The 71,281-nt window shown below is 36.4% G+C and overlaps 2 protein-coding genes across 2 annotated transcripts; one reads left to right on the top strand and one right to left on the bottom strand.

Annotated features, from left to right (window-relative positions):
- Positions 1 to 34,914: 34,914 nt before the first annotated feature.
- LOC128220806 (uncharacterized) lies at positions 34,915 to 53,669 on the bottom strand. The gene is made up of 11 exons (XM_052929364.1): positions 53,395 to 53,669; positions 49,429 to 49,945; positions 48,295 to 48,519; positions 47,959 to 48,053; positions 44,903 to 45,025; positions 43,688 to 44,660; positions 43,234 to 43,373; positions 40,977 to 41,062; positions 40,401 to 40,507; positions 38,998 to 39,157; positions 34,915 to 35,513 (listed from the first exon to the last, which is right to left on the bottom strand). The coding sequence occupies exons 1-6, from the start codon at positions 53,413 to 53,415 to the stop codon at positions 44,598 to 44,600; spliced, it is 1,044 nt and encodes a 347-aa protein (XP_052785324.1). The 5' UTR covers positions 53,416 to 53,669; the 3' UTR covers positions 34,915 to 35,513; positions 38,998 to 39,157; positions 40,401 to 40,507; positions 40,977 to 41,062; positions 43,234 to 43,373; positions 43,688 to 44,597.
- A 3,455-nt stretch (positions 53,670 to 57,124) lies between these two features.
- LOC128220798 (myosin-9-like) lies at positions 57,125 to 63,808 on the top strand. The gene is made up of 9 exons (XM_052929352.1): positions 57,125 to 57,241; positions 58,784 to 58,918; positions 59,021 to 59,152; positions 59,319 to 59,404; positions 60,093 to 60,319; positions 60,680 to 60,843; positions 60,936 to 61,089; positions 61,510 to 61,724; positions 61,948 to 63,808. The coding sequence occupies exons 1-9, from the start codon at positions 57,176 to 57,178 to the stop codon at positions 62,158 to 62,160; spliced, it is 1,392 nt and encodes a 463-aa protein (XP_052785312.1). The 5' UTR covers positions 57,125 to 57,175; the 3' UTR covers positions 62,161 to 63,808.
- Positions 63,809 to 71,281: the final 7,473 nt, after the last annotated feature.

Raw genomic sequence — 71,281 nt, 5'->3', positions numbered from 1 at the left:
AGTCATTTGAAAGGTGGTGTTGCAAAGGCGTATATACGGTCACTTGAAAGGTGGTATAGCAAAGGCGTATATACGGTCACATAAAGGTGGTGCAGGAGAGGCGTATATACAGTCATTTGAAAGGTGGTGTTGCAAAGGCGCATGTACGGTCACTTGAAAGGTGGTGTAGCAAAGGCGTATATACGGTCACATAAAAGGTGGTGCAGGAGAGGCGTATATACAGTCATTTGAAAGGTGGTGTTGCAAAGGCGTATATACGGTCACTTGAAAGGTGGTGTAGCAAAGGCGCATGTACGGTCACATAAAAGGTGGTGTAGCAAAGGCGCATGTACGGTCACATAAAAGGTGGTGTAGCAAAGGCGTATATACGGTCACATAAAAGGTGGTGCAGGAGAGGCGTATATACGGTCACATAAAAGGTGGTGTAGCAAAGGCGTATGTACGGTCACATAAAAGGTGGTGTAGCAAAGGCGGATATACGGTCACATAAAAGGTGGTGTAGCAAAGGCGTATATACGGTCACATAAAAGGTGGTGTAGCAAAGGCGTATATACGGTCACATAAAAGGTGGTGTAGCAAAGGCGTATATACGGTCACATAAAAGGTGGTGTAGCAAAGGCGTATATACGGTCACATAAAAGGTGGTGTAGCAAAGGCGTATATACGGTCACATAAAAGGTGGTGTTGCAAAGGCGTATATACGGTCACATAAAAGGTGGTGTTGCAAAGGCGCATGTACGGTCACATAAAAGGTGGTGTAGCAAAGGCGGATATACGGTCACATAAAAGGTGGTGCAGGAGAGGCGTATATACAGTCATTTGAAAGGTGGTGTTGCAAAGGCGTATATACGGTCACTTGAAAGGTGGTGTAGCAAAGGCGTATGTACGGTCACATAAAAGGTGGTGTAGCAAAGGCGTATGTACGGTCACATAAAAGGTGGTGTAGCAAAGGCGTATATACGGTCACATAAAAGGTGGTGTAGCAAAGGCGCATGTACGGTCACATAAAAGGTGGTGTAGGAGAGGCGTATATACGGTCACATAAAAGGTGGTGTAGCAAAGGCGCATGTACGGTCACATAAAAGGTGGTGTAGCAAAGGCGCATGTACGGTCACATAAAAGGTGGTGTAGCAAAGGCGTATGTACGGTCACATAAAAGGTGGTGTAGGAGAGGCGTATATACGGTCACATAAAAGGTGGTGCAGGAGAGGCGTATATACGGTCACATAAAAGGTGGTGTAGCAAAGGCGTATATACGGTCACATAAAAGGTGGTGTAGCAAAGGCGTATATACGGTCACATAAAAGGTGGTGTAGCAAAGGCGCATGTACGGTCACATAAAAGGTGGTGTAGCAAAGGCGCATGTACGGTCACATAAAAGGTGGTGTAGCAAAGGCGTATATACGGTCACATAAAAGGTGGTGTAGCAAAGGCGCATGTACGGTCACATAAAAGGTGGTGCAGGAGAGGCGTATATACGGTCACATAAAAGGTGGTGTAGCAAAGGCGTATATACGGTCACATAAAAGGTGGTGTAGGAGAGGCGTATATACGGTCACATAAAAGGTGGTGTAGCAAAGGCGCATGTACGGTCACATAAAAGGTGGTGTAGCAAAGGCGTATATACGGTCACATAAAAGGTGGTGCAGGAGAGGCGTATATACGGTCACATAAAAGGTGGTGTAGCAAAGGCGTATATACGGTCACATAAAAGGTGGTGTAGCAAAGGCGCATGTACGGTCACATAAAAGGTGGTGTAGCAAAGGCGTATATACGGTCACATAAAAGGTGGTGTAGCAAAGGCGTATATACGGTCACTTGAAAGGTGGTGTAGCAAAGGCGTATATACGGTCACATAAAAGGTGGTGTAGCAAAGGCGTATATACGGTCACATAAAAGGTGGTGTAGCAAAGGCGTATATACGGTCACATAAAAGGTGGTGTAGCAAAGGCGTATATACGGTCACATAAAAGGTGGTGTAGCAAAGGCGTATATACGGTCACATAAAAGGTGGTGTAGCAAAGGCGTATATACGGTCACATAAAAGGTGGTGTAGCAAAGGCGGATATACGGTCACATAAAAGGTGGTGCAGGAGAGGCGTATATACAGTCATTTGAAAGGTGGTGTTGCAAAGGCGTATATACGGTCACTTGAAAGGTGGTATAGCAAAGGCGTATATACGGTCACATAAAAGGTGGTGCAGGAGAGGCGTATATACAGTCATTTGAAAGGTGGTGTTGCAAAGGCGCATGTACGGTCACTTGAAAGGTGGTGTAGCAAAGGCGTATATACGGTCACATAAAAGGTGGTGCAGGAGAGGCGTATATACAGTCATTTGAAAGGTGGTGTTGCAAAGGCGTATATACGGTCACTTGAAAGGTGGTGTAGCAAAGGCGTATATACGGTCACATAAAAGGTGGTGCAGGAGAGGCGTATATACAGTCATTTGAAAGGTGGTGTTGCAAAGGCGTATATACGGTCACTTGAAAGGTGGTGTAGCAAAGGCGTATATACGGTCACATAAAAGGTGGTGTAGCAAAGGCGTATATACGGTCACATAAAAGGTGGTGCAGGAGAGGCGTATATACAGTCATTTGAAAGGTGGTGTTGCAAAGGCGTATATACGGTCACTTGAAAGGTGGTGTAGCAAAGGCGTATATACGGTCACATAAAAGGTGGTGCAGGAGAGGCGTATATACAGTCATTTGAAAGGTGGTGTTGCAAAGGCGTATATACGGTCACTTGAAAGGTGGTATAGCAAAGGCGTATATACGGTCACTTAAAAGGTGGTGTAGCAAAGGCGTATATACGGTCACATGGAATGTGGTGTATATAAGGTCACAAGAAAGGTGGTGTTGCAAAGGTGTAGATATGGTCACATGGAAGGTAGTGTAGCAGTCGTATATACGGTCAACGGAAAGGGGATGTAGCAAAGGCGCAAGTACTGGCACATAAAATGGTGTGAAGTTTTTTATGCAATTACCAAAAAGGGTGCAAAAAAGGGAGTATACATGATAAAGCCAGTGTGTTCATCAGGGAACTTGAAAATTGTTTAGCCAAGAAATTCAAGATTTTACCTGAAAATGGTGCAACAAGGTATATCCAGTCACTTTTTTTCAAAATTACTTTTACTGGTCACCGATTTCTCTCAAGTTTTAATTAGGCTACCATCATCAAATCACCTTTGTGGACGCTTTTGATTTTTTGTTTTATGTTGGTCGTTTGAAAAGATTTGTCACAATGAAGATCTTGTTTGATCTAAGATCATATACCTTAAAATATAGCTTAGCCTAAGTCAACAAGTCAATGTCAATATTGTACCATAACACAACTGTCAATCATTATCATCATCATCATCATCACCAAAACCATCATCATCAAATAACCTTTATGGACACTGACTTTTGGTTTCATGTTGGTCAGTTGGATGTTTGTTCAATGGAAAATCATAATCAAGATCTTGTTTGATCTATGATCAATGAACTTAAATAATAAATCTTAGCCTAATGTCAACAAGTCAATGTAAATATTAAAACATTACATCCACTAATCATCCTCATCTTCAACATCAAATCACCTTTTGGACCCTTTCACTTTTGGTTCTAAGATTTTGACCAGCACATTTCGATTCAAGAATTCGAAAGTAGGCTCAGAGAGCCTACCCATCACCTCTCCGCTTTTTAGCGGGAGACAAATTACTCCATTTTATTCAACATAATAATCAGTACAAAATACATTTTACACATAAATGAAACTATTCATGGTATGATCAAAGCCAGTTCAAGAATTATCCCAGCAATTGAGACCTCCGAAGTCAAATCTGAAAAAAAATTGTTTATTTTTATGTTACAATTCATAACATATAAGAACAGTTAACAAAAAATGTTGACAAACAGTAATTTTATTTGCAATAGCAATGTCAATAAAAACCCACATCACAATGCGATGAAATTAGTATTTCAATATTTGATGACCTTGACCTTGACCCTACGGGAACCAATATGTAATTCAATGATGGTCCTCAATAAACTGCTCCTATATACCAAGTTACCTCAACCCTTACATGTTATTCAGTTTCAACCATTTTTATGTTTTTACATCAGTGACCTTGACCTTTGCCCTATGGGCCACAAACGCAATTCCATGAAAGATTTCCATAAACTCTTCCTATATACCATGTGATGTCACAATTTGTCAACCCTTACTCAAGTTACTCAGTGCCAACCATTTTATCCATTTTTAACAAGAGTGACCCCGACTGGGACCCTAGGGGGCCCTAACACAATTCCATGAAAGGTCTTCCTACACTTTTTTCTATTTTTAATAACATTGACCTTAACCCTAGGGGTCCCAAACACAATCCTATTAGGGTATCTATAAACTCTGTCTATATACCAAGTTTAGTCACATTATGTCGAATTTAACTAAAATGATTTGATACCCTAGGTTAGTTTGACACCGCCCGAGGTCATCCACCCGCCCGCCTGCTATAACAACTTTTATGCCCATACACATTCTGACCAAATTTCGAGATGAATGAAAATGATTGGTCGGACAATATCAATTTTAGATCATTTCTAAAGTCACAGGGCCATTTCTATCGAGTGACCTAAGCAATATTGCTGGTTATGGAATTTGATCGAGATATACTGCCCATTCACATTCTGACCAAATGTGGTGCATACAGTTATTGATCGGACAAAATCAATTGTAGGTAATTTCTACAGTAAAGGGTGATAACTTCCGAGTGACTACAGTGATATGGCTGGTTAACAAACTAAACTGAGATATTATGCCAGTTATGATTGGACAAAGGCTTCTTAAGAAATTAAGCGGACAAGACCAATTTTTGTTAATTTTAATAATTAAAGAAGGATAACTCTCAAGTGACTAGAGGCATATGGCTAATAATCAAATTTATCCAAGATATTATGCCAGTACATATTCCCACCACATAGAGCTATACATACTGGAAAACTTACTGGATGTAATATGTACTCTTTTTTTAAATAGACATAAAAGTACAGCATGTACCAAACCTATCATGAATACTGTTTGCCATTGTTAATTTAATATCTAAACTTTTGCATTGCACTTTTAAGACAAACATAGCCATGTTGTATTTGACTGAGAAGAAAACATGGAATCTTTATGGTTTTGAGAAATTTCACCAAGTTACCAACATTTTAATAACACCATATTAATAGAATTTGTCCTAGATTTCAAATGAACAAGTTTCAGGAAGATTGGGGGGAACCTTTTCCATTATTTGATTTCATGTCATGTCATGTTTTTGACACATTACCCATAAATGACCCTGACCTAGATTTTACAGATATTATGACCTAGTTTAGACAATTTGACAGAGATATCATGAAGACACACATTCAAATCAAGCATGATGAAAATTGGATAAAATTGTTGCCAATCAATTTTTGCAATATTTGACCTAGTGACCTACTTTACCACTGGATTTGACTAATAATCTACCTTAACTATTTTTTTAGTGAGATGCAAATAAAATTTAATCCAAATGGCTGGACATGATTTGCTCAATTGTTTGGAAGGAATTTGGTTCACACTTCATTTGTTTTGCACTTTATTGTCAAATTTTACCATTATGCCCAAGTGAATCAAGAGTTTCACTGAATGTAAAAGAGCCAAAACCCTGTCAATAATGAGGAAGATTTTGGTAATAACTGGAAAATAGAAAAAAATTGACCATGAATGTTAAAGGTATGTTAAACAGAAGGATGCTATCACCTTGACCATGAAGGTAAGTACATTGGTCAAACATCCTCATGCTATAGTGGTCACTTCAGCCAAATAATTTTTGAATCTGATCATGAACCAGAAAGATGAGGACACACAAAAACAGGCAAACTGATGAAGCATACTAAATTCAGAAGGTTGCTGTGTCCTTAATAGGGTCACAGGGTTTTCAGCACAATACATCCTGATGCTATAATGTTAATTTCTACCAAATTATTTTAAAAACAGACCATGAATGAGAAAGATATGGTTCGGACAAAAACGGGGGGGGGGGGGGAATGACGACCAATAAATGGACAAATGTGACAACACGCATGATTCCTATACTTCACTTTTGAAGTGGGCATATATATAAATGTGACCTCTACTGGAGTGTTAGAAGATTCTCTAAGCATCTGACCTTGCAAGCTAGTGATTAACTTTGTTAACAATAAAAAGAATACATCATAGTTATTGATTCCAGAGCTCTATATAGTGGGATCCCAGAAGCTTCAATGGATTACACAATTACAAATACATCTACATCCATTAAGAGCAAACAGAAACTATAAGCATAGGCCAGACCATAACCTCAAGGATGAAGAAGGATGTAGGGATGTGGGTCTTGCAGTCTGTCGGTTTTATAACCAATTAACAGTTAAGTGTAAAGCACATGAATACGACATTGCAAGCAGATAGCTTTGATAATCTGTTATTCATTTTGCAATTGAAAAAGGGGAATAACTCAAAAATAACAAGATATGTTTGTCAAACATTATGCCCCCATGAGCGCCATGTTATAAAGAATATCTGGACAATTGAATGAAATATGTATGGACCGAAATGACAGCTGATTTTTCATTGTAATTGGATGCCTTTGAGGCAGTTTTAAGATTATGACAATTAAAAGTATGAGGATAGTGGGTACAATTTTTAATCATGTTCAGATGATCACTGAAATTTGGAGATAAACATGTATCGTCTTAGTTAGCAGCAGAGAATAAGTAAATATGACTTCATTTAAATGACAAGTATGAGTTGTGACTTTGACCTTTGACCTCAATATCCATAAGGGTCATCTTATGGTCACCACCAACCTAAATGTAAAGTTCGAGGGCCATGGGTGCAGGAATTGTCGAGTTGCCACACAGACAAGCTTTTTGCAGTCAAGGTCACTGTGACCTTGACCGTTGACCCGATAACCCCTTAAATCAATAGGGGTCATCTAATGGTCAGGCTCAGCCTCCATGTAATGTTTAATGATCAAATGTTTCGCGTTAAAGGTCACTGAGACCTGGACCTTTGACCCGATAATCCCTTAAACCAATAGGGGGCATCAACTGGTCAGGCCCAACCTTCATGTAAAGTTTTATGACCATAGGTCCAGGAATTGTCTAGTTTGTGTTCAAGGTCACTGTGACCTTGACCGTTAACCAAAGACCCCTAAAATCATAAGACGTCATTTCCTGGTTAGGCCTAACCTCCAAGTGAACTTTGAGGGTCGCGGGTATCGGCATTGTTGAGTTATCTCTCAGACAACCTTTTAGCATTCAAGGTCACTGTGACCTTGACCTTTAACCTAATGACTCCTTAAATCAATAGGGGTCATCTACTGGTCAGGCCCAACCTTCATGTCAAGTTTAATGACAATAGGTCCATGAATTGTTGAGTTATCACTGGGACAAGCTTTGGTCTACCAACGGACGGATGAACCGACCATCCTACTGATCAACCGACCGATAAGTGCAAAGCAATATACCCCCTCTTCTTCAAATGGGAGCAGAATTAAAGCCAGAGTTATGAGTCTTCATAGAAACATATTGCCTCTGGCAGCATTAAAGGTTAAGGTTTGAGTTTTTGCACAATTATAATGCCAACAACAACAACACCAAGCTTAAAACTATTTCTTGACACAAAAGGTTCAAAATGCTCAGAATATGCATAAAAGTGGTCTGATTATTGCCCTCACCATCCGGCCTGAAAGCTCCTCACCCATCCGGCCTGAAAGCTCCATCGTTATATTCTCCACGGGAATCACACTCATAGCTGCTTGTTTCCTTGAATGCGGGCTCTACAGATGAAAGAAAATAGTACTGCAAATATATCATATATTTTAAATGTATGCTAGGTGTATTATAACTATCTAAATTGTGTAATGAATACTATGCTAAATAATCTGTTTATAAATGAATGTTCTGACTGTGCCTGTAGCAGTAAAAGGGTGTAGGTGTCAACATGAGATTTAAACCTCAATCCTGAACTTCTTTATTAACTGTGAAGCCCATAACAGGATTATTCTCCCTAGTATTGCTCCTTAGTATTGCCATACAAAAGTATTCTTCCCATAACAGGATTTCTCCCCTTGTTTTCCCCCATAACAGGATTCCTCACCCTTGTTTTGCCCCATAACAGGATTCCTCGCCCTTGTTTTGCACCATAACAGGATTCCTCGCCCTTGTTTTGCCCCATAACCGGATTCCTCGCCCTAGTTTGGCCACATAACAGGATTCCTTGCCCTAGTTTTGCACCATAACAGGATTCCTCACCCTAGTTTTGCCCCATAACAGGATTCCTCACTCTAGTTTTGCCACATAACAGGATTCCTCGCACTATTTTGGCCCCATAACAGGATTCCTTGCCCTAGTTTGGCCCCATAACAGGATTCCTCGCCCTAGTTTTGCCCCATAACAGGATACCTTGCCCTAGTTTTGTACCATAACAGGATTCCTCGCCCTTGTTTTGCCCCATAACAGGATTCCTCGCCCTATTTTGGCCCCATAACAGGATTCCTCGCCCTAGTTTTCCCCCATAACAGGATTCCTCGCCCTAGTTTGGCCACATAACAGGATTCCCTGCCCTAGTTTTGCACCATAACAGGATTCCTCACCCTAGTTTTGCCACATAACAGGATTCCTCACCCTAGTTTTGCCCCATAACAGGATTCCTCACCCTAGTTTTGCCCCATAACAGGATTCATCACCCTAGTTGTGCCCCATAACAGGATTCCTCGCCCTAGTTTTGCCCCATAACAGGATTCCTCGCCCTAGTTTTGGCCCCATAACAGGATTCCTTGCCCTAGTTTTGCCCCATAACAGAATTCCTTCCCCGAACTAGTTTTGCCCCAAAACAGGATTCCTTGTAAGTTTTGCTACATAACAGGATTCTTCGCAACACTTTTACCACATAACAGAATCCTCAGACTATTTGCTTCAATAACAACATTTCTAGCACTAAATTTACCCAATAACAGGATTCCACACACTAATATTGGCCATAACACCATTTCTTTTGCCACAAATTCCAAAACCCTCAAAACATCACCCATCACACAACAAAAGCCTACCTTGTTTGGACTTGGGCTTCTGTTCCACATCCTTTCTCTTCATGTGCACTCAGTAAATGAACACAATGATACAGATGAAGATCAGCCCTGACAACAACATCCCGATAGTTCCCAGCTATGGCACGTGCAGCAGCTGGGAAAAATATTACAGATTCAGCATATTGGTAGAATAGTTCAACTGACAGGCTTTTAGCCACCTTTAAACCCATAATGAGGAAACAAAATCATAACAAGAGGGCCAAGATGGCCTTATATCACTCACCTCAGTAAAACTTTGTGCCATAGACTTGTTGATAATTAAAGGGCAATAGAAAGGATGTGGCTTCTCTGATGTATTATGCCCATTCACATTCTCACCAAATTTTGTGATGATAGGACAAGAGCAATTTTAGGTTATTACTATAATTAAAGCGCAAAAACTCTAGGATATCTACAGCAATTTTGCTCATTCATACACATTCTGACCAAATTTGGTCATGATTGGGCAAAGGGTTCAAAAGTAATTGATCGGACTACATACTGGATGATGCCTGTCTGCCCTTCCATACACCATTGGTGAACTATTATATGTCCAGTATCTTTAAACAGGTGTGTATTGACAAACATGAAAACATGACAAATACGTATTTGTTTAAAAAGATAAAAAGGGCAATAACTCTTACAATTTTTAGGTTGGATTTATATAACTAATCACAAAAAATCACAATTTGCTATGAATAAGTTCATGAAATTTGAAGTTGGTACCTTCAACAATTTAAAAAAAAAAAAAATAACAATAACAAAAATGGATGACCCATATTCGAACTGGACTTAAACATAATCAAAACAACCTTTCTGACAAATTTCCAGGATATTTGGACTGAAAATATTTCCTGTAGAGTGTAAACAAGATTTTTCCATATTTGGGCACTGTGACCTAATTTTTGATCCCAGATGACCCATATTCGATATTGAGCTAGAAATCATTGAAACAACCTTTCTGACAAATTTCCAGGATATTTGGACTGAAAATGTTACCTCTAGAGTGTTAACAAGGTTTTTCTATATTTGGGCTCTGTGACCTAGATTTTGACCCCAAATGACTCATATTCGAAATTGAGCTAGAAATCAACGACACAACATTTCTGACAAATTTCCAGGATATTTGGGCTGAAAATGTTACTTCTAGAGTGTTAACAAGGTTTTTCCATATTTGGGCTCTGTGACCTTGTTTTTTTACCCTAGATGACCCATATTCGAGCTTGAGCTAGAAATCATTGAAACAACCTTTCTGACAAATTTTCAGAATATTTGGGCTGAAAATGTTACCTATAGAGTGTTAACAAGGTTTTTCCATATATGGGCTGTGAACTAGTTTTTGACCATAGATGACCTATATTCAAACTTAAGCTAGAAATAATCGAAACAACCTTTCTGACAATTTTCCAGGATATTTGGACTGAAAAAGTAGCCTCTAGAGTGTTTACAAGATTTTTCTATTTTTGGGTAAGTGACCTAGTTTTTCATCTCAGATAACCCATATTCGAACTCGTTACTGGGACAAACATCCTGACCAAGTTTCTTGATAATTGAGGCAAAAGTGTGACCACTAGAGTGTTAACAAACAAAGTGTGGACGTACGAAGGACATTCATCGATTCAAACTGCTGCCATGTAGCAGCACCTTAGGAAGAAAAAGAGATTGCTGTGAGCTATTCACTAAAATTCTATTGAAGTACTTAAATTTTTTACAGTATTTTTTTTCAACAAAAAGTATGCAACATCAAGACTCACACATCCAAAAAAACTTACAGTAAAATGGTCATACATGCCATATCCCCCTGGAATTCCAACCAATCCACTAGTCCCCCGCCGGGGGATCAAAATCCCCTGGATTTTTTTTGGTGTTCAATTTTAAAAACAAGCTCAAGGTTGACAGCGGAAAGTATCTATAATATTATGAGTGTGAAATTCCATGAAGGACCATTCAGTCCAAAAATTATTGTAACAAGAGATGTTTGTCAAACTTTATGCCCCCCCCCCCCCCCGAGCGCCATGTTGTCAGGATTATATGGAAAATTGAATGAAATATGCATGGAACGAAATGACAGCTGATTTGTCACTGACATTGGATGCTGTTGAGGCAGTTTTAAGATCATGACCATTCAAAGTGTGAGGATAGAGTGTGTTATGACCATGACCTTTGACTCTATGACCTCAAAATCCATAAGAGTCATCAGCTGGTCACCAAAAATCTTAATGTCAAGTTTGAGGGCCATGGGTGCAGGCATTGACAAGTTATCACACAGACAAGCTTTATTCCTTCAAGGTCAGTCTGACCTTGAGTTTTTACCCGATACCTAAAATCATAAGGGGTCATCTACAGGTCAGACACAACTTCAAGTCAGGTTTGAGGGCCAGAGGTGCAGGCGTTGTCGAGTTATCACTCAAAACATTTTCCCATTCAAGGTCACTGTGAATTTGACCTTTGACCCAATGACTCCTAAAATCAATAAGGGTCATCTCCTGGTCAGACCCAACTTCTATGTCAAGTTTGATGTTCATAGGTTTAGGCATTGTTGAGATATCACTGGGAGAAGATTTTTTAACTTTTTAGCCTTAAAGGTTACTGTGACCTTGACCCGATAACCCCCAAAGTCAAGAGGGGTCATCTACTGCTTAGGCCTAACCTTCATATCAAGTTTGAGGGCCATGGGTGCAAGCATTGTTAAAATATCACACAGACAACCTTTTACTATTCAAGGTCACTGTGACCTTGACCTTTGGCCCAATGACCCCAAAAAACAATAGGGGTCATCTGCTGGTCAGGCCCAACCTCCAAGTCAGGTTTGAGGGCCATGGATGCAGGCATTGTGGAGTTATCACAGGGAAAACCTTTTACCATTCAAGGTCACTGTGACCTTGACCTTTGGCCTGATGATTCCCAAAAACAATAGGGGACATCTACTGGTCAAGCCCAACTTACATATCAAGTTTGATGACCATAGGTCTAGGCATTGTTGAGTTATCACTCGGACAAGCTTTAAAATTATTTTACCATTAAAAGAACACTGTGACCTTGACCTTTGACCAGATGAGCCCTGAAATCAATAGGGGTCATCTACTGGTCATGCCACACCTTCATGTCAAGTTTGATGACCATAGGTCTAGGAATTGTTAAATTATCACTCGGACAAGCTTGAAAATTATTTTACCATTTAAGGACACTGTGACCTTGACCTTTGACCAGATAAGCCCTGAAATCAATAGGTGTCATTGTCTGGTCAGGCCACACCTTCATGTCAAGTTTGATGACCATACATCTAGGAATTGTTGAGTTATCACTTGGACAAGCTTTGGTCTACCGACGGACAGACGGACGGACAGACGAACATACCAACATGTGCAAAGCAATATACCTCTCTTCTTCGAAGGGGGCCATATTTAGAGTTAAGCGTGTGTTTCTGACTTATTCTTATATCATAGATGTAGGTATTGTGCAATATTTTGCTGCGTAAAAATCCCCTGGTGTAGTATCAAAATCCCCTGGAAATTCGACCAAAATCCCCTCGGAAGCCTCTCAAAAATATGGCATGTATGAACAGTTCAGAGGTAACTCTTCTTTCAAACGGATCACATTCACTCTATATTAACATATACAGTCATGTACGTTAAAGTATTCAAAAAACGCTTGTCTCCCGTATTGTGTGGTCGTAGCTGAGAAAAATAATTGATGGACATGAAATTTGTAATTTTTGACTGGAGACAACCAACAGTAAAGTTTGGACTATTCACCCGTATTAAATAGTGAAGAGAAAAAAGTGTTGTTGATTAATCTTGGAAAATGTTAACGAAGTTTTCATTGTATAAGGTTCCTGGATGCATGCATTATTCAATTATTGATCAGAAACCATTTTTCAGCTCAAGGTCATCGTGACCTTGACCTTTGACCTACAGATCACAACATCAATAGGGATCATCTCATGACCAACTGGCATACCAAGTATTAAGTTCTTGGGTGCAAGTGTTCTTTAGTTACTGAGCGGTAACTGTTTCTTCACCTCAAGGTCACAGCAACCTTGAACTTTGACCTTGTGATATCAAAATTAATAGGGGTCATCTACTAGTCATGAACAACTAGCATACCAAGTATGAAGTTCCTGGACCCAAAGAATCTTAAGTTATTGAGCGGAAACTGTTTCTTCACCTCAAGGTCATGGCAACCTTGACCTTTGTCCTAGTGATCTCAAAATCAATAGGGATCATTAACTAGTCATGACCAACTAGCATACCAAGTATGAAGTTCCTGGGTGCAAGGGTTTTATAGTTATTGAGCGGAAACAAAGTATAACGTACTGACAGACTGATGGACTGACAGACTTACTGACGGACAGGGCAAAAACAATATGTCTCCCCATGAATGGGGGAGACATAATTGCTCTGTCAACACATATTTGTTGACATAGATCTATGCAGCTTTCAGGATACAAGATATTTCATGTTACTGATGCAAAAAAAACATCAGGTCTAAACTAAACTATTAAATTTATAGTTTGTTTATATTTTTTTATCAACTTTTTATGTCGTTGTTATTTCATGGTCATTGGATCATATAAAATTATGAAGCAAAGAATCATGATTAAGATTTAGCAATCACTTTAAATTTCAGATTTTAAAGCTGCACTCTCACAGATTGAACGTTATGACAACTTTTTTATTTTTTGTCTTGGAATGAGCCATTTTTGCGAAAATCCATGGACACCAGTTATATAAGACTGCTTCACAAAAAAAAGATCGCAGATTTTTATATTTAATTTCTAAAATTAATGTTTTATGCATTTTTCTTTAACCGTTAGTAACGGTTTAAGCCATAGAACATTAATTTTGAAACGAAAATACGAAAATCTATGATCTGATTTTTTGTCAGCAATCTCATATCATTGTTTTGCAGATATTTACAAGACAAAAAATAAAAAAGTTGTAAAAATGGTATACCTGTGAGAGTGCAGCTTTAAGTTTTTGTACAAAAGAATAAAACAATGTTCTTATATCATGCTTGTAAATTTATATTGTATAATGTCATACTATTTGTATAATATATTCAAAATGTCAAGAAAAAAAAGAAAAGAAAGAAAGGCAATCAATGAAGTACACTTCAAGCCTGTACCTGATTTTCAGTAGTGAAAGCCTCAATGTATGTTCCTTCTCCACGACCGAAACATGTTCTAGCGAATATGAGTACACAGTATTTCACATTCGGAAGCAGTCCACTGAAAATGGCCTGTAGGGCATATGGGTTGATGATCTGTTCATCATGGTCATGCAGCGTTCCCAGCTCCTGCCCATCAACTGTGTGACGACAGGGAAAGGTAGAGGGAAAAGTTATTAACAGAGACCATATTCAACTAGAGCTATGGCAGTTGTAATGAATACCCCGAGATGCCACTGTGAACACAGAATAGGTTTAAGGAGTGAAATGGCAGGTACATAAAAGCCTATTTTGATCCACATTTCTATGAAGTTTCATGAGTGTCGTTGCAAAACTTTTGGTGCTACATTCTTCACAAGATGTTTGAAATGTTGCATGAAAAATTGGCATGTGCACAACAGCCCATGCTGACCAACGTTCCTATGAATTTTCATGACTGTAGCCGCAATACTTTAACTGCTCAATGCGACATAAGCTCTTTCAGACCATTTTTATCCAAATCAAGAACCTGATCACTATTGTAAGATGGAGTGAAATGTAACAAAAACAGCAGATGCACAACAGCCCATGCTGACCAAATACCTAAGAAGTTTCAAGTGTGTAGGTGCAATACTTTGGGAAGTGTTTACGACACATTATTGTGTCATGACGGACACAACTTCCAGATAATTATATATTTAACTTCTTCTGGAGTATTATCATCAAGTTTTTAATGAAATGCATGAAGAAGTCTACTTTATGCATTTTTTCGGAAAGGATTCATTTTAAGACCTTATTTGCCTTTCAATATAAAAGTGTGTACCCTCATTGCAGCAAAGACAATCTCTGTATTCCACAAGTTAATAACAGTACATGTACTTAAGGCATGTCCAAATGATTTGACTATGAAAGACTCCCCCTACCTATCTGGTATGCGAGATCGTATCCCACAATGATCCCATTACGATCCGACCTCCTACTCTTGGGCCTTCCAGATCAGAGAAAATGAGTTACTGCTAAGGACACGTGCCTCCAAGAACGGGACCGGACCAGATTCTATTAAAACATAGAAAAACATAGAACAACAATAATTTTCATTTGTATTAGTTTAAACAATAATACAAGAGCAAGTTGACCTATAAAGATGAAACTTTAGATGTAGGTTGCCCTTGACCCTGGTTTTCAGGTCAGAAAGTCAATGGTCAAAGTCACAATCAACAGTATTATGAAAACTTTGTCCGCAGTTCAAAGGATGAAATGTTTGTCTTCATTTACCTGAAATCTTAATGCAACTATTAACAATCAGTGCATTTCTTCTTTAACATCTTTATTCAATCTCCCATAAGATTCTGACGAAACCGTGCTCAGGAAGAATAATGTTTGAAAAACGTCTCTTGTTTAATATCCTACTGACCTCCTTCAGCAATGGTTAAGCGGACTGCATTACTGGGCCGTCCAACATAGTAGTTGTTGAAGGTGCACAGCGGTATAGAAATGGTTGAGTATGGAGGGAGGTACTGGAGCTGGTATGTAGCATGCACCTGATGTGACTGGCCGTCTGCCACAAAATCCATGGGAACAAGAGACGAACGTCGCATCACCTTTTCACGAAATGTGCTCAATTTCTCGTTGCTTCGCCAGAACTGAACCTGGGGAATTCATATGCAGAAGCGCATGAATTTAACATTAATATTCACCATCATAAATCAAAATACTTTCATCCACTTTGATACTGTTGTTCAATATTTGTTCAGTAACGCTTTATCGGATATCCTGTACAAAATACAAAGTTGTCTTTAAACAAAATGTACTTGACATTTGGCAAGCATGACAATCCTAAGGTACATTTTTAAAACATTACGCTTCTTAAACCTTGTTCAACTCAAAACTATTTTTCACTTGACAACATATTGAGTCTAAAATTTTAATCTAGATAGGCCTATTTTCGTTATTGAGTACCTTGAATCCCTGGAACTCTCAAGGTACAGAGGATATCTCTCCTTTCATTTGAGCCGGAGGTCATCAAAGGTGAAGGTCAGCTTGGCTGCTGTAGCACTAATATCATTGACACTTCAAGGTTACTCGCCACGCCACTTGGTACTGTAAGAAACGAGTAAAGTCTTCACATAGCATCCTATACACAATAATTTATGGAATGTTTACCAGTCTGCATTGATAAAAAAATTCTTCACTTAAAACTTAGTACTTATATAAATTTGTACATGCATTTATTGTGATATCCACATTTTAAGCGTTATTTACATATTAAAGGCTGGGGTAATAGTATAAAAGGCAAAAATGGCCATTTCACTTGACCTCAAAGAGCTGTGTGCTACTACAGACTGCTTGACATTTTTTTCAAATAAACAAATAATTCACTAACATAAATTGCTAATATATCATAAAATATCTTCTGAATTTCAAGTATCTCAAACAGTTATAAATACTACTTTCAAATATATATTTTTTATAACTGCCAAATAAATTCGATTTTCCCAGAAATATTTGAAGAGTCAATTTAATAATTACATGATAAAATATATGTAAAATAAAATCTCGTCTCAAAATAACCCCACAACCATGGTAAAATCTTGAAATTAGACGTAAATTTTATGCTAGGAATGATCAATGAATAATCTTTCACCTTTGTAACATGTAAGAGTAGGTAAGAGTTTACTGTTTAATAAAATGTATAACACATGAGACTAATAAATATTCTTTTTCAAATATCTATATTTGAACGTGTTGTCACATAATAAATCATAGAGGTATGTGCTTGTATGACTGAGCGTATGTGCTTGTATGACTGAGTGTATGTGGTTGTATGTCTGAGTGTATAAGCTTGTATGACTGAGTGTATGTGCATGTATGACTGAGTGTATGTGCTTGTATGACTGAGTGTATGTGCTTGTATGACTGAGTGTATGTGCTTGTATGACTGAGTGTATGTGCTTGTATGACTGAGTGTATGTGCTTTTATGACTGAGTGTATAAGCTTTTATGACTGAGTGAATGAGCTTGTATGACTGAGTGTATGTGCTTGTATGACTGAGTGTATAAGCTTGTATGACTGAGTGAATGAGCTTGTATGACTGAGTGTAAGTGTTTGTATGTCTGAGTGTATGTGCTTGTATGACTGAGTGTATGTGCTTGTATGATTGAGTGTATAAGCTTGTATGACTGAGTGAATGAGCTGTATGACTGAGTGTATGTGCTTCAATGACTGATTGTATGTGCTTGTATGACTGAGTGTATAAGCTTGTATGACTGGGTGTATGTGGTTGTATGACTGAGTGTATGTGCTTGTATGACTGAGTGTATGTGCATGTATGTCTGAGTGTATGTGCTTGTATGACTGAATGTATGTGTTTGTATGACTGAATGTATGAGCTTGTATGACTGAGTGTATGTGCATGTATGTCTGAGTGTATGTGCTTGTATGACTGAGTGTATGTGCTTGTATGACTGAGTGTATGTGCTTCTATGTCTGAGTGTATGTGCATGTATGTCTGAGCGTATGTGTTTGTATGGCTGAGTGTATGTGCATGCATTTCTGAGTGTATGTGCTTGTATGTCTGAGTGTATGTGCTTGTATGTCTGAGTGTATGTGCTTGTTTGACTGAGTGTATGTGCTTGTATGTCTGAGTGTATGTGCTTTTATGACTGAATGTATGAGCTTGTATAAATGAGTATATGTGCTTGTATGACTGAGTCTATGTGCTTGTATTACTCAGCGTATGTTCTTGTTTGACTGAGTGTATGTGCTTGTATGACTGAGTGTATGTGCTTGTATTACTGAGTGTATGTGGTTGTATAACTGAGTGTATGTGCTTGTATGTCAGAGTGTATATGCTTGTATGTCTGAGTGTATATGCTTGTAAAACAGTGTGAATATGCTTGTATGACTGATTGTATGAGCTTGTATGACTGAGTGTATGTGCTTGTATAACTGAGTGTCTGTGTTTGTTTGACAGAGTTTATGAGCGTGTATGACTTTGTGTATGTGCTTGTATGACTAAGTGTATGTGCTTGTATCAATGAGTATATGTGCTCGTATGAATGAGTGTATGTGCTTTTATGACTTTGTGTATGTGCTTGTATGACTAAGTGTATGTGCTTGTATGTCTGAGTGTATGTGCTTGTATGACGGAGTGTATGTGCTTGTATGACTGAGTATATGTGCTTGTATAACTGGGTGTATGTGTTTGTATGACTGAGTGTATGTGCTTGTATGACTGAGTGTATGTGCATGTATGTCTGAGCGTATGTGTTTGTATGTCTGAGTGTATGTGTTTGTATGACTGAGTGTATCTGCTTGTATGACTGAATTTATGAGCTTACATGACTGAGTGCATGAGCTTGTATGAATGCGTGTATGTGCTTGTATGACTGAGTGAAGGAGCTTGTATGACTGAGTGTATGAGCTTTTATGGCTGAGTGTATGTGCTTGTATGTCTGAGTGTATGTGCTTGTATGACGGAGTGTATGTGCTTGTATGACTGAGTATATGTGCTTGTATAACTGGGTGTATGTGTTTGTATGACTGAGTGTATGTGCTTGTATGACTGAGTGTATGTGCATGTATGTCTGAGCGTATGTGTTTGTATGGCTGAGTGTATGTGCATGCATTTCTGAGTGTATGTGCTTGTATGTCTGAGTGTATGAGCTTGTATGTCTGAGTGTATGTGCTTGTATGACTGAGTCTATGTGCTTGTATTACTGAGCGTATGTGCTTGTATGTCAGAGTGTATAAGCTTGTATGACTGAGTGTATGTGCTTTTATGACTGAGTGTAAGTGTTTGTATGACTGAGTGTATAAGCTTGTATGACTGAGTGTATGTGCTTTTATGACTGAGTGTATGTGCTTATATGACTGAGTGTAAAAGCTTGTATTACTGAGTGTATGTGCTTTTATGACTCAGTGTAAGTGTTTGTATGACTGAGTGTATAAGCTTGTATGACTGAGTGTATGTGCTTTTATGACTGAGTGTATGTGCTTATATGACTGAGTGTAAAAGCTTGTATTACTGAGCGTATGTGCTTGTATGACTGAGTATATGTGCATGTATGACTGAGTGTATAAGCTTGTATGACTGAGTGTATGTGCTTTTATGACTGAGTGTATGTGCTTATATGACTGAGTGTAAAGCTTGTATTACTGAGCGTATGTGCTTGTATGACTGAGTGTATGTGCTTGTATGTCTGAGTGTATAAGCTTGTATGACTGAGTGTATGTGCATGTATGACTGAGTGTATGTGCTTGTATGACTGAGTGTATGTGCTTGTATGACTGAGTGTATGTGCTTGTATGACTGAGTGTATGTGCTTGTATGACTGAGTGTATGTGCTTTTATGACTGAGTGTAAAAGCTTTTATGACTGAGTGAATGAGCTTGTATGACTGAGTGTATGTGCTTGTATGACTGAGTGTATAAGCTTGTATGACTGAGTGAATGAGCTTGTATGACTGAGTGTAAGTGTTTGTATGTCTGAGTGTATGTGCTTGTATGACTGAGTGTATGTGCTTGTATGACTGAGTGTATAAGCTTGTATGACTGAGTGAATGAGCTTGTATGACTGAGTGTATGTGCTTCAATGATTGATTGCATGTGCTTGTATGACTGAGTGTATAAGCTTGTATGACTGAGTGTATGTGCTTGTATGACTGAGTGTATGTGCTTGTATGACTGAGTGTATAAGCTTGTATTACTGAGCGTATGTGCTTGTATGACTGAGTGTGTGTGTTTGTATGACTGAGTGTATGTGCTTGTATGACTGAGTGTATGTGCATGTATGACTGAGTGTATAAGGTTATATGACTGAGTGTATGAGCTTGTATGACTGAGGGTATGTGCTTGTATGACTGAGTGTATGTGCTTGTATTACTGAGCGTATGTGCTTGTTTTACTGAGTGTAAGTGATTGTATGACTGATTGTATGTTCTTGTATGACTGAGTGTATGAGCTTGCATGACTGAGTGTATGTGCTTGTATGTCTAAGTGTATGTGCTTGTATGACTAAGTGTATATGCTTGTATGACTGAGTGTATGTGCATGTATGACTGAGTGTATGAGCTTGTATGTCTGAGTGTATAAGCTTGTATGTCTGAGTGTATGTGTTTGTATGACTGAGTGTATCTGCTTGTATGACTGAATTTATGAGCTTACATGACTGAGTGCATGAGCTTGTATGAATGCGTGTATGTGCTTGTATGACTGAGTGAAGGAGCTTGTATGACTGAGTGTATGAGCTTTTATGGCTGAGTGTATGTGCTTGTATGTCTGAGTGTATGTGCTTGTATGACGGAGTGTATGTGCATGTATGACTGAGTATATGTGCTTGTATGACTGGGTGTATGTGTTTGTATGGCTGAGTGTATATGCTTGTATGACTGAGTGTATGTGCTTGTATGTCTGAGTGTATGTGCTTATATGACTGAATATATGAGCTTGTATGAATGAGTGTATGTTCATGTATGTCTGAGTGTATGTGCTTGTATGACTGAGTGTATGTGCTTGTACGTCTGAGTGTATGAGCTTGTATGTCTGAGTGTATGTGCTTGTATGACTGAGTCTATGTGCTTGTATTACTGAGCGTATGTGCTTGTATGTCAGAGTGTATAAGCTTGTATGACTGAGTGTATGTGCTTTTATGACTGAGTGTAAGTGTTTGTATGACTGAGTGTATAAGCTTGTATGACTGAGTGTATGTGCTTTTATGACTGAGTGTATGTGCTGATATGACTGAGTGTATAAGCTTGTATTACTGAGCGTATGTGCTTGTATGACTGAGTATATGTGCATGTATGACTGAGTGTATAAGCTTGTATGACTGAGTGTATGTGCTTTTATGACTGAGTCTATGTGCTTGTATTACTGAGCGTATGTGCTTGTATTACTGAGCGTATGTGCTTGTATGACTGAGTGTATGTGCTTGTATGTCTGAGTGTATAAGCTTGTATGACTGAGTGTATGTGCATGTATGACTGAGTGTATGTGCTTGTATGACTGTGTGTATGTGCTTGTATGACTGAGTGTATGTGCTTGTATGACTGAGTGTATAAGCTTGTATGACTGATTGAATGAGCTTGTATGACTGAGTGTAAGTGTTTGTATGTCTGAGTGTATGTGCTTGTATGACTGAGTGTATGTGCTTGTATGACTGAGTGTATAAGCTTGTATGACTGAGTGTATGTGCTTGTATGACTGAGTGTATGTGCTTCAATGACTGATTGTATGTGCTTGTATGACTGAGTGTATAAGCTTGTATGACTGAGTGTATGTGCTTGTATGACTGAGTGTATGTGCTTGTATGACTGAGTGTATGTGCTTGTATGTCTGAGTGTATGTGCTTGTATGACTGAATGTATGTGTTTGTATGACTGAATGTATGAGCTTGTATGAATGAGTGTATGTGCATGTATGTCTGAGTGTATGTGCTTGTATGACTGAGTGTATGTGCTTGTATGACTGAGTGTATGTGCTTCTATGTCTGAGTGTATGTGCATGTATGTCTGAGCGTATGTGCTTGTATGACCGGGTGTATGTGTTTGTATGACTGAGTGTATGTGCTTGTATGACTGAGTGTATGTGCTTGTATGTCTGAGTGTATGTGCATGTATGTCTGAGCGTATGTGCTTGTATGACGGAGTGTATGTGCTTGTATGACTGAGTATATGTGCTTGTATAACTGGGTGTATGTGTTTGTATGACTGAGTGTATGTGCTTGTATGACTGAGTGTATGTGCTTGTATGTCTGAGTGTATGTGCTTATATGACTGAATATATAAGCTTGTATGAATGAGTGTATGTTCATGTATGTCTGAGTGTATGTGCTTGTATGACTGAGTGTATGTGCTTGTACGTCTGAGTGTATGAGCTTGTATGTCTGAGTGTATGTGCTTGTATGACTGAGTCTATGTGCTTGTATTACTGAGCGTATGTGCTTGTATGTCAGAGTGTATACGCTTGTATGACTGAGTGTATGTGCTTTTATGACTGAGTGTAAGTGTTTGTATGACTGAGTGTATAAGCTTGTATGACTGAGTGTATGTGCTTTTATGACTGAGTGTATGTGCTTATATGACTGAGTGTAAAAGCTTGTATTACTGAGTGTATGTGCTTTTATGACTGAGTGTAAGTGTTTGTATGACTTAGTGTATAAGCTTGTATGACTGAGTGTATGTGCTTTTATGACTGAGTGTATGTGCTTATATGACTGAGTGTAAAAGCTTGTATTACTGAGCGTATGTGCTTGTATGACTGAGTATATGTGCATGTATGACTGAGTGTATAAGCTTGTATGACTGAGTGTATGTGCTTTTATGACTGAGTGTATGTGCTTATATGACTGAGTGTAAAGCTTGTATTACTGAGCGTATGTGCTTGTATGACTGAGTGTATGTGCTTGTATGTCTGAGTGTATAAGCTTGTATGACTGTGTGTATGTGCTTGTATGACTGAGTGTATGTGCTTGTATGACTGAGTGTATAAGCTTGTATGACTGATTGAATGAGCTTGTATGACTGAGTGTAAGTGTTTGTATGTCTGAGTGTATGTGCTTGTATGACTGAGTGTATGTGCTTGTATGACTGAGTGTATAAGCTTGTATGACTGAGTGTATGTGCTTGTATGACTGAGTGTATGTGCTTCAATGACTGATTGTATGTGCTTGTATGACTGAGTGTATAAGCTTGTATGACTGAGTGTATGTGCTTGTATGACTGAGTGTATGTGCTTGTATGACTGAGTGTATGTGCTTGTATGTCTGAGTGTATGTGCTTGTATGACTGAATGTATGTGTTTGTATGACTGAATGTATGAGCTTGTATGAATGAGTGTATGTGCATGTATGTCTGAGTGTATGTGCTTGTATGACTGAGTGTATGTGCTTGTATGACTGAGTGTATGTGCTTCTATGTCTGAGTGTATGTGCATGTATGTCTGAGCGTATGTGCTTGTATGACCGGGTGTATGTGTTTGTATGACTGAGTGTATGTGCTTGTATGACTGAGTGTATGTGCTTGTATGTCTGAGTGTATGTGCATGTATGTCTGAGCGTATGTGCTTGTATGACCGGGTGTATGTGTTTGTATGACTGAGTGTATGTGCTTGTATGTCTGAGTGTATGTGCTTGTTTGACTGAGTGTATGTGCTTGTATGTCTGAGTGTATGTGCTTTTATGACTGAATGTACGAGCTTGTATGAATGAGTATATGTGCTTGTATGACTGAGTCTATGTGCTTGTATTACTCAGCGTATGTTCTTGTTTGACTGAGTGTATGTGCTTGTATGACTGAGTGTATGTGCTTGTATAACTGAGTGTATGTGGTTGTATAACTGAGTGTATGTGCTTGTATGTCAGAGTGTATATGCTTGTATGTCTGAGTGTATATGCTTGTAAAACAGTGTGAATATGCTTGTATGACTGATTGTATGAGCTTGTATGACTGAGTGTATGTGCTTGTATAACTGAGTGTCTGTGTTTGTTTGACAGAGTTTATGAGCGTGTATGACTTTGTGTATGTGCTTGTATGACTAAGTGTATGTGCTTGTATCAATGAGTGTATGTGCTCGTATGAATGAGTGTATGTGCTTTTATGACTTTGTGTATGTGCTTGTATGACTAAGTGTATGTGCTTGTATGAATGAGAGTATGTGCTTGTATGACTGAGTGTATGTGCTCGTATGAATGAGTGTATGTGTTTTTATGACTGAGTGTATGTACTTGTATACATGAGTGTATATGCTTGTATGACTAAGTGTATGTGCTTGTATGAATGAGTGTATGTGCTTGTATGACTGAGTGTATGTGCTCGTATGAATGAGTGTATGTGTTTTTTATGACTGAGTGTATGTACTTGTATAAATGAGTGTATGTGCTTGTATAACTGAGTGTATGTGTTTGTTTGACTGAGTTTATGAGCTTGCATGACTTTGTGTATGTGCTTGTATGACTGAGTGTATAAGCTTATATGACTGAATGAATGAGCTTGTATGACTGAGTTTATGTGCTACTGTAACTAAGTGTATGTGCTTTCATGACTGAGTGTATGAGCTTATATGACTGAGTGTATGAGCTTGTATGACTGAGTGTATGAGCTTGTATGACTGAGTGTATGTGCTTGTATGACTGAGTTTATGTGCTTGTATGACTGAGTGTATGTGCATGTATGACTAAGTGTATGTGCTTGTATGACTAAGTGTATGTGCTTGTATGACTGAGTGTATGTGCTTATATGACTGAGTGTATGAGCTTGTATGACTGAGTGTATGTGCTTGTATGACTGAGTGTATGTGCTTGTATGACTGAGTGTATGTGCTTGTATGACTGAGTGTATGTGCTTGTATGACTGAGTGTATGTGCTTGTATGACTAAGTGTATGTGCTTTCATGACTGAGTGTATAAGGTTATATGACTGAGTGTATGAGGTTGTATGACTGAGGGTATGTGCTTGTATGACTGAGTGTATGTGCTTGTATGACTGAGTGTATGTGCTTGTATGACTGAGTGTATGTGCTTGTATGACTGAGTGTATGTGCATGTATGACTGAGTGTATAAGGTTATATGACTGAGTGTATGTGCTTGTATGACTGAGGGAATGTGCATGTATGACTGAGTGTATGTGCTTGTATGACTGAGTGTATGTGCTTGTATGACTGAGTGTATGTGCTTGTATGACTGAGTGTATGTGCATGTATGACTGAGTGTATAAGGTTATATGACTGAGTGTATGTGCTTGTATTACTGAGCGTATGTGCTTGTATGACTGAGTGTATGTGCTTGTATGACTGAGTGTATGTGCATGTATGACTGAGTGTATGTGCATGTATGACTGAGTGTATGTGCATGTATGACTGAGTGTATGTGCATGTATGACTGAGTGTATGTGCTTGTATGACTGAGTGTATGTGCTTTTATGACTGAGTGTATGTGCATGTATGACTGTGTGTATGTGCTTGTATGACTGAGTGTATGTGCATGTATGACTGAATGTATGTGCATGTATGACTGAGGGTATGTGCTTGTATGACTGAGTGTATTTGCTTGTATTACTGAGCGTATGTGCTTGTATGACTGAGTATATGTGCATGTATGACTGAGTGTATGTGCTTGTATGACTGAGTGTATGTGCATGTATGACTGAGTGTATGTGCATGTATGACTGAGTGTATGTGCATGTATGACTGAGTGTATGTGCATATATGACTGAGTGTATGTGCTTGTATGAGTGAGTGTAAGTGCTTGTATGACTGAGTGTATGTGCTTGTATTACTGAGCGTATGTGCTTGTTTTACTGAGTGTAAGTGATTGTATGACTGATTGTATGTTCTTGTATGACTGAGTGTATGAGCTTGCATGAATGAGTGTATGTGCTTGTATGTCTAAGTGTATGTGCTTGTATGACTGAGTGTATGAGCTTATATGTCTGAGTGTATAAGGTTGTATGTCTGAGTGTATGTGTTTGTATGACTGAGTGTATCTGCTTGTATGACTGAATTTATGAGCTTACATGACTGAGTGCAGTAGCTTGTATGAATGCGTGTATGTGCTTGTATGACTGAGTGAAGGAGCTTGTATGACTGAGTGTATGAGCTTTTATGGCTGAGTGTATGTGCTTGTATGTCTGAGTGTATGTGCTTTTATGACGGAGTGTATGTGCTTGTATGACTGAGTATATGTGCTTGTATGACTGGATGTATGTGTTTGTATGACTGAGTGTATGTGCTTGTATGACTGAGTGTATGTGCTTGTATGTCTGAGTGTATGTGCTTATATGACTGTATATATGAGCTTGTATGAATGAGTGTATGTTCATGTATGTCTGAGTGTATGTGCTTGTATGACTGAGTGTATGTGCTTGTACGTCTGAGTGTATGAGCTTGTATGTCTGAGTGTATGTGCTTGTATGACTGAGTCTATGTGCTTGTATTACTGAGCGTATGTGCTTGTATGTCAGAGTGTATAAGCTTGTATGACTGAGTGTATGTGCTTTTATGACTGAGTGTAAGTGTTTGTATGACTGAGTGTATAAGCTTGTATGACTGAGTGTATGTGCTTTTATGACTGAGTGTATGTGCTTATATGACTGAGTGTAAAAGCTTGCATTACTGAGCGTATGTGCTTGTATGACTGAGTATATGTGCATGTATGACTGAGTGTATAAGCTTGTATGACTGAGTGTATGTGCTTTTATGACTGAGTCTATGTGCTTGTATTACTGAGCGTATGTGCTTGTATTACTGAGCGTATGTGCTTGTATGACTGAGTGTATGTGCTTGTATGTCTGAGTGTATAAGCTTGTATGACTGAGTGTATGTGCATGTATGACTGAGTGTATGTGCTTGTATGACTGAGTGTATGTGCTTGTATGACTGAGTGTATGTGCTTGTATGACTGAGTGTATGTGCTTGTATGACTGAGTGTATGTGCTTTTATGACTGAGTGTATAAGCTTTTATGACTGAGTGAATGAGCTTGTATGACTGAGTGTATGTGCTTGTATGACTGAGTGCATAAGCTTGTATGACTGAGTGAATGAGCTTGTATGACTGAGTGTATGTGCTTGTATGACTGAGTGTATGTGCTTGTATGACTGAGTGTATGTGCTTGTATGACTGAGTGTATGTGCTTGTATGACTGAGTGTATGTGCTTTTATGACTGAGTGTATAAGCTTTTATGACTGAGTGAATGAGCTTGTATGACTGAGTGTATGTGCTTGTATGACTGAGTGTATAAGCTTGTATGACTGAGTGAATGAGCTTGTATGACTGAGTGTAAGTGTTTGTATGTCTGAGTGTATGTGCTTGTATGACTGAGTGTATGTGCTTGTATGACTGAGTGTATAAGCTTGTATGACTGAGTGAATGAGCTTGTATGACTGAGTGTATGTGCTTCAATGACTGATTGTATGTGCTTGTATGACTGAGTGTATAAGCTTGTATGACTGAGTGTATGTGCTTGTATGACTGAGTGTATGTGCTTGTATGACTGAGTGTATAAGCTTGTATTACTAAGCGTATGTGCTTGTATGACTGAGTGTATGTGCTTCAATGACTGATTGTATGTGCTTGTATGACTGAGTGTATGTGTTTGTATGACTGAGTGTATGTGCTTGTATGACTGAGTGTATGTGCATGTATGACTGAGTGTATAAGGTTATATGACTGAGTGTATGAGCTTGTATGACTGAGGGCATGTGCTTGTATGACTGAGTGTATGTGATTGTATTACTGAGCGTATGTGCTTGTTTTACTGAGTGTAAGTGATTGTATGACTGATTGTATGTTCTTGTATGACTGAGTGTATGAGCTTGCATGACTGAGTGTATGTGCTTGTATGTCTAAGTGTATGTGCTTGTATGACTAAGTGTATGTGCTTGTATGACTGAGTGTATGTGCATGTATGACTGAGTGTATGAGCTTGTATGTCTGAGTGTATAAGCTTGTATGTCTGAGTGTATGTGTTTGTATGACTGAGTGTATCTGCTTGTATGACTGAATTTATGAGCTTACATGACTGAGTGCATGAGCTTGTATGAATGCGTGTATGTGCTTGTATGACTGAGTGAAGGAGCTTGTATGACTGAGTGTATGAGCTTTTATGGCTGAGTGTATGTGCTTGTATGTCTGAGTGTATGTGCTTGTATGACGGAGTGTATGTGCTTGTATGACTGAGTATATGTGCTTGTATGACTGGGTGCATGTGTTTGTATGACTGAGTGTATGTGCTTGTATGACTGAGTGTATGTGCTTGTATGTCTGAGTGTATGTGCTTGTATGACTGAGTGTATAAGCTTGTATTACTGAGCGTATGTGCTTGTATGACTGCGTGTATGTGCTTCAATGACTGATTGTATGTGCTTGTATGACTGAGTGTATGTGTATGTATGATCGAGTGTATGTGCTTTTATGTCTGAGTGTATGTGCTTCAATGACTGATTGTATGTGCTTGTATGACTGAGTGTATGTGTTTGTATGACTGAGTGTATGTGCTTGTATAGCTGAGTGTATATGCTTGTATGACTGAGGGTATGTGTTTGAATGACTGAGTGTATGTGCTTGTGTAACTGAGTGTATGTGTTTGTATAACTGATTGTATGTGCTTGTATGTCTGAGTGTATATGCTTGTAAAACTGTGTGTATATGCTTGTATGACTGATTGTATGAGCTTGTATTACTGAGTGTATTTGATTGTATAACTGAGTGTATGTGTTTGTTTGACTGAGTTTATGAGCGCGTTTGACTGAGTGTATGAGCTTTTATGGCTGAGTGTATGTGCTTGTATGTCTGAGTGTATGTGCGTGTATGACTGAGTCTATGTGCTTGTATGACTGAGTGTATGTGCTTGTATGAATGAGTGTATGTGTTTGTTTGACTGAGTTTATGAGCTTGTATGACATTGTGTATGTGCTTGTATGACTGAACGTATGTGCTTGTATGACTGAGTGTATGAGCTTTTATGACTGAGTGTTTGTGCTTGTTTGACTGAGTGTATGACTTTGTATGACACAGTGTATGTGCGTTTATGACTGAGCGTATTAGTTTGTATGGCTGACTGTATGTGCTTGTATGACTGAGTGTATGTGCTTGTATGAATGAGTGTATGCGATTGTATCACTGAGTGTATGTGCTTGTATGACTGAGTGTATGTGCTTGTATAAATGAGTGTATGAGCTTGCATGAGTGTCTGAGTGTATGTGCTTGTTTGACTGAGTGTATGTACATGTATGACTGAGTGTATGATCTCGAATAGGACACTTGATAGTAGACAATTTGAAACATAATTGTTATGAAGTAGGAAGCTGTTGAAGACCTAGTTGTTGTTTTTTTTCTTCTGGTAAAGTTATATTCTTCTGGTAAAATTATCTTGTTCTAGGCTGCTGCTTGTAGTAAAATTATCTTGTTCTATGATGCTGCCTGTAGTTAAATTATCTTGTTCTAGGCTGCTGCTGCCTGTAGTAAATTATCTTCTTCTAGGCTGCTGCTTGTAGTAAATTACCTTTTTCTAGGCTGCTGCTTGTAGTAAAGTTATCTTGTTCTAGGCTGCTGCTTGTAGTAAATTATCTTCTTCTAGGCTGATGCTTGTAGTAAAATTATCTTGTTCTAGGATGCTGCTTGTAGTTAAATCATCTAGTTCTAGGCTTCTGCTTGTAGTAAATTATTTTCTTCTAGGTTGATGCTTGTTGTAAGTTATCTTCTTCTAGGCTGCTGCTTGTAGTATTCTTATTAAATTGATCTTCTCTTAAAGTCATTCTTGTAGCGTTATTTAGGTTGCCAAATGTCATTAAGTGTTGTAAAAGATCATGTTGAGTTGGGTCTGAGAGTAAAGCGATTTCATCAGGTGGAAATCAGTTGCAGAGTGCTGCTCTCAGACATGCAGTGCTTAGTGTACAAAGATAGTTAGAGCCCAACTGTAAACAAAGGTACTGGCCTGATTGGCTTCTAAAACAAGTCTCCAAATAACATAGATTACTTTGCATAAATCAACAAATATTTGTAAAACTATGAACCTCATAAGTAGTTATATTTTCAGTAATACTTGTTCGAGAAGTCTCATTAAACTAAAACGCTTCTTGAAATTTTGGTAATTCATAATCACCTTAAATATACTATTTACATGTATAACAGTAATTGTTAAAATTCTCCTTTAAATTAATGATATCAATTATTAAAAGACAAGAAAATGGAATAAGGAGACTTTAGATACCTTCAAATTAAAGTTATTACCTTTAAGAGAATGTAGAATAATTTAATAATCCAAATTATTTAGAAATAGTTTGGATATGAACAAAGGACTCCTGAATGAAAATGGTAACAAAATCCCTAAAACGAGATAATCTCAAATGGGAGACAAGTTTATAATAATAATTTACAACATAAAATCGTTACCATAAAATTTGTTACCTTAAGATAATTTTAAACATTTCAAAAGAAAATAATCAAACGTTTATCAAAAGCAATTAAAAACTTTCACCAAATATCAGCCCCTGATTCTAAATCACTTATAAGAGTGACCGCATACGTTCTTCGTTTCATTTAATGTTTGAGGAAAATGGAAAACCGAAGAGGTTCCTTGAGATGCGAAGAAATCAAAAAGCAGAAACTATATGGGTCAGGTTCGTGCAAAACCAACACTATGCCGACGTGATTCAATCTATCAAAACTGGTCAAACAACAAATGTACAACGACAGTTGGGCCTATACCTAGATGAACAAGGAATACTTCGCTGTGCGGGTCGCCATGTACATGCTGAATTAAGTGTATCTGCGAGACGTTCTATTTTACAGGGCTGGATAACTTTGGCCCCGTGTTCATCAAATACAGAGTTGAACCAACAAAGCTGTGGGTTTTGTCGATATACCTGCCTCGTGACACGGGCTATTCACATTGCAAATTTACAAGATATGACAAGGTTTTAAAAGATATGTGTCTCAACGCGATACACCTGTACAAATTACCAGTGATAACGCATTACAATTTAAAAGTGCAAAATATGTGTTTGATCTAGTGTTGAAATCAGTGACAACAAATGACGAAGTGCAAAGATATACACCAAATACAAACATAAAGTGGAATGTCATAGTCGAACGCGCACCGTGGATGGGCAGTTTTTATGAACGTCTTGTTTTAATAGTGAAAACTTCTTTGCGGAACGCCATTGGTAGAAACATGCGTTCTGCTTTCTGGCCACTGATTCTAAATGGACAAGTCTGCGAGCAAGCTAAATATAAACTAAATACAGAGGTATTGATTGTTCCGGATATATGGTTTGACAAAGGCTGCAGATTAGGTTGCTAAACAATGAACTCTGTAGGAATCAGGAATGCTTATGTAACACCACAGCTTGTACTTCGCACATAACAATATCTTAATAGTTAATTATAAAAGGTTACAAATATTAACTATCTACACAAATTGACAATGTCTATATTTGAACGTTATTTAATTCAAGTGTTGACAAAACAAGGCACGGCGTTTTAAGAACAGTGAGGGATTGGGGCTTTTTAACATTCATGTCATTCCTATCACGGAAGTTCATAAATTATAAACATTCGCAAAGTCACGAATGTTTACAAAATACACAACCAATCACAAAGTAACAAACAATTTAAACTACGAATCACCGTCCACATCGAACTCTGGTATCCAGTGGTACCGGTCTGCTTAAGATGGTTTCCTAACTATGTGAAATCTTTAAAGTCTCGTCAAAGTTTCTTCAATACACTTCTCTTGTATTAGTGAGAATAATTTTCATTGTGTGTTACTAGGATGCTTCATCCGCAGGAAAGAAAATAGCCCGACATAAAAACATTTTATTAGCAATACAAAACATAAATCATGTCACAATTATAAACCGAATTTCAAAGGTTCCACTTAAAAACAACAAAAATACATATTTCAATCCATTTAAATTAAACAAATCAATAATAATACCAAGTTCATGACTGCGTGACGTCACAAGTAATCACGCGAGTGTGTACATGTCCTTTGGCGGTTGAAGTTTGTAAAGAACATAAGCCAGCGTCACAGTCGCTTTCAATCGTGCGAATTCGCTTTGTTGCTGATTACAGCATGGAATTTTGTCATTTTAACGGATGTGCACAAGGACATTTCTTCCGTGAATTCGAGCTACATAAATGTTGTAAAAAACACCAGAAAAAGTTGAATTTCATGTTGAATCAATGACTGTGACAGTGTGTGAACTTGAGCATTGCTTGAACAGCCTAGAATGAGCATTTTGCACAGAAGTAGACAGTTAATTTACACTGGAGTACATGATGCTAGACATTTCCTTGTGTTGATTTGGATTTATATTGCTATCGTCGTTTATACATGCAATGTTCTTGTGTGCCGATGTTTGCATAATCTGGTTCGCAGAAGCATTGTTGTCATTCATATAATGATTAAATTTCTGGACAAGGTATTGTCTGGTGCTGTGATCAGGGAGGTGTTTGTTTGGATTAAGCCCAGCCTTGTTCACTATTTGTTTCTTCGTGGAATTGAGTTTGTTGACACCGACATGATTTCTTTTGAAACATCGTTTCTAATATTTGTTTACATTTTTTGACAGCGCGTATGAATACATTTTTCTGTGATGCGGTTACCTAATTTGCATAGTTATTACACTTCTAGTGATATATGAAAAATATTGCATGGTGTTATATCACTCCTGCGCCGTATGTTATGTTATAAATAAAACTAACTCTTGGGTCATTGGGCGGGAGTTGTGAGTTTTGGAGGAGGAAATTATGTGTTACCCTTTGAGGGAGTTTCGGAAAGGAAACACAAATGACGTCATCAATTATTTTGGTAAATTTTGCGTAGGTCACAAACAAGTTACGTAAAGCCGTTTCCAAATTGATCGACATACATCATGCAAGTTCAAATAATTGACGGGCATCTTTTGTCTACTGTTAATGGTACCTGTTATATGATTTGCCCAACGGCTTTAGATTAGGTTTCTAGACGCTGAACTGTTCACGTTACACCACAGTATGAATTAATTAAATTAACTTTATACATCACAATATATTATCAATGAAGTAATAAAAGTCTTCGCATATTAATCATCTAATTAAACATTAACATTAAACACATTGATAATGTCTTTATATGAATGTTGTTTAATCTCATGTGTTGGTAGAAGAGTGCACGAGGAGAGGGCATTTTTATGGACAGTGGGATACGTGGACGTAGCTTGCCCAAACATGTTATCCCGACCACGAATGTACAAAATGTCACGAAAATAAAAACATCAAGAATGTTCACTAAGTACACAATCCATCAAAAGGTCACAAACGTATTTAAACTTAGAATCATCATCCGCAGCGGTCCCTAGTAATCAGCAGTACTGGACTGCGTACGAGGGTCACCAATTATTTGAAATCTTTTGGCACAATGAAACCGCCATTTGGAGCCCGTCAATCAATCAATTGGAAGGAATCAATCGCCAAAAAGGACTGTAATGGGATCCCACCAAAATAGCTTTAGAGCGGTCAATATGCGAAAAGAGGCCTCAAACATTGACCTTAAGTTGAGTCTAGCTAAATATGAATTTGGTAACGTTTTAAATATTTCACACATTTAAAACAGGTGAGACTAGATGTATGACTTTGTTTAAAGCTGCTGAAATGTCATTTAAAAGCAATTCTGAGCCTAGATTAGTCTGATGGACCCCGTCCTAAACGTAAATAGGAGGCCCATAACCTTAAGTTTTGTGTGGCTACCAGGTTCTACAGAAGATTGTGAAGCCGAGCTTTTCCTCTTCTTGTGGACGGACTCCGTAGCTTTCACTTCGGACGAAATTGGCCATATAAAAGGTAAACTTACCGAACAAATCAACTTTGTCCTGGGCAGCTGCTGTTTCATGAATTCCAAAAGTTTATCAAACTCGGACATAATATCAAAAGATTTATAAAGATTTATTGGACCGAGATCAGTATCCCGTAATGTACGAGAAGGTATTGTTCCTTTAGCATACAACACCCTAAATTTTGACTTGTTTGAGGGACGAAAACAATGGTCAGACCTAATTGTTAACCTTTATGTATTTAAAACAGATCGGCGCCGTTAACCAGATTTCGGTAAATGTATCTGCTGACCGGCTGCGTTTGCCATCGCCCGAACACCGGTATCTGCTCAGAAGAAATGCTCTTCAGAGCGGCTATGGTGACCACACCAATCTTAATGCTATAAGAACCGAAACGCGAATAGTCAAGACATTTGACACTCAATGCGCGTTTGAGTACATGTGTAAACTGATGCCTAATGACCTTGGAGCCTTATCACCTTTTTGAGATATTCGGTTACATTTAGATTACCTTCGATTAAGGTAATTTTTACTACTCGCCCTTGTGATGGCTCTCTGTGTTGTTGTGCGTTTACAAGATCGCTTAAAGGTCATTTCGCATGAAACGGAATACTACCCTTTTGTGGTTATTTAGTTCTACTATGCAACGATACATTTACTATCTCGCGGAAAGGGATTTTCGGAAACACGGGTTGTTAAGACAATCTGCATTTGAAATGAAGTTTTAAAAATAGCTCGAATTTCTGGTTGCATGCTTTAACATTCTCTTTATGTTTATCTATTGGTTAGCGAACTGTTTCATATATACCTGAAAAAGCCTCATGTGTTCCTAACGCCCAGAAATATAATAATGACTTTAACAAACCTTTGAATACAAAGCAAGCATCTGTGTGGCTATCTAAAGCAAATGATAAACATTGACAAGTAAGTAATATATTTATGCGTAAAACTACATAATGTATTTCGAAATAAACGCTCTTAATTATTAAAGACAAAGCCTTGATAGTTAGGGTGCATAGCGTTTTTTTTCCGGTCAAATGCTCTATATTGAAAGTGTTAATGATACCCGCAACAAAGCATATGGCAAACAATGAAATGCTAGAAAAGCTGCAATGTGTCTGTCAGATCAGATGCTCCTGATTCACTATGTTAAAATATCCGCAACAAAGCATAAGGAAAACATTGTCATTTTAGTGAAAAAGTATGTTTAACCGTCTTTAGACGCCTTCTTTTCACAGGAAGTTCTTTTAGAAAATGGAGTGAATTGTTATGTTTTAACTGACAGTCCTAAAACAAGCAAGCGACGTGTATTCAATAAATAAAATATAACAAATAGATCAGAACAGAATGGAACATTTATTTACGATAAGGTCAAAGACTCACGTTCACAAATAGCATACAAATTGTGACAAATACAAACATGCATTATGTTTATACATGTATATATCATAATCATTCTGATAAATTGAAATCATAAACAAAATAAACAAAATAAATAAAGAAATATTTAACTGATCAATTGCATGTTTCATACCATGTTTATTGTACATAAATCTATGCTTATTATTGTAAATACCACAATGCTAGCACATACAAAACAAAAACTTTAATGATGACAGGAAATACCAATTTTCTGAATGGGAACATAATAAAACCGTTATTTGAAATTTCTAAAAAATATACGCAATTTTAGATATAAATACACACAACTAAACTTAAACCACGTTAATAGTTAATTACATCTCGTAAATATATGTTCGTCTGTATGAAAAAAAACAGCGTAAAATAGTTAGTGTCATGAAGCAAAGAAATACCAAAGATATCGCTTCATACAATGACACAAAGAGTCATGATTTAGACAAAAGCAAATCTGGTTATGACTCGGCGTTATTCCCTAAAAGGTTCTCAAAGCTTCCGGGTTTATTCCGTCTCTGGGCAGGCTGAAAAGAGACACATAAAGAGAATGGTTTTGGAACAAGAGCTGTCACAGTATGTGACGAATGCCCCCGAATGTGACATTGACCTACAAACAAGGTCAGTACATGAAAAGTTGATCTTGCCTTTACGTGTCAAATACATATGGCAAGTTATTTTAAATTGCCTCTGAACATAAAAAAATACCACCCATACTTAACAACCTACACTGTTATGTCCTTATATTCAGAATTCCCATGTGAATAAACACTTAGTGTATCTTTCACCTTAGAGGGACATGGGTCTTGCACACGACACGTTGTCTTCGTATGTGGAACACATGTAGCAAGTGATTTTAAAATCTGTCCATACAAGGGGAAGTAACAGCCCGGACACGACAACCTATACTCTATGTCCTTATATGCAGCACTCCATTGTGAATAAACACTAAGTGTGACCTTGACCTTTGAGGTAGGGACACGGGTCTTGCACGCGACACGTCGTCTTGGTATGTGGAACACATGTGTCAAGTCTTTTTTAAAATCTGTCCATACAAGGGAAAGTTACAGCCCGGACACGACAACCTATACTCTATGTCCTTATATGCAGCACTCCATTGTGAATAAACACTATGTGTGACCTTGACCTTTGAGGCAGGGACACGGGTCTTGCACACGACACGTCGTCTTGGTATGTGGAACACATGTGGCAAGTTATTTTAAAATCTGTCCATACAAGAGAAAGTTACAGCCCGGACACGACAACCTATACTCTATGTCCTTATATGCAGCACTCCATTGTGATTAAATTCTAAGTGTGACCTTGACCTTTGAGGTAGGGACACGGGTCTTGCACGCGACACGTCGTCTTGGTATGTGGAACACATGTGGCAAGTTATTTTAAAATCTGTCCATACAAGGGAAAGTTACAGCCCGGACACGACAACCTATACTCTATGTCGTTTTATGCAGCACTCCATTGTAAATAAACTCTAAGTGTGACCTTGACCTTTGAGGTAGGGACACGGGTCTTGCACGCGACACGTTGTCTTGGTATGTGGAACACATTTGGCAAGTTATTTTAAAATCTGTCCATACAAGGGAAAGTAACAGCCCGGACACGACAACCTATACTCTATGTCCTTATATGCAGAACTCCATTGTAATTAACACTAAGTGTGACCTTGACCTTTGAGGTAGGGACACGGGTCTTGCACGCGACACGTCGTCTCGGTATGTGGAACACATGTGTCAAGTTATTTTAAAATCTGTCCATACAAGAGAAAGTTACAGCCCGGACACGACAACCTATACTCTATGTCCTTATATGCAGCACTCCATTGTGAATAAACACTAAGTGTGACCTTGACCTTTGAGGTAGGGACACGGGTCTTGCACGCGACACGTCGTCTTGGTATGTGGAACACATGTGGCAAGTTATTTTAAAATCTGTCCATACAAGGGAAAGTTACAGCCCAGACACGACAACCTATACTCTATGTCCTTATATGCAGCACTCCATTGTGAATAAACACTAAGTGTGACCTTGACCTTTGAGGTAGGGACACGGGTCTTGCACGCGACACGTCGTCTTGGTATGTGGAACACATGTGGCAAGTTATTTTAAAATCTGTCCATACAAGGGAAAGTTACAGCCCAGACACGACAACCTATACTCTATGTCCTTATATGCAGCACTCCATTGTGAATAAACACTAAGTGTGACCTTGACCTTTGAGGTAGGGACACGGGTCTTGCACGCGACACGTCGTCTTGGTATGTGGAACACATGTGGCAAGTTATTTTAAAATCTGTCCATACAAGAGAAAGTTACAGCCCGGACACGACAACCTATACTCTATGTCCTTATATGCAGCACTCCATTGTGAATAAACACTAAGTGTGACCTTGACCTTTGAGGTAGGGACACGAGTCTTGCACGCCACACGTCGTATTGGTATGTGGAACATGGCAAGTTATTTTAAAATCTGTCTATACAAGGGAAAGTTACAGAGCCGGCCGGACGGACGGACGGACGGACGGACGGACGGTGCGATTTTAATATGCCCACCTTCGGGGGGCATAAAAAGAAATAACATTAGCATAAAACTCGACGAATTGATGGAAACAGCAACCTCAAATATGAGAAATTGCGTACCAGTGTTGCAACCGTCTCCGCAAATTAATAATATATATTTCTGACAGTGTCGGGGAGACTGAAACAGTTATTCAACACTACATCATGGGGTATCGCGAGAGTGGGCAGGTCACTCCCAAGGAAGTCGCGTTATGTCGTGTATCGTCGGCCACAGCTGATGCAGCACGAGGGTGCATTTCAATCAGTTTTACAGTCACATAGAGAAACAAACAGACAATAAGATAAGTATGAAAGTAATTAACGTTAAACAATTTCATTTAAAATATTAACTATGTTTCAAACAACATATATGTTAACATTCGCTCGCTCCTTTTAAAACTCAATTTAGAAAGTGGCATTTTTTTGTTCGCTCGCTCCATTTCATATTTTGAATTTGCCAATATGAGAAGAGCAAAAAATAATTTTCGCTAGGCCTAAAAAGTTTATGAAATAAGATGGATGTGTTTAATTCTAATTTAATCGGTTCGGCTGAAATGCTTTTTCTTGCATACCGGACTTCCAGCACTGGTCATGTGACCAGTGCTGGAAAAACACGTCTTACACCCCCCATGTAAGATGAGTCACGCGCAACAAATCCCACAAATTGATAATTTTAGATATGCAAGAAAAATATCAATCATGTGTTCCGGTCCGGATCGAAAAATCCGACCCTCGGGCACGCTGTGTGGCCGGTAACTCGGCAAGCCTCGTTACCGGCTTACGCGCGTGCTCTCGGGTCGGATTTTTTCATCCGTACCGGAAACACATGAGAGATACTTATAATATGCTCTGATTTAATATGCCATAAACATTTCGTATAGTCGTTTGTGTTGATAATGTACTTAAGAGTGATGAAAAACCGTAATGTGCCCATAGGCAAGTCAGGCAACATGTTTTGAATTTCGAATTAAAATCTGACATTACTTAATTGTAAAAATATATTTTATTATGAATAAATGTTAAAGTAAACTGTTTATTTTGATGCCATAAACATTTCGTATAGTCGTTTGTGTTGATAATGTACTTAAGAGTGATGAAAAACCGTAATGTGCCTGCAGGCAAGTCAGGCAACATGTTTTGAATTTCGAATTAAAATCTGACATTACTTAATTGTAAAAATATATTTTATTATGAATAAATGTTAAAGTAAACTGTTTATTTTGGTGACATGAGACATTTAAACAAACGTAAATTCAACATATTTACTAAACGTTCCACCGATCCAAGGTGTATAAAGTTATCAAAGCTGCGAATATTTCGTATATTTGTCTTCAAAAATAATGTCAACATACTGAAAATTAGTTACGGTATTTAGGCAACGGCACTTGTTTGGTTCTACGTTTATATTACATTTGCAAAAAAAAAGTGTTTTACCATGGCCAATGTTAATAAACCGAAACCCGGGATTATCGAGGGTGAGACCCAACTTCCGGTATAGTTCTTCTACTATGAGGTGCATGGGTGGATGGTCCGGTGGATCAGATGTCACAAAGACTTCTGCATACCAACGTCCGTAACACACGCCGTTTTGGACCTGTGATACAAATAACAAACCCGAGGATTTCTAGAAGGCTTCCAATCTGCACAATGCGCACTATCTAACATGCTAACTGTTTAAATGTTATTGTACAATTTCTGGTTTTGCATAACTGTTATTTGTGGCTTAATTATTTAAAACAAAAATTATATGGGCGATCATGTAATATACAACGCAGAAGTTTTTTGTACTTTCAAAGTCGTCCACTCTAACTACTGAGCTATTACGGCTTGTGATGAAAGAAATGTGTAACTTTGTATTCCATAACATTGTTCAAATTTGAAATCCCATTGAAGTATCAGCTAAATTTAACTCAATCGCGGTTACCAACTAAGCTTATGTAGGTCTCTGCGTAGCGGACTGAAAAAAGAAGGGTCCTTCAGCTGAACCTAAGGATGCTAATGGCAGAGTGAATATAAGGATATAATTTTTATTCGATTCACTCCTCTACTAGCACAAGGGGAGGATCAGGTCGGTCTAACGTTAGAAATGCGTTCGTGTCCTAAGGGCGGAAACACACGCCACTTGAAATATTGATGAAAAAAATAGCGAAGGTAAACCCGGTTTCATGTGTAAGCCCTTTTCTGTTTGGGACCTGGTGTATAAATAGGAATTCATGTTTAGCCTTGTTTCCACTTTTGTTTTCTAGCAACAAGTGCAGTGGAAGATAATGGAGCGGGTCAAGGACTTCCATTTACCACCGTCCGTAGCACACGTTGTCTACGACTTGTAGTACCAATAAAATATCAAGTATCATCCAGGGGGTGCCCACTCCCCTTTAAGGAACATGGGTGAATGACTGGTAATAAAGTGTACCACCGCCATTTACATACGACGAATCGGACTTTCTAGTCATTGAATTGTTTCAACTTTAGTCTTAGGGTTCAACAATTCTTAACCTGTTTTTTTTGTATTTGAATTCTTAAACTTAGGATTAACAAATTCTAAACCTGTTTTTGTATTTGGATTCTTAAACATTTAGTCTAATAAATATATTTTGGTGTAAAGCTTCTTCCAATGTAGAAAAAAATTCAGTCTCGGCTCGATCCAGATCGTTCATTGACCGCAACGTAAGGTTAACCACTTTCAACAGCCATACGCTTTGGCTTCAGCGGTAATATTTTGCCAAGAAATGTAGAGATACCGAAGAACGTTCATGAAAGTGAAAACAGCGTTAAAATTGTGAATTTATAAAGAGCATTCATAACATACTTGACCATGTATTTCACTTGACACTGACCTGTGCAGGATTGATACAACTAAACAAGAGCACGTAGTCATCAGGATGGTCTGACATGAGCCAATAGCGTGGTGTCATGTGGCCTAATGGTTCTGCAAACGTCAAGTCTGAAATGCGCATATTATATAAGGTTTTTAATTGACATGCGTATAACGGTTGTACCAACATACCAAAATCTATGTTAGATAAATTAGGGTTGCAAATGCACTTACGTTCTGTTGTTTGTATTCGTCAAAACTACTTAAGAAAATGTATAAACATCTTGAATAGTAAGTCATGCGTATGCTGATTTATGTATATTGGCAAGTTAATGGGTGTTTGTCTGAACTAGGACTGTACGCGATTTTTAAAGGGCGTTTCACATTCGCGTGTGAGTTTGAGAGGTTGATTTCTTAGGTGTACGCGTTTATCTGTATGTGCGTATTAGCGATCGTTGTTGCTTAAAAGGCCGTTTGAGGTTTAAACTCGACTGCAATGTGCGTTTGAATGTGTTTACTGATAATTGCTAGAAATGTCATTTTCGGGATATCGGTTTCCTTTAAAACAAATTGATATTCTTTGTTAAAACTTACAAACCTAAGTCAATTATGGCATGGTCTCCGCGGGTCAGATTCCCTTCCAATTCAACCTGCATACACGGGGCGCCGGGCTCTTTTCCTTCCCTGTAATTAATAGTTGCCAAAATCACACTAGGCCTCGTTCCCACTACATCATCAAAAATCTGGCAGGACGCAGTCAGAACTTAGTCAACGACGAAGGGACGCAGAAGACACATATAAAGACTTGTTATGGTCTTAATGTACGTGAAGGAGGTGGTTGGACTTTGATCACGTTAAAGAAAATGTAGTAAAGACGTGGTCGAATCAGGACGTAGTAAGAACTTAACAAGAATGTTTAACGACGGCATGGACGTAGTAACTAAAACTGTGTAGGTAATTGATTGATGTAGTGCGAGCGTGATACTGGACGGGAAATATTGAACGGCGTTCTCATCGCGTTGTCTCTATGTTGTCTTTGCATTCTTGCTACATCAATGGAGTTATCACCACAACTCTCCACGTGTTAATACGACTATGGTACGTTCATGCCACGTTTTAGAAGACCTTGTTCGGTTGTAAATACGTTTTTTGCGGGGCTTAACACGTCTTAGACAAATTGTGTATTATGTTCTTACCTTGTCCTGGTTCTGAACAGTGATCATGTATAAATACGGGAACTTCATTTTAAACCAACACTGGATATGAATGAAAAATAAGCAAGTTATAAATCTAACACGGTAATTCCCTCTCGATCACATTTACAATTAAAATCTAATCATACGAACGTAAGGAAGACGTGATAAGCACTAGGTAAGCGCGTGGTGCAATTTTCCTAGTCGTATTAAGAACGTACAAAGAACGCATTGAACGTAGTGCGCGCGTAAAGATACGTGCAGTAAGAACGTGTTGGAACGTGTGAGACGCAGTAAATGCCTGACAGGCACGCAGTAAGGACTACGTTCTGGCAATTTCGACTAGCGCCATTTTTTTTTCAAAATGCTTTACTCAAGTTCATACTATGTCAACGTGAACTCTTCTTAGATAGATAAAGCAAACTATATTTAATCGGTAGGCATTTCATCGTAATATGTTTATTATTTTATTTTAATTTTATGGTTTAAATTATTGTCTCAACTGTGACAAAATTGCTTTTTTACTGAAAAGAAGTTCAGGTTAGCATCAGCATATAAACCATTCAGTCACGTGAACAACAGCATTTTTTGAAAGCTCGATATTTATTGCTAGAATTAAAAGACAATTTACCAAAAATTTCGTTACATGAAAGTTATAAAAAAACTTTTAACGTATGTCCGAGTTATTTTATATTACTAATTCTTGTGAAGTGCATACAAAACAAAGAACAACGGCGCACACAGCGTTGCATCGTTCTACAAATTCCGTCGAGTTAAAGGCTTAGCCAAGGATTGCATAGTTAAATTGTAATCAAATCTCAAAAAGTTCACATGTGTAAAAGAAGAAAATAGCATAGTATTTAATATGGTAAGAAATACTTTTCTATATTTTGTGTCAAAAAGTCATTTATAAATCAACGTCATTTGCTTGTATATTTACATCGGTTTTGGCCCGTGATGACCATGTGAAAACCACGTTGAATTCACGTCATTGCTTACCTGAAGACGTACATGTTTGTGAAAAGTAAGCCGATTAAGGAATGAGAGCTGTTCAGTTGTACCGGTGTCATTTTCTCATTTAAAAGATTGGGGGATCTCTAAATAGACATACGTTCTGGCCTTATTTCCCGAAACAAATTAAATGCCTTATAACAAGATTAGGTTCACTATTTCAGTTTTGGTATATTTTGTGTTATACATACCTTTGTATGAGTTTATATATTTACAATAACCATGATAAACCAATTTTTATATAGTTAAACCAAGAATAAGTCAAATATTTGGCATAAATTTATAAGCTAGTTAAGTTTGTTATGCTTATTAACATTTGAGAACATTAACGATTTCAGCAATGATAAAATACATGTTCAACGTTTTGTTCAGCCCAAATACAGTCACAATAATATATAGCAAAATTATTACGATAGTAAGTAAAGTTTAAACATACTCCTAAGCCTTGCATTAAAAGGGCGTTATGGCATAAGTGGTGTTTCGGGCGATTTTTGTGAATCCTTTACGTGTGAGTGATGGTTTTTCTGACATCATCATGATGTTAGGTACGCATGCACCAAGAATATGTGTCTGTACTGGGTGGTATGATATATCAAATTATTTTTAAGGTAACAGTGAATTTGCTAAAATACTGTTGAAATAGTTTCCTACCTATATTTGAAACCAACGGTCACGGAGTCGTCGTCATGTAATGTCCACCGTAACTGGCTATGGTATGCATTTAAAATGTTTTCCCGGTAGTAGCCTATACCGTCAAGAATCCACAGCAACGTCAGTTCTGTGCCAGAGGTCTGAAAGGTATTTGACAAATACGGTTGACACTTCGTGGCTTAAACAAGGCGCTGATCAATAATTTGAAGATTGGGGAACCTTTGGAACCGCAGCCAGTTTGTTCAAATAGTCTTTAATATAAATGGTTTAATTTGCATATGACAAACATTGTCAACATTCTGAGAACTCAACTACGTTTTTGACACAATAAAATGGATGTAGCTGCTGCTGCTGCTGCTGATGATGATAAGGATGATAAGGATGATGATGATGACGATGATGATGATGATGATTGATGACGAAGACGACGACCGTCTTTTATATGAGAGCTTACCCGATTTTTAAAAATTTCAGTATTCATAGTATCCGCTTCGTTCGGGACTCTCCAACATCCCCAAGGCGCGACTTCCGGTGTACACAGGTCCGGGTTAATGCATATGGGCCCTACGCCCGGGTGATCATGAAGGAATAAGGGCCTGGCGTGACCATATCCTTGATTAAACCGGAAGGCTTCACACATAGCCCCGATAGCTAGTATGCAACATATCACAATTCTACTATCCATATTTGTTAAACGCAGATCACTTAACAGTAAATTATGTCCTTAATATATAATAGCTGAAACTTATCATAAAACTTGTGGGCATCCAAACCGCACAGCTGCTTATCGCCCAAGAATCTATGCAATCGTTAGCTGCAACGTAATATACCAAATCGATCATGTTTAAGGTGTAGTATATTAGCTTATGCATTACATGTATATAAAAACGTGCGTCAATCTAATGACGTATGTAATACAAAGGCAGATGTTTTGAACGTACAATCCTTTATTTTATTTATTGCAAGTACATTACCCACATTTTGGTGACGATGCGAACACACTTCAGCACACTTGTTTAGCCTTTATGATAATTTTATTAGTTCTGATAATTGCTAATGACCATGAGTCTTTGAGTTTTGTATGCGATGTCCATACATGGCCTTGTGTACTTGAGTGGACGTTGATATTGAACAGCGGGTATCATTATCATCATGTCTTAGTCAAATATTTGAGTACATGTACAAGTTATGGCCATAATACATAAATGTAGTTGAAATAGCTACAAAACTATGAAAGTGTTTTTTAAAACTCAATTTACAACATGATAATCGATTTAAGTGATTTTTTTGATCATATAACTGAACATCAACGTGTTATAATTGTCCAATTATTAATATATTTTCATGCTTTTCATAAGCTAGCATTATGGTTGTATCATTCTTTTGTGCTGAAAATCAATGACGTCCTGCATTTCACGCCACTTTCCCTGAAATGTTAAACACATTCACATTTGATTGCAAGTGAAATAAATAAGAAATGGCATTTGTCTCAAGTGAATTGTGTACAATGTTCAAATAAACATGACGATTATATACTGCTTTTAAGAACTTTTGGGAATACAAACAAATATAAAAATTATATTAAGTATAATCAGTATCGATAATTGCAACAGTTGGTAGTGGAAGTTTTTTTTATTTGAAATGCTATAAGAATAGTCAATATTGATACCTTAAGGTTGTCCATATATTTATCGAATTTTCCCGTGTGATTCCTATGTTTCGTAAACGCTCTCTGAATTTTCCGGAAAGATTCTGTTTCAACCGCGGCTGCGTGCATAGCTACGTCTGATTCCTGGAAGGAGATCGCGAAATATGTCTACGCTTAAATTTTAAAATAAAAGATGTTAAAACCTTCTAATCCAGGATTAAATTTGTTTGACCTGAAGAGCAGGGTTATGTGAAGCAACATTTTTAATTGGTAGGGCAGGGGTAGGCATAGCTCAGTTTAAGTAAGTCTAACCTGTAGGACAGGGGTAGACATAGCTCAGTTTAAGTATCTCTAACCTGTAGGGCAATGGTGGGCATTGCACACTTTAAGTATGTCTAATAAGTAGGTTAGGGGTGGGCATTGCACATTTTAGGTATGTCTAACGTGTAGGGCGGGATGGGCATTGCACATTTTATGTATCTCTAACGGGTAGGGCAGGGGTGTGCATAGCACAGTTTAAGTATGTCTAACGTGTAGGGCTCGGGTGGGTATTGCACATTTTAAGTATGTCTAACGGGTAGGGCAAGGGTGGACATAGCACATTTTAAGTATGTATAATTGGTAGGGCAGGGGTGGGCATATCATAATTCAAGTGACTTTAACGGGTAGAGCAGGGGTGAGCAAAGATCAGTTTATGTTTTTTTTGAACTGGTTTGGCAGGGTGGGCATAGCACAAGTTAAGTATGTCTAACCTGTAGGGCAAGGGTGGGAATTGCACATTTTAAGTATGTTTAATGGGTAGAGAAAGGGTGGGAAATGCACATTTTAAGTATGTCTAACGTGTAGGGCAGGGGTAGGCATAGCACAATTTAATTGTTTCTTACGGGTTGGGCAGAGATGGGCATAGCACATATAAGTTTGTCTAATGGGAAGGGCAAGGGTGGGCATAGCTCATTTTAAGTATGTTTAATAAGTAGGGTAGGGTTGGTCGTAGCACAATTTAAGAATGTCTAACGTGTAGGACAGGGGTGGGCATAGCACAATTTAGGTATGTCAAAAAGGAAGGGCAGGGGTGGGCATAGCACAATTTAAGTTTGTCTAACCTGTTGGGCAGGGGTAGACATAGCACATTTTAAGCATATCTAACGTGTACAGCGGGGGGGGGGGGGCGCATAGCACAATTTAAGTATGTGAAACGTGTAGGGCAAGGTGTGCATAGCACATTTTAAGTATCTCTAACGTGTAGGGCAAGGTGTGCATAGCACATTTTAAGTATCTCTAACGGGTAGGGCTGGGTTGGGCATAGCACAATTTAAGTATGTCTAATGGGTAAGGCAGGGGTGAGCATATCACAATTTAAGTCTGTTTAACGTGTAGGGCAAAGGTGGACAGAACACATTTTAAAAATGTCTAACGTGTAGGTCTAGGGTGGGTGCATCGCACAATTTATGTATGTCTAATGGGTAGGGCAGGTGTGGGCATAGCACAATTTAAATATGTCTGACGGGTAGGGCTAGCGTGGATGCATAGCACAATTTAAGCATGTCTAATGGGTAGGGCAGGGGTGGGCATAGCACAATTTAAGTATGTCTAACGTGTAGGGCAAGGGTGGGCATTGCACATTTTAAGTATGTCTAACGGGTAGGGCAGGGGTAGATTTAAGTATGTCACACGTGTATGGCAGGGGTGGGCATAGCACTCTTTCAATATGTGTTACGTGTAGGGCAAGGGTGGACATTGCAAATTTCAAGTATGTCTAATGGGTAGGACATTTGTGGGCATTGCACATTTTAAGTATATCTAATGTGTAGGGCAAGACTGGGCATAGTACAATTTAAGTATCTCTTCCGGGTAGAGCAAGGGTCGGCATAGCACAATTTAAGTATGTCTAACGTTTAGGGCAAGTGTTGGCATTGCACATTTTAATTATGTCTTACGGGAAGGGCAGGGGTGAGCATTGCACATTTGAAGTATGTCTTACGTGTAGGACAGTGTTGGGCAAAGCAAGTGTTATGTATAACTAACGTGTAGGGTTCGGAATACCATTTTTTTCGGTATAACTAACGGTTAGGGCATGACTGGGCATAATAATATTTGCGTGTGGCAAACTTGTAAGGCAGGCTTTGGCTTAGCAATTGTTCAGGATATATATAAATGGTAGAGTAGGGTTGAATATATAAATGTCTAAGTATGTCTAATGTATGGAGTAGAATTGATCATAGCAATGCCTAAGCATGTCGAACGGGTAGGGAAGTGTTGGTTATACTAGTGTCTATATATGACTTACGGGTAATGCAGTAACGTATTACTTCATTGTATATCCATCAAAATATCAACATCGCAAAATGCGTTAATCCGTTTTTCAATTCAGTACAATGCAACTGTATTCCACTCTGTTGACACCACATCATAAACGAATCATTGCGCCTTGTTAAAATGACATCATAAAACAAAATAGTACTTTGATTATTATCATGGAAACATGTGTCTTTTAATTGTTTCAACCAATTATGTATATTACAAAAGGTTTGTTAGTACTGCGTTTTGATCCGGAATGTCATATTCGACTCTCGTGGAGATTTGCAGATTTTGATTACAGTCGGCTGTAAAAAATCACTTTAATCGAATACAACCTCCCGGATAACAACAGAGTACTAATGAACGTTTTGTATCTAACGGATATGGAATTGTTGGCATCTATGTTTAAGGATGAACTGGAATAGTATATCACAAATCTATCAAACTATAATAGTATACAATACAATAACCAATATTTTGCTGTTTATATACTAGTATATGTTGGAACAAATGATATTCAATTCATCAATTTCTAACATTAAAACACATTAAAGCATATCAATATATAAGGACATGTATGACAAACACAATATATGTGCTATTATATACCAATTTTTTGTACCTTGGAAGTTTGGTAATTATTCAATATACTTAACATATATATTGTTCCCAGTCTGTGCGTCGGTATTTAATTTTATTATTGTAACACAATAATATTGACTTCACTGGTAACTTCGTTTCATGATATTATATAATATTTAAGCAAAAGAAAAATGTACCTGAAATCGCTTTAAAACCTGGTGCAATTCGTTTACTAAAAGGAAGTAGATGTCTAGCATATTCTGGACATTTTTAATGGTTTCTTCTGCAGAGCCTGCAAAAATCAGTTAAAATAAGCCACAAACGTTATATTACAATGCCTATATTTTAAATATTTGTGTTCCCTATGTTTTGAAGAAATTGATTATTCTCATATATATTCACTAATGTTACATGACATCAAAGCTTACAAAATATCTACATTATTTGGATTTGTAAAAGTCTGAAAATACGTGAATCATTCAATATTTTATCCGTTGTTTGTTAATGACATAATGGTACAGGTAAAGTAATACCTATTTCTTGTTCTAGGCTTTTAATATTTCTTTCCAACTCAGCTCCTTCCATTTGGCATTTTGCTTGGTTAACTCTTGCTTCGTTCGCCTTTTGCGTGTATTCTTTAATTTTTTCTTTCATTTCAGCGTATTCGACCCCGTTTATGACTGCAGACACTGTCCCACCAGTAGCTACACCCGACCCAACAACGGCAGCCCCAGCAGCTACAGCCAGGCTTAAACCTCCTGTTCATGATGGAACTGATTATACTTTCATTTAATATATTATGCTCAATGTTGCTTGAATAGTCCATCTTACTGGCCGATTAATATCGGCGCGAAAAAAAGTGAAGCGCGGTAGAATCAATAAACATAACATAACTCAAAACCCGACGATCTGTAAAATGGAGAATTTTAACAGTAAATGGTGTAATGTAGGCTTTATCAAATAAATGCCTTGATAGTTTGTACATCTTAAACATATACACTCACTAAGATATAGAAATTTGCTCCCGATGCATTACTGACCTATCAAATCACTTCGTTATGTCCATCCATTTTGTATGGTCTTTGTTAGGATAAATAAATGTCTGTCTGACCGAGATTAAATGATGAAATATCTTACTTATATAAACTCATAACCCTCAAGATACATTCATATTCCGATAAACCTATATAAGGTTTTCTTGTCTTCGAAAATTGCAGTTTTTCTATGTTTCTTGTTTGTGATTTTTTTTTTGTTCTATGTCTTTGGCGTTTTACCTGTGCCAGGCGTTTATGTTTAAACGTTTGGCTACTGAGCTTGTTTCTGAAGTTTTTCATATAAGTATTAAAAAAAGCTAATTCCACACAGGTAAACATGCGTGTAAACTTCTCTCTGGCTAACTAAAATCCCACTCACACCCCATTTATAAATTAATTGTTTTATCATCGAAAGCCAGAGGTATTTAAAATAATGTTTATTTCGACAAACTTACAGACTAGGATTTAATCTAGCGACACAGCGACGCTCAATATGCTTTTAGCTCAAGATAAGTAATTTTCGTAATACTTATCTACAGTAAATTCTTTGAGATGGATCCAGCTCTAGAAGTAAACAAAATATGGATACATGTTAACACATTCAAACACACTTTGGTGATTTAAGATTATTACCTGATACAGGTGCGGCAATAGCTCCAAGAAACATTAGGCCTCCAGTCGCGACGACACCACCGCTTATAATTGTTCTCTTGATAGCTGTATCGCCTTTCTTTTCGTATTTATCGACGTCAGCTTGTGCACCCTTAGCCAATTCCCTATACATTGCATGCTGTCTTTCTTCATGCTCGAATCGTTGTTTACATCTTTTTATTTCATTTTCTTTTTGTTCTTTGAGTCCTTTGCTTCGCTTTAAATTTTCACGATTTTGTTCAAGCTCGATCTGCAGTGACCTTTGCTGAATTGCAACATTTTCTGATATGACTGTAAGTTTTTTCTGTGTTTCTTTTACTGACTGGGAAGATGAGGAAACATGCACATCGGAAAGCGTTACTGCATTGGCAATGGCACTCTCTGTACCTGACAACACTTTATATTCGTTTGTAACCAATTCATCATATGATTGAGCATGGAGCCGAGTAGTTTCCAGTTGCCTCGTCAGGGCGTCTGATAATTTCACGTCGGAAGTTATCTGCGAATTGAACATAACATTTCAATTAAAACCATGATCACATTTATCGCATCGTGTTCGGTGAAAACAATATCGCTTTTATATACTTTACCCCCCCCCCCCCCCTGAAGTAATGTAGGCAATACGGGGTTGAACCCTTTTCCCTTAAACCAATAAACCTTTCTGTCAGATTATTTACAATCAACTCTTACAGTTCAAATATGTTCCGTTTGTTTTGCCAAAGGCTATATACAGGTCGGTACATGTTTCGCAAGAAAGAAATGTTTAAGTTGCTTCCGTTTTGAATGAAACACGAGTAATCTGTTGATATTCTAAATTTCTTTACACTTATCCTGTATGTCATCCGTGTCGCGTATTTCCTTGTACATAAAAACAACAACATCTGTTGGATATTTTTATAAAAGGGAAATTCGGAAGGAAAAAGCCATAAAAGGAAATTTTCGTCCAAACCTTACCACGGAAGTTCTCTTCTTCACTAATCGAAATTATGGTTCTTTAATTTATCGCTTAGATGGCCCAGCGGTACAAAGCAAGTTCCAATAATGGAAGGCTCAGAGTTCAGTTCCCACTTTCCATAAAATAAATGTAAGAAAGTAATTAATTCAATTTAGCGTTAAGGCCTCAGTGCCACTTAGGATTAAATAATCACAGAAAAAATAAATTAAGTATATGACTATGAACGAGTCTCATATAATATCTGTTAAATTCCCGAGGCTCACACGCTGCCTTATTTTTTTTAAAGTATCGGAAATACTAACTAAGTCCCAAACTGGTCCGTTGACTCACTTTTTGCTAATAAGACAGATAAGTGGGCGGAGCCTAGCAACAATGTTGTTTAGTGAAAAATTGCAGATAGATACTCGCTCATGTTTTTTGTAAAATGCACGTTTTTGTGCTTTCGGTGTTGTTTGCATTTTGTATTTTTTAACATTCTGGCCCACTGGGGGTTAAAAATGTAAAGGTGAAGAGAATCCAACTGGATATACATACAAACAACATTACATCACTAAAACATAATGGGACTTTAAACTTTTCATAACAATAACAATATTCAGAGTTTCCATTATTATGGTAATTGTATTTATATAAATATCATATATATATTTTTTTCATTTGAAAAAAGATCTACTCGACTGTTTTAATGAAATACGGAGAAAATATAAATTTTTTGAATACCTTTGCGCCCTTGGCTGAATTTGAAAAAAAAAATGTCCCTAGTGCGATGAATTAAATATCCATACAAACACAAACTCAAAACAATGATGTTAAATGTAGATCCACCGTTGCGCTGCAACCAAACTATTAATTAATTAATAGATATGGGTAACCGACAACACGAAATGCGCATCATCATGATGCGGCAGTGCAATTTTCTTGATCAGACTATGTTAAGTATGCAACTATTTTGATCCGTTGTCCAAACGTTTAGGTCTGCTTGCTTTCTGGTATATTTTTAAAGAAAACGCACAACATACTAACAATGAGTGCTAAATTGTAGCTTAGCTTATTCATAATAAAAACTAAACATATTTAAATTGTACATATACAAATGCGTCATAAACGAGGAAGTGTGATACTGAATCTCAATTGTGTATAGTTTATTTTATCAGTTACAAGAAAACCAATGTACATTCATTTAGATACTTAATATCAATAGTCAATCAATAATTTATTGTTTGTCCTTATATTTAAATTTAGAAAGAAAAAAAATCTTCATTTTTAGATTGAAATAAATGAAATTAAAATTCATTTTCAAAGGTCATATATTGCAAAATCTTATTCAAGCTTAAATATTATTTGATGAACAACTTATTATTATTCTGGAAAAAGCAACTACAACGACAGAACCAATAGTATAACATAAGTATTTAACACTCTTCATAAACAGCTCTCTATTCATAAATAATGCCGTAAATATATTCATAACACAAAACGTATTCAATAAATAGTAGCATCTTGTACAAGGTTATATTAGTAATCTCTGCCCACAAGAAAAGTTCTAAAACAAAATCTTTTATCCTGACTAATCAACTTTCATCCATCTTCCAACCATTTTTGGTTAGGTCGAAAGAAGGTTATGACTTACCTGTAGATCTGCGCTCCGATAGTAATTTACACCCACACGGGCTTAAGTATAAATGACCGTCACTCTCGTGCGCACAACCCAGAAGTTTATCTGGTTATCTTACAGGTAAGAGTACAATGTATTAGTTTAGAAGTATAATTTATTATTACATTTAGATTCTTTTTCATAAATTGTTTTAAGTCTTTCTTATGAAAATGTACTGAGTTGTATAATGAATAAAGTTAAAAGAATTATTTAATCAACACGTTTAGTATTTTATTTGAATTTCTGTATGCTTTCATTTTTCTTGAACTCGTATAATTGTATGAACTCCTCAACAGTATTGATATGTTTTAGAATTATTTTTTTTATTAATTCTAGTCACAATAATTAATTTTGTTACAATTTGCTATGTTAAAAATTGTATCATGTTATTCATGTGTTACTTTTAATCAAATTTGTTATTTTATTGCATTATTTATTCATCACACATTAAATTGTGACTTATTGTGACCGTTTTAATATATTTTTCTGGTTATCTTACAGTTTTGTCTTCTGGTCGTGTTTCGGATTGAGAGACAAAACCTGGTACCTCTCAATGAAAATTGAAAAATGAATTTGAGTTTCGCTTCCCCAGCTGGTACGTACACCAACATCCGTTAGAGCACCAATCCGTAACAATTGAAATAACTGTTTCGTCAAGCTATATATTTGAAAATGAGTGAAGCGTCCACACACGACACACAGTGCAAATAACAAATCACAAAAAGAAAAATAAATAGAAGAATGTGGCAAAAAAAGCCTTATTAGAAGGCATGTAGCTTATAAGTATTTATGTTTACCTTATTTAAACATCAATATCTGTTAAATATTTGCTAAGTAACATAATAAGATGCAAGTCAGTCAGATTCTGTTACTCATTAATTTTCATTTTATTCATGTTGACCCCATATTATTTTGTATCATTTGAACATTTTGCTATTAATTAAGCGGAAATTGTTGAGGTTCTCAAATGGAGATTTATACTACAAAATATACAGTAGCTACTACTACTACTACTACTACTACTACTACTACTACTACTACTACTACTTTTACCAATACTTCTATAATAATAATAATAATAATAATAATAATAATAATAATAATAATAATAATAATAAATAATAAATAATAAATAATAATAATAATTATAATAATAATAATCATCATCATCATTATCATCATTATCATCACCATCATCATCATCATCATCAATCATAATTATCATATATCATAATTGCCATAATAATCATATTCTTTACAATAATAACTTTATATTACAAACAATACCAAAAACAGTAGTGTTTCTAATTAAAATAACAAATAAGATAAACATAATTACCTTAGCGATGTGCAAATCCATACTTTTTTTGTTATATTTAAATTAGTTGTTTTTTAAATATTATGGCTGAACAAAAATAACCTTTTGTTGAATGATGATATCAAAGATTAGCAAATTAAGGCAAATGCATTATTATTGCTCACAAAGAGTACCCCATTTCATGTTAAAGCCCGTATAATTGCCTTCTAGAAAGCTAGATATTGAAACTACTCGAAATTATGTGCAAAACTTTGTCTAAACATGCACGATCGCATTCCATGAATACATACAGGTAAATAAAGTCCTTCCATGAAGCTATGATTAATACTTTCAGTTTCGGGTTATTCTAAAAATAGGCCGCAGATGCACTCATGCACAGCACTCATGATCGCAAGGGTTGTTCCAAAATTTGTGTATCTCAAGGCCTTAACGCCATTTCTAAAATATATTTATTATTCGTATTGAAAGAAGACGAAATAACGATAGACACAGTATTTGAAATATAACACGTTATTATTATCTTCAGTCAGTTCCAAACGATTTAAGTATTGATTTGTGTAGTGTTTGTACGTTTGTCCCTCCGTTCAGTGTCTCCGTTAAGTGTCTCCGTTCGGTGTCTCCGTTCAGCGTCTCCGTTCAGTGTCTCCGTTCAGCGTTACCGTTCAGTGTCTCCGTTCAGTGTCTCCGTTCAGCGTCTCCGTTCAGCGTCTCCGTTCAGTGTCTCCGTTCAGCGTCTCCGTTCAGTGTCTCTGTTCAGTGTCTCCGTTCAGCGTCTCCGTTCAGTGTCTCCGTTCAGCGTCTCCGTTCAGTGTCGTTCGAGCTCTTGCCTTGTGCCGCTATCTTACATTGTATATATAAATTGATGGCACCTGGGATTGTCCCTTTACTTTTCATAGTATTTTTTTTTTCAAAATTCATAACCTGTCTACGATATATTCGCAGCAGTGTTGACTAAATTGAGTATCTGAACGAAGGTAATCTTTATGATGTTTTGGGATGATTATTTTGCAAATATGCTGTGTCATCTGTATCTAGAATGAGACATTGTGCTACCGGTGTCATCATTTTCTAGAACTAAGTATAAATATCATACGTCACCTAAATCCAGAACCAAATATTTTGTTATACTGTTAAGACTAAATCCAATCGTTTGTTCGCCTTGCAAAAAGTGACATGAGATTCATAAGTATAAAAATGCAATACACATTAAAAATTAAAAAAACAATATCCAACATTCCGAGTTTTATTAATTTTATGATATTAGAAAGTAAATAATTTGTTTTCGATTAACCATGTATCGTGTACTGGTTTCCACATTTGGTTCTTTGTCATCTTATATCTACGTCATACCCAATAAATATTTATATAGCACAACATTTGATTTTTTATACATCGACCAATAGTTCATTTGTGTATCGATATTGCGGCGCGCTTCGAGTTGTGGGCTCGAGCACGTCGGTTTTTTTCTGCTGTATCCCGTGCATGTCTCTTGTTCATGTCAATTTATTTGCTTTATATTCAACCCCTTGTGTTCAGATATGTTTAGATTCCAGGTATATAATTCGGAGACTGGAGTTGTGGGCTCTTTCTCTTTTTTTTATGTGCTAATCATGTTCAGAGACTAGAGTTGTGGGCTCTTTCTCTCATTCCTTGCTGTACTCTTTTAACTGCTAAGGTTTTTTTTTTTTTTTTTAAAGATTGGAGTTGTGGGCTCCTTCTCTACAGCCTCATTCCCTTTATTTGTAATTATTTTTCTCGTTCATGTCCATGTTATTTTTCTAGTCACTGTTTGTTTCTACATCATGTCCTCTTGGTCACTCTCTTATCACGTATGAGTTGAGGTTGGGGTTTCTTATGGCGTTTAATTTACCTCCAACTTTGTTTCGGACATGTATATCGTTCGTTCTCTAACGATATACGTCATTTAATGTGAATAAATGACATTTTTCAATTCCAACCCTTGTCTGTCATTTACTCGAAACAAATGAACTCAACTCTTACTTTTAAGAGAGTACTCATAAAATTCAATTTATTGCCTAAGAAATAAATTTATTTATGATACTTTCAAGGGATCTAACTCATCACTCAGTAAATTATAAGTACCGAGTTTCCAATTTTGATAGTATTATTTAACCGTCTCGTCTCGCTGATCTCACAACGTAATAATTTCACAGATAATTTATGCAAAACCGGACTACGCAGTATTTTCACAAGCCTTTAATCCCACCCTACCTCACCCACTTAATAGGAGAGTTTGTTTCCACAGTATCATACCAAATCTAGTCATATCATTTTTCGCTTACAATCCATGCCTGTTTGTGTTCATTTTACTTTCTAATTCTTTTTATTCATGTTGTACATATTTTGTTTTTTACACTATCAGTCATGCCTTCTGTTTTATACTTTTGCTTTACTGTAAGCTTACTTTTTGACTTACATCATGCATTTTGTATTCTTCGATATGTTCTATTGTAGTGCGTTTAATTTACCTCCAACTTTGTTTCGGACATAATTCTTTTTTTTCATGTTGTACATATTTTGTTTTTTACACTATCAGTCATGCCTTCTGTTTTATACTTTTGCTTTACTGTAAGCTTACTTTTTGACTTACATCATGCATTTTGTATTCTTCGATATGTTCTATTGTAGTGCGTTTAATTTACCTCCAACTTTGTTTCGGACATGTATATCGTTCGTTCTCTAACGATATACGTCATTTAATGTGAATAAATGACATTTTTCAATTCCAACCCTTGTCTGTCATTTACTCGAAACAAATGAACTCAACTCTTACTTTTAAGAGAGTACTCATAAAAGTAGTCCCTTGCATGTAATAAGTGATGTCCATGCTTCCCGGTTCATTGTTTTGAGTGATAAACGTACTCAATTCGGTGAGTATTACCACTGTTTTCTATATGTTTCAACGATATGTTTTAGAAACGACCTTGTGCACCGAATGAAGAGCAGTTGCTCGTTTACGAAGACGCTTGTTTTAGATCAAAAGAATATCTGTATAAAAATATCTCGTGAAAACAATGCACGTTCTTACTAGGCTTCCCGACTCACTCAATGCATTTTTTGCTTCAAAACAACTATTTAATATCGTTCTCTTGCGTACAAACCCCACCCGATGCTTTGTTTTGGTCAATAGCAGTATTGCTATTGTTTTCCGAATGCAGACAGCAAATTTTGGAGTTAAATCGGCTTATTTACGAAAAGCTTGCTGGTTCATTCTGTACATTTTTAGAACCTAGGTTCATCCCAAATCTTAAAGATTAAAATAACGAATAAAAGGCGTCGATTTTTTTAAAATTAATGTATATGTTCTTAACACGTCTAAGAAGGGTAATTTTGTACAGGCAATATGAGTACACCTCGTTATTGGGATCTAAAACAAGCATCTTCGTAAACGAGCAATTGCTCTTCATTCGGTGCACAAGGTCGTTTCTAAAAGTAAGCGTTGAAACATATTGAAAACAGTGGTAATACTCACCGAATCGAGTACGTTTATCACTCAAAACAATGAACCGGGAAGCATGGACGCACCTGACATTACTGCCCTTGCTTAAGTACGATAATTAAAACTTATTTACTTTTGCTATATTTAACTTTTTGTATGGTTTAAAACATCAATATGTGAATATCAAACATGTGGATTTGAACCGAAAAAACGCAATGGAAATACAATTATACTCAAATGTATGCAAAATCGCCTTTAACATCGTTTCAAGATTTTAATGTTTAGGTCAGCCCACGTTACAAATATGTTTTCGGTAAATTTCCATTGCACAGGAACCTATAAATGCTCGCGCACTTAACAGCTTTATTTTCGCAGGAGAACAGGACAATGGCTGTGTCAAAACTCGAGGTAAAACTTTTAGAAACCATCTTAAAATAATTATTAATTGAAATAAGTAATTATTCTGTTATATGCTATCAATGATTTTAACTCTATTTAATTGTGTGTCTGTTTTTTTTAAATTCAATGTGCTATATACATTATTGGCTAATGTAGGTAATATTGAAATTATCGTTTGTCTGAGTTGCCTCGTATCGAAAATACATCAAGATGTGGTTTTCTTTTGAGTAACAGGCAGAATTACCTCAATAGTATGCCACTGATGCTCTCAATAGCGGTTTCATTGTATTGTTTTTATGTTTGACCATTGCTATACTAAATTTAATCACTGTTAGCTAATCTTTTGCATCCAGGAATGACATTTTTGCCATGCTACATGTTTAACTGTGTGCAACATTTTTACTTTTAACTCGTAAATAATGCAACATCCCAACATCGGAAAGATTTCGCTCTATTGTTTCAGCTTCATCCGTTCGTTCCCGGTGACGTCGATTATATGTACTTATTTTGTCAAATAATAGTTTTGGTTCTGTGTGTGTTATGTGTGTTCGTGTGCGTTTGCGTGTGCGTGTGCATGTGCGTGTGCGTGTGCATGTGCGTGTGCGTGTGCGTGTGCGTGTGTGTTGAGTGTGAGTTGTGTGTGAGTGCATGACTGCGGACGTTCTTATGTGTGAATAATGCTAAGATTTCAAAAATACAAGATATTTGGTTCAATAAAAATTCATAAATCGAATAAAATAGGATATTTTTAAATTAAAACTATTCGCAATAAATAATTTTGGCAAACCCTTTTATAAGCATGGTATGAGCATACAGTGAGCATTTTCTCAAACACAGGACTTTCAATGATTTAAATTTAGTAAAGTGATGTTTATGATTCTAGTGTATTTATATCTAGTTTATCTAGCACAATTCACACAGTGCACGTACACTATAGGAGATGTATAATTATCGTATCAGTTTAAACATAATGGTATTAAGAAATTTTGAACATTAAGCTATCGATTACTTGTGGAATGTTTCATTGAACTGAAATACACTGATAATAGTTTAAAAGGGTGTATTTTTCTTCTATTTACCATCGAAATGAAGATGTTTAAGCATGGTAATAACGTTATAGATAAGTATTTAAGAATTTCTAATATAAGCAAAAGAGCACATGCATTGTTCTCACGTTTTGATATCTACGGGAAAGAATCTCAAAGTGGTATAACGAAATGTTTTTGGTCAAAGCTAGACCTGCAGCAACATGTTCGCTAACTTATAGGAACACATGTTTTCTCGGATTGTTTTAACTGATCCATCCACCCTCCATCTCATTGGTTATGAAACATTCTGCATTAAAGAACAATATATACTAAATGTTTGAATTGAATTTATTCAAAGTAATGGCAAAAAGCATTAATCGGCCGGTGGTATTTTGGTATTTCGGGCTGTTTTGAAATATCTTGACGTATTTAAGGTATTTAACTAAATGCAGATTTGATAAAGCTAAGTGGTTAAGAATCAGACACCAGAAGTTAAAAATTCGATTCCTTCTCATATTTGTAGAAATCAGTGTTGCTGGAGAAAGATGAGACGCTGCAGCTCACCGCAGTTCGCCTATACCATTCCCAACGGGAGGTGGCTCGATACCTTGAACTAGGCTACCTGAATTTGGTCGACCATCCTGATATTGCAAAAGAGGTGAACTCTGAAATGTGCGAACGATTCAATTGAAAGTATTTTGTAAAATAATATTATCAATGATACATATCATTTAACCATAATGATCGCTATATATTTAAGGTTCGTTTAACAGCTCACGATGCTCGAGCACAGCATTTGATGACGTCAGGCTTAATGAAGAAGTTTACCATGACGTCAAAACATGTTGTTCAAACGTTGTTGCCAATGATTCGTGACGGCGTCGAACTTGGTGTAAGAACATGAAGTTGTTGTTAAAATATACGGTTCGTATTCCCAAAGCATAGACGTTCGACTATCTAACTATTTGTGTCATTAAACTAGTTGTTGTTTACAAAATAAGATTCGCACATTGATCTTTGCAATTGATTTAATGTTAATGACACATTTTTATCACAAGGACGTTGACATAGTCAGGGAAACATTTGGGCAAATACTCGATCATGCCGAGGATATGAAAACAGAATCTGAAAAGACAAAAGCAAGGTACCGCCATCTATACATAACAATTTGCATGCTTTTTGTAAACAATTATATATTTCTGATCAAAGCAAATATTGTTCGTTATCGGTGTGTGTAGGAATTTGTTATCAAGGAAAACCAGGCATTACAGGTATAAAACGTGTACTATCCAGTTCACTTGCCGTTATTTGTCGTTAATTATTGATTAACACATGTATATTGTTTACTGGTATACGATGAAAATCTTGCTACTGTTGATTTCGTTCAAAACAACCAGTTCAATATGAGAATGATCCATCACAGTCAAACTTTGTGACATACTACTTAGAACATTCACATCAAACAGTTCATTGTAAATTGCGATGAGCTAGCCATTTAAATTTTCAATTTCAAGGCTATGTCCTTGTTTTTATTAACTCAAAACATGACTTCGATATATTGTTTTTGACCTGGCAAACGCTTCACGAATCATTATGATGTCACTTTAATTTAAACAAAGTATGTGTAAATTTACACATGTCAGCGGCTACTATAGTCTGTTCGATACAAATATAGCGACACACATTTTGTTGATCATTACCAAATGATTAGACCCTTGACATGTCATTTTTTGGGACTATGCCATTGTTTTCTATTTAAAATAGGTGCATCTTTTCGTATACAGTCTTATAGTGACTGCCTTAGCTTGACGGCTACACTTTTTATATTGTAGTTATTATGAGATACAAGGAAAGGTTCAGGCAAATCTTGGAGATGTTGACAAACGAAATACAACAGTGAAGAAAACTAACGAGCAAAAGAAGATAGAAAGGGAGATGGAAGAAAAAAGGCAACAGCAGGCGAATGAAAATGCTGAGAAGTTGAAGGTAGAGTTGGCAAAAGCTGATAAGGAGCTGGAAGAACTTCGATCAAGAAGGAAAGTCATGGGCGAAGAAATTGGTATGCTTTGCACATTTGATTAATACAAGGTTTAAAAATAAGAATATGTTTTGTTAATAGAAAAGAAAATACGGGAGGAGCAATATTCGCAATATCGTTCATATTTAGGTTTTGAGTTGTTGCCAGACGGCTGTTGATGTCTGCAAGATATAAATGTTACATTAGTCACTACTGTATAGATGGCTTCTGACTTTCCAAAACTAAACGTTTACCAATGACGTCAGTTTGATAGTTGTTTAGTTTCTTGTCTTGTAGAGTTGATTGTGTTTGTTGTACTTCATCAATGAGACTTTACACATAGTATTGGATAAGGTTTTCAATACTGTGTTTGTCCTTGCAGTTTTCATTGTTTCATTGTAGAAAAGGACATAAAAGCCTTGGACTTAGAAGACGGACCAACATTCATAGACGATGTGATGGGATCTTTTACTCTTGGAGGCGTCCCAGAAACCGCAAAAACGATCGTGAATGCTACTGTGGGACTCATATCAGGCTATCTTGAAGACAGGAGGAGGCAAAGTCAGGTAATTAAGAACCCATTGTCCAAACAAATTAACCATGTGGGCTATGTTTCTTGAATGCTAGATAACTATCAATCCTTCCTTGTTTTTTTAAGATAAAGTTGAAAAGAAAACAGTATAAGCTACTGAATACTGAGGACAGGGCGAGGAACGAGCAACAAGTAAAACTCAGAATTGAAGAAGACACACAACGTACAGAAGCGCTAGAAAGACATGCCATGATCGAAAAACTTAATAGAGATATAACAGGTAGTATACATGTAAGATTATAATTAATATGCCTTCACTGTTGTGAGTTTTTTACGTTGAGTTTGTTTTCATCTTAAATATTTTATAGATATACGTATCTAAAGTCGTTACGCATACTGTTTTATTATAATGATCGACTTTCGTCAAATAAGACAATTGAGGGTGAGTGTGACCAAAGGAAATATTATATCCGACTGCTTTATTGTGATGTCAATGCTCACAAGTGAATAATTTGCACTCAACGATTGTACAGTACTGGTTTTCACCAATAAACGGAATCGACAGTGGTTCATTACAGCTATTAGCGTTCTTCACTATCGAGCCAAAATAGTTTAGATCAGTAATAACAGCAAAAAAAACCAATGCCTTTTAAGGGGTTTATCTTTACAATTTAGACAACCTAGATTCACTTTGTTACAGTTGGCCTTGGTGACGTGCATAACCTTAAGGAAGCGGCAACCCACTTGGGTGATGTGGACAAGCTTTTTACAAAGATTATTAGGTTTTGGGAAGATATGGCAGCGGCAACAAAGTACCTGAAAGATGACACAAAAGCCGGAGAAGTTTACCTTAAAAAGATAGAGGACGAACGGTACCAGACACGTTTTCTGAAGTCCGTAGAAAGAGCTGAACAGGTTAAAATTGTTTTTCTTATGAAGACGCATTTTATATTATATTTGATATATTCATTATTTATAGTTGTTATTAATATTTATGTAAATTAAAGATACTTTCTGAACATGTTTGTGCAAGTACAGTCAATAAATATACACGTGACGACACAAATCTCCCTTAAATGACTCACTCATATTCAAGATGTTAGGTTCACCTCAAAATGTTTGATTTCTTCTCATCTAGAACTGGGGTTTTTTCGGGAAACTTTGCGGCGCGTATGTTGTGGAGACTGACAGGGAGATAGATTTCCTGTACGAGTATCTGTCAAAACCACTTGACCACTTGTCTGCTGAAGAAAGAAAAAACAGAAAGCAAGCTGTATTAAGTGAGCTAAAGAAAGAGATCGACCAGGTTTACCCTCAGATTGAAGACATTACCGACGAAAAAGACGCATAAATGATGCAAATACTGAACTATTGAATCATTGAAGGCTACAAGATGACAATTCAGTAAAAACATATGAAAAAAGTCATAACGGAGATGAAACACATAAAACAATATTTGTATGAGATGATATATTTATCGAGCAGATTTCGTGTCTTTTTGATATAAAAATAGTATAAATTTATATTTCAGTTTACATAATATTTTATGTTTCTAATTTATGCTTTTAAATTGCATATTCTATGTAAAATTCAGTTAACATAACATGATCAATATTAAGTGAATATTAAAATCACTTGACAAATTAACTCAAATCAAGATGTTAATTAAAATGTTTTAGTGGATTCACATCTGTTTTTGCGCCCAAAACATATAAACAATAATATTCAATTTCATTTTTTTTATCAATTGAAACAATATTTATCTCTTAACTTGTTCTAAAAATTCATCGTTGCTGTTTATGTATAATGGGAATATATTATATAGACACTTGTTGGCTGTAGTGTTGTCTAGATGTGTTGATGGTAGTAATTGTCGTAGGTTCGGAGGATTTATATGTTAAAAATATAGCATTACTCTGCTCTCGGTGTATTGTTTTGTTATTTGGATTGTTTTGCCATCTTTATGTGTAACCTCACTTTGGTCTTATAGATACCAACATACTTCACACCACGATGCAATTTTGCTGCTTTTGGAATCAATGTTTTTTTCTTGTTAAAAGTATCATCCTTTTCATTAACTTTAAATCAGGAGTGATGTAGATGGGACAAAGCTTTGTTTTGCTTCTTTCTTGATCTTATGGTGTTAAATCATCTGAAACTATGAATACAGGGTTAAGAGGCTATTGACAAAATTTTACTGTGATTGGAATAAGAAAAAATATGCATATAAGGGTCAAGACCAGACAAGTGAATCTTTTCAAAGGACTCTGCTTAATATCGTCAGTTAAGTTAGTAATAACAAACATGCTTTGACGTTCGGCAAACATATGTGGATATGTACTTTTGGGGTGAGAAATGATGTATCATGATCGAGTTACTTTATCGCAAGATCATGAAGTGATAGAGGTTTCGATAAACTTAAAACCCTCGTTTCTGCTCAATAGTTTGAGTTCAGAAAAAGTTGTTGTGATAAACATGGTAGACGTTGATTTAAAGTCATTTTAATCAAGGTCGGTTTCACATTGAATATTTAAGAATGATGCAAAATGATAAAAATGTGTATACACCAGGCTGATTTAGATACAGTTTTTGTTGATAAGAATGAATGAATATAAGATAATTACTTGTATGAGGATATCGAAAACTGAAATTGGCCTAATTTCCTGATGGCACAACCTATGTTTTTATTAATGTTTTTTTTATAATTGAGCTTGTCCCTGTAGTCTAAATTACTTATAACCTAGCTTTGTCGACTCGTGGTGTTTCTGGTTGATGTATTACATTCTTTTACTGTCTCATTAACCACTGTGTGTTTTATTTACTTTTAGCCATTTGTATCTTGATTAATCATTATGGTATCTATAACTCTGTGTGCCTTATGTTAATGCATGTACAAGAAACATGTTGATAACATCATTCGATAATATCTTTTATTGTTAGTAAACTATGTTTAACTTTTATTTTATTTGGGCGGAATATAATACTATATATATATCGACGACAGTTTGCTGTTGTTTTCTAACCAAGTACTTCACAAACAGATACATGAAAAGGCAAAAGTATGTCAACTTTCACGACTACTTACAGTTTGAAGTATTTTTAATCGTTTGGTCTTGTCGTCACATTGTATTCATATCGAAATATACCGTAATTGTCAATCGGGTTACTTAATTTAGAGCAAAAGTAGGAATGCATGCTTCTAAAAATGATAAACACTAATACAAAATCCTCTACTGTGTATATAAAATAATCTTATTGTATTTGAAGTGATGTATGTATCTCTATTGACGTTCTATATATGCTGTGATGATGTTTTGTAATAAAGCTTTGCTCCTCATAAGTTTCGCTGTTTTTATTCATAGCCGACCATGAGGCATCAACTCGTTCGGAGTAGTTGTTGATGGCGGTTTGTCCATCATTAGTTATTCATCCGCTTTAAAAGGATATCATCGCAATTAGATTCGTTAAAAATCTTATTCATAGCAGAGCAATTGCTTTCAGATTATCGACGTTTGAACATGACACATTCACTAAGTGTTTGCCATTTCCACTCACGAAAAGTAATGGCACTCAATCTGCCAAAACTTGCTTAAATTAATCATACCCGTTTTCAAAGTACATCGATTCTGATTAAGTGAATGTCAAACTTTGTACCAGTCGTTATGACATTAATAAAATTTATTCATTATATTGACATGTCAAAACCTCGCAAGTAAACTAGGATAATGACATTGATATGCTCAAATCGTACTCTTTATTCAATTGCGTTTTATTTTCCGTATCATTATCAAAGCGCATTTATCACAGTTGTGTCCCATAGTTGATCTCTTGGCATGATAATTTATAAACAGGTATCTTGTACACTATGATGCATAACATAAATAAATATATCGACTAAAGTCTGTGTATATTTTGCGATTAGCAAAGAGTGTTGATATAAGCTCAGACTAAAACGAAAGATCGAAAACTAAAAACCTACATAGCTTGCAAATGCAAAAGAAAGTGTTTTCGTACATGTTTATGTCTCAAAACGAAACTAGAAAAACTTCTGCGAATTCCAATGCAAATATTACAAGAGGAATAACAAAGTAATAAAAAATCACAGGTCACATTTCTGGTTGAGATATTTACTGATAAGGCTTTCAGACACATAAACCAGTAATCAAGTGTTACTTTTATTTGTTAGAAATTAATTCTGCTTGGGAAAACCGATGCGCTGCAACTCGAGGCAGTTCGCCTGTTTCATTCACAGCGAATGCAGGAACGATACCTTGAGCTAGGCTGCATGAATGTGGTCGACCATCCTAATATTGCAAAAAAGGTAATATCTGAATTTGGGCGTGATGTGTTGTGCATGCGATTTCTATTGAAAACGAAGTGGTATTAATAATGCACCTTTAAACATTGAACTCCTTACACCATATCAATAACACATACCTTATAACTTCAAATACAATACGTGAAAGGTACACCTATCAGCGATCGATGCTCAGCATATGATGACGTCAGTATTCATGACAATAATACGATGATGTCAAAACATCACTGATTCTTCAAATCATAAAATGCTTAAAAGGCCTATAAAAAGATAAAAAAAGAGTTTTATTTTGTGTCCAGATAATGATTATGATTAGTCTAAATTCAAACTAAGGACAAATTAGTTCTGGCAGAGATTATCAATAAAAAAAGATGCGATTACCTTAACTCAACATAGTCAGGAACTATGAGATCTTCGCCAAGAAGTGCGAGGAAAATGTTTCTCCGTCCATAAATGCTAGTTCTTGGGCAAGGTTGACGTCAAGTTCTGTGACGTCAGCGATGAAACACCACCTATCCCGTTCACGTTCACTGCATTAATATACGTTGTGTACATCTACGTTATTAACGACTTTACCACAGTTGTAGCATCGTTGAAGACTGTTCGTTGCACCAGAGGTTTGAAGTTAAAATTCGGATGTGTTTGGAATAGTTCGTGTCAAAAACATAATACACTGTTGCTTTGGAAACATTTGGGTGTAACACTTTGAAAAGTCTACAATCTTCGCCCGACGTAGTTCTATATGTCCACAGCAAAGTTTCTTTAGAATGCACGAGTCAGTTTATAGTAGTTTTCCATTGGAGTCTTGATTGTATTTGTTCAGGGTGTATTAAAGTTTTGTGAATAGAGTTTTGAAGTCCAAAGACACATATAATTTTACAGATGTCAGGTATAAACCCTAAAATTACATTCTCATCTTTGACGTACTGGAAATATCGTCTTAAAATTACTTATACTAGCACATTAAGAGTCAAGACATAGAAGTAAATGTCAAAACAACAATTTCCTGATTATTACCGACGAATATAACTTGTTAAGTCCTAGTAGGGACTCACACATATCGGATCTAGTTGTAAAGTGTAATCCTTGGAAATTTTTATATCAATAAAGTGTTGGAGTCGATTGATTGTAGTAATGTCACTAGCTGTAATATTATCCTACAACTCGCTACAATATAGAACAATTAGCATAATTATATTGATATAAAGGTACACAGACACTAGTAGATTTAAACCATGTGAATGGGCCCCTTGATCGGTCATTGCGTAAAATGCATTTTTATCTTTCTGACAGCTAGTTTCTATTGAAGGTTTACATTTCAAGATTGAAGTTTGCTTAACACCCAGGTGAGTTACCGAATAAGTCTAATTTGACTACATATGATGTGCCTTAAATTATAGTTATCGCAATATACAAAGAAAAGTTAAAAGAAATTTCGTAGATGTGAAAACTTGAGGTACAGAGGTAAATGGAACTACCGAGTTAAAGTATGTATATGAAGATAGAAACAAGACATAATACAAAAACAAGCGGAAGAAAGAGCTGAGAAACTGGAAGAGGACTTGTCAAACTCTGATCAAGTTCAATCTAGAAAACGAATCACGAGCGAAGAAATTTGTTCATGGTTTGCATTGTGATAATTAAATTATGTAGATATATTTCAGGCTTTACATGCGTTTATGTACATTACAATTCTTAAACGTGTTATTTATTTTTGGCCAGAATTAAGCATATGGTTATAGTCTTTCACGTGATGACAGAATAAAGGATAAAGAAATATTGAAGCGGAATAAGCCATGATTGTCAGTTTATTGAACCTTTAAAAGTTTCTTCCTACTCTTTTACAAAACAGAGTTACAGTGTATTTGATAAATTTCAATATCGGTGTGCCTATGAGCGTGGAGTATCGTTAAAGATATTAAATTATAATTTTCCATTGCTCTTATTATGTTTGCCTCCGAAATCCAGGTGCATTCTAGATTTACATTTGGCACAAATATTCTTTCATCATTTCACTAGATATTGAAATTATAAGTCTGATAGACATAATACTAGAATCGACCCAGAGTTAAAACAGTGTGCATTGATTATCGAATTGTATATATTTATTGTCTCAAACAACTGACTATCGTATTGTATTTAAATAACTATTTACCCTAGTAGGTTTTATTTATTTAAACTCTTACCACGAGTTGTTTAGGCCTACCAAATGACATAGTTTTATTTTGTGTCAAGCGATTATGATGAATTTAAATTCAAACTATAGACAAATTAGTTCTGGCCGAGATGATCAAGAAAAGTAGATGCGGTTAGTTCCAATTTTGATTTTAGATTTAAGATTGATTTAACCATTGTATTGTAATGCATTTTGCAAAGCGATGGGAATCAGGAACTTCCAGACAACCACAAGTTCATTTCCGATTATAGTTGTAAAAAACTATGAGATGTTTAACAGTATGCTTATTGTGAAGTAATAAAGAAGAGTTTGACAAAGTATTTCATAACTAAAAACCTTGATTTCTCACAAATATTTTGAATGTCAACACATAATGAAAGAAATTCAATTTCAATCTTCTTCAGAACAATATGTAAAGTGATGTTTATGCTTCAGCAACTGGAAATACCAAAGTAACCATTATCAAATTTGTTTTGTTAAGTTAAAAAACATGTGAAAAGTACTTACCATTATATATTAAAAAGTTGCCAAAAGTGAGGGTGGTAGGCACGCGTTTTATTTTCAAAATACCAATTTTAACACTTAAAAACGCTAACCAATCTTAGTGTAATTTCTGATCTAGTCTGCATAATATATAATGCTAAAACTAGTTATTCATATAAAAAGCACAAGGTGTAAACTTAAAGTGGTTTATTAATTAACTTAAAATCAATAATCTTTGGTCTATTTGATATATTTTGTAAAACCACTATATATTGGCTCATACTGTTACAATACTATAAGTAACACAACAAATGACATAGATAAGTCTTAAAAAATCATGTTTAACTTGGCAATGCTATGAAAATTCATGAATGTTTTTGTCCAACCGGTATATCTTAGCACTCAAAAAAAGTTTGTTTAATCATGTCCAACCTAACAAGATGGAATAAATGTTGTTTGGAACAAATTCTTACTACAAGTAACAAAATCAAAAACATGGTTAATTATGAAATAATTTTCATCTGTCATTAAGTCATTATGAATTTCTCAAGAAACGACCACTTTTTGAGACATAAAATATCAAATATTTGTCATAGCTTTTCCAATCTTGTTGAAACTTTGAATACATATCGATTGATTGGAACTAGTTCACACTTAGTTACACACCAAATAACATTGATAAAAATATCTAAACTACTTTAAAGATATTTTTAAGTTCATTGAACTATGTTTAACCATGTCCGATCTTGTAAAAACATGTAATTAATGTTGATTGCAACTAATTCTTAGTGATTGTAACAAAATCAATAACATTTTTTGTATGACATATTTTTTATATGTCATGACCTATAAAGATTAATGAATTTCTCAAGAAACGACCACTTCTTGAGACTTAAAAAATATCATATATTTGTCATTTCTCGTCCAATTTCGTTGAAACTTGGAATACACACATTCAATGACATAGAAAGGTCTTTAAAATGTCTGACGAATATCATTTTGCATCAAACTTACACGGGATGGTATAAAACGATTTTGGCAGCCAATATAGACATACAGAATAGGAAAAATGCTGCCAATATGTAATTAAGAGTAAAGGCAGCAAATATAGACATACTAGTTCAGGGAAGAGGTGTTCATGGACCTTTAGTGTGGAGTAAACTGCGATCAGTTAATTAAACAAACAAACTTTAGGTTTTATGAAGTGCCATTGATAACAAATGAAAAACATAATGACACATATAGTTAAGAAATGTAGACTATTCATTAGATTATTTTTAATTCGAAAGTCCGAAATATTTATTAAACAAAAATAATAGGTAACGTATGTCAGTATGTCAGTACATACTTAATCGATATTTGAACGATATTTGACTCAGACCGTTTCTGTTAAATTCATTTACAAAGACCACACTCTCCAGAAGTTTACAAATGCAATAATGTATTATACTGTTAGACAATTTTCTTACCTGTCAATTTGAATACATTTATTTGCTATGTATTGGAATACACGAGATCGTTACTTGTTGGAATCGAATATTAATAGGAAACATAACAGTTTACAAACACAATAAGATATTATAATAGCAATGGCATATAGTCCACAGTAGATACCATTATTTCATAAAGTCCGGAATAAATACATTTATTTTATAGTTATACTTTCCATGAATCTTTGACAATTACATTTTAACCCATCTGGTATAACACTATCATCTTTTCGCTCTTTCAAATGAGGGAATTTCGAAAGCAATCGGACAGATAGGGCCGAATAAGGTATCAACCATAGACGATGAGTTCGACGAATATTGTGAGGTATCTGTGTCACATTTAAATGGACAATTAAGTTCCCGTTTCATTTACATTTTGAACTATAAGTATTGTTTCACGTTCCTGGTCTCCTGGTGTTATATTCCATTTCTTGAATAGGGCAGAGAATCAAATCGGGATAATTATAGAGGGAAAACATTAACAAGCAGTTTTGCAAAATTATTCACTGACATTGTGAATTAAAGAGTAAAGTAATGGGCTCAAGTAAATTGTATTTAACAGAGGTTTAATTCGGAATAAAAAAAGATAAAGCACAGTGGATCCTGTTCTTATTTTATTAAAAAAAAGCTTGAAAGCAAAATTAAGCTGTATTGTTGTTTTATTGATTACAAAAAAAACAACATACGATTGTATTGATACAAGCAGGCGTTAGTACAAACATATAAAATAAGTAATCGATAATTAGGAGGAAGTGAAACAAATAAAAGAAATATATAGAACACAGAATTTATTTTGGTAATTACAGAAACATGTGAGAAAGAATTGAATTATCAAAATAATAACAAACGACGGAAATATGTGTCTTTATAGGCTTAAACGTGTTCTTAGTTTCATAAAAAGGATAATATATATTTTAATGGAAGTGTAAATTATAAGATAAAGCAAGTAATGTGTCAAATAACACAACAACACATACCCTGCTAATGAGGCACACTACTAAAGCCTAACAAACAACGGACGATACACAAACAACGTACAAACATAACAGACAGTCCACACATGAATCAACATGCCTTTACTTATACACGTTAAATTTTCACCGCCTCCTTTGTCGGTGAAACAGGAGCTCACTGCGAATATAAACAATAGTATCTGCACAAAACCTTACATTTGTTTAAACAGTTATTATTGATTGCACAAATGAAAATACAAGCCCTATCGGAGTCAGTATCATCTTGAAGACAGTGAAAACGAATCAAGTAAAGGAAATAATAAAATCTGATATAGTAACTTCAGAATAAAACGAACACCTGAATAGTATCTATCATGTGTTTCCAGTCCTCGTTACTGGTTTACGCAGGTGCCCTCGGTTTGGAATTTTCGATCCGAACCAGAAACACATGGTTTGTCTTTTTCTTGCAGACCTTAAATTATCCACATGCGTTATATTGACATAGAAATTGCATTTCTTTGGTAACTTTCACCAAAACCTCATAAGACGTAACTTTCTGACGTTGGCAATTTTAAATTGGCCTGTCCAGTTTGCAAGAAAGGCATTTCCGCCGAAACTAACAGTAATAGAATGTCAGCCGGGTCACGTGCATCATCGGGCAATCTCTTATTTATTTTACTCTATGGTTTATGGAAATTAAATAATGTCATTTCAATTAAGCGCAATTAACTTTATAATTATACAACAGTTTATTCAAAACTTAAACAAATCGTCAAAACGCGATTTGTAGAGGAATTCTTTGACATCAACACTAATCTAAAAACCAGCAACGCATGCTATTCTTTATTTGTCCATTTAGAAAAAAAACACATCACTTGCAAAGGATTAAATCCAGAAATAGCAATAGCGAAATTTCCTTAAAGGTTCGATTTAGTAAACAAAATTAAAACAACTCTACGACATAACTTAGGTAAATTGAAGGTTTAAAACTGTGTTCATATATTCTAATAAGTGCTTGAAATAGGCAGGGGCTCCATGAACTGATATACCAC

This window comes from Mya arenaria, chromosome 15 (assembly GCF_026914265.1).
Source record: "Mya arenaria isolate MELC-2E11 chromosome 15, ASM2691426v1".
In the NCBI taxonomy this organism is placed as follows: domain Eukaryota; kingdom Metazoa; phylum Mollusca; class Bivalvia; order Myida; family Myidae; genus Mya; species Mya arenaria.
This window is presented reverse-complemented; position numbering and strand designations above follow the sequence as displayed.

Excerpts from the sequence above, each read along its gene's own strand:
- LOC128220806 (XM_052929364.1), bottom strand. The coding sequence starts at position 53,415 with ATGGATTTGCACATCGCTAAG. Across the intron at positions 48,520-49,428 it reads TATTGCCGCACCTGTATCAG|GAGGTTTAAGCCTGGCTGTA; the intron begins GTAATAATCTTA and ends CATCATGAACAG. Across the intron at positions 44,661-44,902 it reads AATATATGGACAACCTTAAG|GGAAAGTGGCGTGAAATGCA; the intron begins GTATCAATATTG and ends TTAACATTTCAG.
- LOC128220798 (XM_052929352.1), top strand. The coding sequence starts at position 57,176 with ATGCTCGCGCACTTAACAGCTTTATTTTCGCAGGAGAACAGGACAATG. Across the intron at positions 59,153-59,318 it reads GTGACGGCGTCGAACTTGGT|GACGTTGACATAGTCAGGGA; the intron begins GTAAGAACATGA and ends TTTTATCACAAG. Across the intron at positions 61,090-61,509 it reads ACTTAATAGAGATATAACAG|TTGGCCTTGGTGACGTGCAT; the intron begins GTAGTATACATG and ends ACTTTGTTACAG.